General features: G+C 44.0%; 2 protein-coding genes across 14 annotated transcripts in view; one reads left to right on the top strand and one right to left on the bottom strand.

Annotated features, from left to right (window-relative positions):
* Nucleotides 1–8,361, top strand: part of LOC124233802 (protein phosphatase 1L-like) — a 10,774-nt gene extending 2,413 nt beyond the window's left edge. The window contains exons 2-3 of the mRNA XM_046651010.1: nt 538–741; nt 3,899–8,361. Coding sequence (XP_046506966.1) covers nt 538–741; nt 3,899–4,245 — 551 coding nt within the window. The 3' untranslated portion in view covers nt 4,246–8,361. The remainder of the gene's footprint in view (nt 1–537; nt 742–3,898) is intronic.
* An 18,054-nt stretch (nt 8,362–26,415) lies between these two features.
* On the bottom strand, nt 26,416–46,357 carry LOC124233803 (UDP-GalNAc:beta-1,3-N-acetylgalactosaminyltransferase 1). 13 transcript variants are annotated; one of them, XM_046651013.1, is made up of 6 exons: nt 46,208–46,357; nt 44,861–44,954; nt 34,200–34,265; nt 31,582–31,644; nt 31,288–31,378; nt 26,416–28,678 (listed from the first exon to the last, which is right to left on the bottom strand). In XM_046651013.1, the coding sequence occupies exons 4-6, from the start codon at nt 31,588–31,590 to the stop codon at nt 27,642–27,644; spliced, it is 1,137 nt and encodes a 378-aa protein (XP_046506969.1). In that variant the 5' UTR covers nt 31,591–31,644; nt 34,200–34,265; nt 44,861–44,954; nt 46,208–46,357; the 3' UTR covers nt 26,416–27,641. The 13 variants fall into 13 exon arrangements, with proteins under 13 accessions (XP_046506969.1, XP_046506972.1, XP_046506967.1 ...); XM_046651016.1 differs by having other exon boundaries at nt 44,861–44,951; nt 46,208–46,337; XM_046651011.1 differs by lacking the exon at nt 46,208–46,357 and adding an exon at nt 45,883–46,147.
* Between the last annotated feature and the right edge of the window lie 25,732 nt (nt 46,358–72,089).

Here is a 72,089-nt window from a genome sequence, read left to right as displayed (position 1 = left end):
CCCCCCCTGCCATCCTGGAGCTGAGCTGGTTGTGACCAGTCTTTGCTGTCAGACGTTACGTAGGCAAGTTTGTATAACAGCCCCTTCACGGCTCCCAGTGGCTCCATAGGGTCTGGCTGTTGGCATCTGTCATTTACTGGCTCTTCCAGGCTCTGCAGCTGAGGTGCCCACCCAACTCCCATCCTTCCCACTTTCACCTTCGACTTCCCAGAAACTCAGCACTGACGAGAAGCAGAAAATATGTATCAGTTGTCTGAAGCTTCAAACTGATTTTGATTCTCTCCTAATCCTTTTAAATGTGATATGTGTTTAAATTAAGAGCAGCAGAGACAAAATGATTTGGGAAATGATGGTGTTATCCTAGCCTATTTCAGTGACACTGTAACATGGTTAAGAAAATTGTCTGTCGGATTCGATCAGTGTCGTTGAAGTGAACAGCCGTCATTCCCGGGGCGGCTGCAGTCAGATTCTCACCCAGCAGGAGTGGTTTTAATGACTGAAGAAACCAGTAACCACAGACGCAGCCTAACCTCAAAGCATTGCTGACCTCCCACATTGCCTCTTTCTTCGATTTTTCAGGTACAACATGTTTGATTGCCCTCCTATCAGATAAAGACCTCACCGTGGCCAACGTGGGTGACTCGAGAGGGGTCCTGTGTGACAAGGACGGGAATGCCATTCCTTTGTCTCACGATCACAAGCCTTACCAACTGAAGGAAAGAAAGAGGATCAAGAGAGCTGGTGAGCTTGTGAAGGCCTCTGAGGATGGGCTGTCGTCCTGTTCCGTGCCAGGCTGCTCGTCTGGATGACCCTAGGGGGCAGAGGGCAGGGGGTGCAGTTACCCAGTGATTAGCAGATGCATCACTGGGTGCTGCTGAGGGGGCTGAGACCGCGCTTCGTAACATCTCCTGTCAAATCAGGGGCCACTGAATTTGCCCTTCTTCCTAGCCAAAGATTCCAGAAGGGCTAAAAATAGCCCTTTATTAGTTTGAAGGCTAATGAGACTTTTGGGCCCCTGCCTTCTGCCTCATTCCTGCCTCTTGCCATACTCTGCTTCCCTCAAGCCACACCACACTCCTAACCAGTCCCCAGAAAGACCCATGTCTCTGATACTGGTGTGCCTTTGCAAGTGCATCCCCACTGTCTAGTGGCTAACAATTACTTGGTCTTTAAGACTCAGTTTAAGGGAGTCCTTTTTTGGAAGGCTTTCCTGTCACCCTGTGCAAAGGCTCCCCAGTCTGGGTTAGGCACCCCTTTAGTCTTTCCCTAGCACCCTAGTGGGCCTCTTGAGTCCTCTTTCACAACATATGGACATACCTGGCTCTCTCATCTGCCTTGCCTTCCCGACTGTGAGCTCTTTGAGGGCAGGCACTTGGTCTGTTCATATCTCTACTCGCAGCACCTGACTCAGAGCCTGGCATAAATTAATATTCCAGAGGGTAGAGGGTGCCTTTTTCATTCGTTTTTTCAACATCCAGGGGCTTGGGGATACAAAGTTACATTCTGGAATTGGGATGGGGGTGGGGAATGGAGTAGACAGACATTAACAATAAAATAAATAAGTGAATTATCCAGTATATTCCGAGGTGGTAACTGCTGTGGAGCTACGTAAAGCAGGTAAAGGAACGGGGAGTGTCGGGTGCCATTATAATTAGGGTGGTGAGTGCGGGCCTCATTAAGGCGCATTGGGAGAGGACTTGAAGGAAGGTTAACAGTTGATGATTACATTTGCACGATCCTCTGGGGGGGTCGTTTCTAGGACCCTCCTGCCCCTCCCCAGACTGAAGGCTGCAGCCTGGAGGCTCCGCACACCCACCACGCACCAGGCCCAGCTGCCAGGGGAGCTCGTGCCCCTGGGGCTCTGACCAGGCTGGGTCCCTGCCACCTGTTGACTCAGTCTCTATGGTCAGCTTCCGTCCTAATCAACATTGCCTTTTCGCAATAGAAAGCTGGACTTTTGAGTCAAAAAGTGTTGAATTTTATTATAACCTCCTGCTTCAGTGACTGCTTGAGATGCAGAATAATTTTTGGTGAAAGCTTTGGTCAGGTTTTTGGTTGATGGGATGAGACAAATGATGTTTTAGGAACATCCGTCAAGCTTTGATGGGCAGCAAGCAGGATGAGCAAAATCCCCTGGCTGCTTCTGTGCGAAGTCACCGTGTCCCCGTGAGTCAGCTGTGGGCCTGGACTTCAGATACAGTTAGCCTGCTCTGTGTGAGCGTAGGCAGGGATGAGTCTGTGATACACCTGCAAGTGTCGTCTGAGCATCCAGCACTCTCTTCTGGAATGTCACTCCCATCTCAGCCTCCCTTCTCTTCCCTGCCACACCCTGCCCTGCAGTCATTCTTTGCAGAAGCAAATTTGAACTCCCTCTCCGAGGAGGTCAACCTAACCTGCTGTGTCAAGGCTGTATTTTATAGCAAAGCTTAAGGGACAAAGATTGATTTTATTTTTTATGTGTATTTTCTCTGACCTCAGCCTTCCTTTCAGGATTTCTTTCCCCTTCCTACTCAGCATGACAATACACTGCAACCAGTCTGGGCCACATACACATTGGTCCTGCCTCCACCCCTTTTGCTGTTTCCAACAACAGTGATATCAGCTGCCATACACTGTGTGCTCACTCTGTGCTGGGAGCCAAGCCTCGCGCTTTACAAGTATGCTTTCTCTTTACCTTCCTTCTGAGGTTGGTAATGTTATCCTCATTTTACACCCAACAAAATGGTGCCTCAGAGAGGCCTGTGTGCCCAAAGACACACAGCTAGTGAATGATGAGACCAGAACTGAGACGCAGGACAGCCTGGCTCCAGAGCCTTGCTCTTGCCACCAGACCACATTCCTGGAATGTTCTCATACATCTCTGCCCATGGAAGTGCTCCCCGTCATTCAAAGCCCAGCTTCAATGCTCACTCCTCCCTGATCATCACAGCCAGAAATCATCCCTGCTCTCCACTCACAGCATTTAGGGGTACCAGTCTCCCCGGAAGCAGACTGCTTTGTGCCCGCAGCTGTTAGTACATGTGGTTTCTCCCTCCTGCCAGACTGTCTGCTTCTTTAGAGAAAGGTCTGGATCTTGTATAACTTTATAGCCTACAAATGGCCTTACATGGAGTATATTTTTAATAAATATCTGACAAATAATATGTGAATGATGGAAGTTCTAGCTCCCTTAAAGAAAAAAATAATAATAGATAATGTTGCAAGTGCATATTATAGTCAGGCACTGTGCTAAGTTTTTATTTGGAATAACTTTTTTTTCTTGCAACGACTCAGCGGAATAGGTGCTATTGTTATCCCCATTTTGCAGCCAGGGAAACCCAGGATGAGAGAGAGTTTCTCCTCCAAAGTCACACCTAGCTACAAGTGACAGAGCCGAGAATCAAATCCAAGCAGTCTGACCCAGAGCCTGAGCCTTTAACCGCTGTGCTAAAATACGCCGTTCTTTAATCTGATCCTATTTGGGGAGCGGTTTTGGGATCTACATGGTCACACCCAGGGGCAGCCTCCAGCTAAATGAGGTACCCTGGTGGTTGTCTCCAGTGCCCATCCCCCTGCCTTTCAGCACTCCTTTGCCACTCTCCTCGAACTCCCACCCTAGTGCCCCCCACTGTCCGTCACTGAGCTGCCAAGGTATTGTTGAGTTAGAACTGATGCCCTCACCCATACGTGTCTCCTAGCCTCAATATTCTTATTGATATATTCTTGAAGCTCTTTAAGATGCCAAGGATAAGGACATGAGGATCTGTTGCTGTCGCTTGAGGCCCCCAGCCATGCGGCTGGCATGCTGCTCCTTCTTGCAGTGTGCGGGTGGGCTCAGGCTTTTGTACACACACTGGAACTCTACCAGGTGGGTGAGATCTCAGTTGGTCAAGCTAATAGGTTCATTTTCTCTTTCCAGGAGGTTTCATCAGTTTCAATGGCTCCTGGAGGGTCCAGGGAATCCTGGCCATGTCTCGATCCCTGGGGGATTATCCACTGAAAAACCTCAACGTGGTCATCCCAGACCCAGATATCCTAACCTTTGACCTGGACAAGCTCCAGCCTGAGTTCATGATCTTGGCATCAGATGGCCTCTGGGATGCTTTCAGCAATGAAGAAGCTGTCCGATTCATCAAGGAGCGCTTGGATGAACCTCACTTTGGGGCCAAGAGCATAGTTTTGCAGTCATTTTACAGAGGCTGCCCTGACAATATAACAGTCATGGTGGTGAAGTTCAGGAATAGCAGCAAAACAGAAGAGCAGTGAACCCTTTGGGGTCTCAGCTGCCTTAGACTAAAGGACTTTCAACACACTGATCTCTTTTAATGTAGTGCAAGGTGTGGGAGTTGCAGTAGGATCATCCATCCCAGACATGGGCCCCCTCCCTGGCAGCCTTAGGTCTGTATGCAGTGATGAACAGAGGGTGCTCTTGGCCAATGTAGTTGAGAGGCTGGAAAATGGTTTCTTCATATTTTCCCAGCTCTTTCATCCAATGTTCCAAATATATAAATATCTAGCTGTAGATGCACACGTATGAAGTGAATGGCATGTGTGCCATATAGTCTCTATTTGAAGATTCTGTTCAAGATCCCTTACAGGGCCTTCTCGGCAGCAGACTTTGTGTCCTCTCTTTGGAGCAGTGAGCAGGGCAGGCTCCCAGAGCTATGGGAGACAGGCCACAGGTCACCTGTGAGTTGGGGCCTGTGTGGCAGCGCCCTTGCCGAGAGGCAGCTGTCTGAGGATGCTCTATCTGCCTGAGCCCAGGTTTTCTGCTCAGCAGCAGCCCAGACAGATTTGGGATGGTTTATTATTCCGCAGCCTCTCTTGGAGACTGAAGGAAGTGGGGAGGATGAGAGCTGCCTGCACAGCAGAAATAACCTTTTTCCCTCCCTCCCTTTATTAGTTAAATAGACTTTGTGTACCACCCGACCAGTCTTTGCGCGTTTATCCTAACTGTGCATGACCTTAACCTTTGGCTTACCCTCACCTTAGACGAGGCTGCTGTTAACTTCACCTCCAGACACCATGAGTTTTGTCTTTCGTTACCAAGAAACCTATTAGAGGAAATGAAAAAAGCAAATCACTATACCACAATCCCTTCCATCTTTAAGGGCAGATAGAGGAAAATAATGGCTGAATAAGTCCCAGTGCCCCTTGGGAAGTCTGCTCTTTGCACTGGGATAGAAAGCTGGTGAGGTGACCCCTGCGCCGAGCTCCAGCTGCCAGTTTTCGTGCAGGGTGTTTTCTCCTAGCCCAGCAGCTTTCGAGCGTCTCTTGAGCAGTGATCTGGGGAGCAGTGGCCGGGAGCTGTAGGTTTGTTCCTTGCCGCCGAGGCCAGTGCCCAGCGCAGGTTGGAATTTAGTGGTGAACTGCTGGGATGTGCTGCTCTTGCAGCGGACGGGCCGCAGCCTTTAACTGTTGGTCGCAGATTTCCCGCCGCCCCGGGCAGCTTCCCCCGCTCCTGCCCTGCGCTCAGTGCGGCAGAGTGGGTTGGAACTCAAGCTTGAACCTGTATTGTTAAGCCCCCCAGAGTTATCTTGGGGCCAGGCTTGCTGCTCTCCATTTCCTATCAACAAAGTCATGTTTCCAATCTCAGTATTTTAGCAGTTAATTGACAGAAATGCTGGGTCAGCCTGTTTGCCTGACTGAAGTGGCTCAAACAGCCAAACAAGATTTTCTTTGCATTCCCAGCTCCCTTGTCTGAAATGCCAGGGTGTCCTCCTGGTTTTGTTTTTTTGGGGTGGGCATTTGTCGCTAGACCTTCTTGAAGGCCCCATTCACTGGCCGCCTCCTGCCCATGCTGTCCCTCCCCTGCCCTTCTTCAGCTGTGGAGCTTTCCAGAAGCAGCTTCCAGGAGAGAACGCGAGAGGATGAAAAGCTTCCGTTGTGGCTGCCGAGGACCGCAGTCTGTTTAGATTCCTCCAAGCACTTAATTTTGTTTGATTGTAATGAGAGTTAACAATGATTTCCCAAGAACTTTGCTTACTTTTGTAAACTGTGACATTAGGATTTCCAATATTAGAATTAGAACCCTGGTTATTTATTTTTTTAGCCATAGAATGTTCTAGACAAGATATCTGCCACCATTTTAGATTGAAGTGTTTGTCGAAAGACACTGAACATTGGGATGTGTCATTTGGGGTGGGGGTTGGGAGGGAATGTGGGGAACATAGGGGTTGTGATCAGTAATGGGACAGTCAAGCCTGGTGGCCTGAGTGTTCCTGGGGATTCAGGACATCCTGACTCGGGGAGTTACCAAACCCCACATCTAACTGACGTTCAGGACTAAGCAGCCTCAGCATTTCATGGTACACAGTCATTTTCCTTCTTCATTTTTAACTTAACCCCAAAATCCATAAGAAGGGAAAGACATTTTTAAATTCCTGTGATGAATGTTATTGTCTAAAATGAAAATAGTAATGTTCTGGTGAAGTTGAAAAGCAAAGCTACTAAATTAGTAAATTAGTGTTTATTTACCCTGCAAAATGTCGTAACAGACGGTGCTGAGTGCAGGGGCGCGTGACTTTCCCTCTAGTTCAGGTTCACAGGCATCTTCTAAATTTTGCTTTGTAGAATTAATCCATTTCTGACTTTAACCAAGTACTGTGGGTATTTCCTAGTCCCTTTCTGCCTCTTTTCCTCCCGCTTTGGCTTGTAGATTTTTTGAAGATAGAAGTTTGAGAAGTAGAGTTGATTAGTAGTTAGGTCTACAGTCCGAGTCCTCTGCTGCCTTCCCCTGTCCCCTGGGCCTTCTCCCTGCCCCTCGTCCAGCTGTCGGTCTGCAGGCCTCAGCTCAGTGCCCTGAGCGCAGGCCACTGCCCTGTTCTGTGGCCTCGGGCAGGTGGAGTCTGGCTGTAGGGACAATGATTTGAGAAGACTGCCTCTGAGGCTTCCCTAGACAGCACTGCCAAAGCTTTGGAATTGTCGCCCGAGGCTGCCTAGACTCCCTCACCTGAGTTCAAGTTGCCAATAGCCCCCATGGTGCCAAATTTGGGGATGATTTTACAGTCTTTTAGAAGCGAAGCTGGGAAAGAACAGGCCGTGCTCATGAGCCCCCAGCAGGATGCCAGCCCAGGTCCTCATAATGCACTGCGCTGCTGCTACTGCTCCCCGGTAATGTGGACTCTTAAAATAGGTTGGGATTTAGCGGGGAGTGGGGGAGGCAGGAAAATCTTTTAAAAAATTCATTGTATTTGCAATTCTCTAATCAAAGGAATAAACAGTACTTATGTGGAAACTCCAAAGCTAGTTCCCAAGACCTGCATTTATTTTATGTGGCCAACTTGCCCAAGGCACTTAACTCTGAAGTCCTGTTCTAATATGGCGTGACTGACCCGTGTGAAGACGTTACTGGTCACCAGTGGCTACTGGTGATTCCTCGCTGTGAATCAAGGTTCTGGCCTCTTGAATCTTGTCTATGGAACAAGAATATTACAGAGAGCGTTTTATAGAGTGAAGGAGCTTATGAAATCTGGGTAGTTTAAAACAGGCCTAATCTCATACACCTGTAACGAACATTCAACCCGCGTACATTTTGTGCAAACAGCATTGCGTTTCAGTTCTATCTGAAGTGATTCTAGGAAATTGATTACACTGTTGAATTGATCCCTGAGGAATCTGGTTATTAATACATGAGGGATTCACAAAGGCAGGGCTCCCTTTTTCCTTTGCCAGGCACACCTGGATCTTCTGGATTGTTTTCCTCTCAGCTGCCAAGTCTAACTCTTGCAACTGTGTCAATGCAGAAGGTTTAGAAAGGGCAACATTTCATTTGAAAGTATAGGAATACATACTCTGGGTAAAGCTTTATTTTCCAATGGTTTCAGAAATTTTCTTCCTCCTTTTGACCCATCATTAAACTGATCTTCCCTTAATATTCCCCCAAAACTGCCTTAGCTTGTCACACCAGCATTCTTGACCCAGCTCTGCAGAAATGACGTGACTGTTAGATGCCATGCTGGGGCCTATTTAATTGCCTCTGGATTAAATTGTTGATATCTAGACTTTTTGAGCTAGTTGGCTGAACACCGCAGGAGTGATAGAATCCAGTGTTCCCCAAAGTGTGTTCCACAGAACACAAGTTCTAAAGATGCTCTTTCCTCCAAATATAGAGTTCCAGGGTCAATGACTTTGGGAAACATATTATCTTAGAAAGTTCATGCATATAAGCACAGTGAAAATTCTAATTTAAAGGTCCTAAAGAGGGAAAAAACACATCACAAATGTCATTTCAGTTAGCTCAGTGTTTTCCAGATTAATATGACCACAGAAACTTTTTTGAGTGACACCTAGTGACAGGAGCTCGTGTTCCATCCGCCCCACTTTGGGAAATTCTGGCGTATGGCAACGTTACTGTTTTCTCATTCACTGTGACTCTTGATAGTAGCAGCACAGCATGCAAGTGAGAAGCACTGAGCCTTTCACTAAGAGGCCGATTGCTGTGAAAGCCGTGGTGGGAAAGAGTATGATTTAGTTTGCCCATCGGCCTCACGTGGACGCAGGAGCCCAGCAATCCAGCTTGAAGCTCTAAACGCCGTCTCCCCTCTTATGTGAGTAATAATAAGCAAGAGCCGTGCCATAGCTAGGGCTTTCTCAAATTCATTCCAAGATTGAATCGAAGTAAATATTTTTACATTTCATCACTATGTGAGAGTGAAGAAAAAAATTGAAAATAATAGGAAAGAGGGAAAAGGCATATTTGGTTTTAATTCATTTTTTAAATTTTAAGTAGATTTTTAAAATTATGTATCCATTGTATAATAATGGAAATGTAAACTATTAACACTTACTCTCTTTCCTCTGTCATTCTTTCCAGATTCAATGAAATGATTTGAAATCAAAGCTCTTTCATTCTAAACTCCCATCCCGCGTGGTCCCACCTTTCACATTTTATGGACTAATTGAGTTTGGCAAGTTACCTCTTGCCTGACATGCGAGGCTTGACTCCCGCTCCCTGCTCATCACTCAGCCTGGGGGGTTGTTTGGGAAGCTGTGAGCGAGAACCCCAAAATAACGAATGAAACAAATCTAGTTGAAAACATGGTACAAAGGGAATTTAGAGTAAAATCATTAACTTAAAATCCTATTTAATATATACTTGCCCTCTGGACATTATCCAAAATAGTAAAAAACTGAAAGTAAAGTCACTTAGGCTAGGTGGCAGATTTTGAAGGGCAAGCAACCGTTGACACCACAGGGCTTCCGTTAGGTATGTGCTTCTGAAGTGTTTTCTAATATGTAAACTTCTTTGCTAATTCTTAATAACGTTGATGCTTTGTCCATTATTTTTTATTTTTACCACTGTTAAGCTGCAAACTATTTAACCAAGGGTTGATTATGATGATTTTTATGTGTTTGGTAATAACCACCCCACCATCTGTACCATCATTTTAATAAATCCAAGCTAAGGACCTTGAAGAGAGCACGTAGTAGCTGTTCATTTTAACAAACCGTCACAGGCATTTTCACAATTCAAAACTCCACCTAAAAGCAAGCAAGCCGCAAAGGTGTAGATTCTGTTTAGAGATGGTGGTTCCCTGTAAGTTCTCTAGTCTGGCAGTATTTAACCACAAAGTCCCCTCTGACATTTGCCAAATCCAAATTCATCTCAGAAACCTCAAGGGACCAGTGTCCCCAGCTCTGGGCACAGGCGGGTTCCTGGGAAGGCTCTGGTGGCAGATGGTGATCAGGGACGGGGGCAGGACGATCTGCTCTGGTGGCTCACTGCCTCTGGAGGGACCGGCCACCCTCTCACATCGCCTTCTGTCATGGGGAAGTTCAGAGGTTACATGCGGCATCATGCATTGTCTCAGCATATTTCTGTATCAGTCAGACAAGGCATAGTTGAAACTGCGTTCATGCGGAAGCAGAGGTAGAAGATAGTCAAGGAATTGCGGGGGAGGAGCTCTGGGGATGCTGCCACGTGAAAAATGAAAACTTAGGTTATCAGAATTGGCGGGTCAGACCTTTCGCATGCCCACGTCTATTTAACGGCGGTCGCTGACGCCAGCACAGATCAGTGGAAGGTGGCTGCCCCCGCCTTTCCCCTATTCAGACACGGGCTGCCCCTCTGGAGTAGTGCTTACATGTTACTGAAGGCAGAATTTTAAAGCTTCCTTTTCATAGGGCTGATGGCACAGGCGGAACCACATTTAAGAAAAATAGTTTAGAACATTTTTTAATAACAAAATGCAGAATTTGGGGCCGGCCCCATGGCTGAGGGTTAAGTTGGTGCGCTCCGCTTCCTCGGCCAGGGGTCACCGGTTTGGATCCTGGGCGCAGACCTGTGTGCTGATCATCAAGCCACGTGGCAGCATCCCACGCAGAGGAACTAGAATGATCTACAATTAGGACATACAACTATGTACCGGGGCTCTGGGGAGGGAAAAAGGAAGATTGGCAACAGGTGTTAACGCAGGCCAATCTCCTCACCAAAAACTGCAAAATTAATTTCCAGTGTGGTCTAAGTCAGAATGTAAAGAAAAGCATTTTTAAGAAATGATAAAGTCAAAGGAGAATATAAAATGAAATGTTTTACATTAAGAAAAGTGACATTATATTACATCATGAATCATGCTTTCTGATATTTGTGCTCTTTCTGAAGTGGAGTAACACTGAAGTAAGAAAATGAACATTCTGCGTTATTTGTAAAGTTAGTAAAATTACAGTCCCTATTCCATTCTTTCCCAAAGAAAATGGACACATGTGGCCTTATTTACTGCTGTCCTGAACGCCTTTACTGTCCTGGTTCTGTTCACTTTCCAGAGCCTAGACATGGTTTTACCCTGAATCCTTAGAATTTTTGCATTTTTGAGGAGGAAATACCCCTTTTTAGAATTGTAAAAAATAATAAGATGGGCTAAATAACAGACCTTCATTTTAGAGTGCCCAAATAAAACTGAAGTCAGATAAAGAGAGTCACAGCTACAAGGAGAGGGAGTTTTAAGATGCTGGTAATTTTCCCAATGCCAGTGTGAACGCAGTGAGTATTCAGTTTAAAACAGTTTCATGAGAACAGACTCCAGGGTGATTTCCTGCTCTTGCTTCTTGGAGGGTTTTCTGATCCATAGAATGCCAAGGGTCATGTTTGCCCATATAATAAAGAAAACACATCCTGGGCCGGCCCCGTGGCCGAGTGGTGGGGTTCGCGAGCTGTGCTTCGGCGGCCCAGGGTTTCATTGGTTCAAATCCCGGGCGCTGACCTAGCATCACTCATTAGGGCATGCTGAGGCAGCGTCCCACATGCCACAACTAGAAGGACCCACAAGTAAAAATACACAGCTATGTACCAGGGGGCTTTGGGGAGAAAAAGGAAAAATAAAATCTTGAAAAAAAAAAAATCCTGTAGGAATGACGTCATTAGCCATCTCTAACCCAAGAGAATGGTGTCTAAATTTTAAATTCCCATCCGTCTTAGCACGTGCAAGGACAACCAGTGACTGGTTAGTATGATAACGAAAAGGTGTAAATCCTGCCACATGGGTTAAAACCAGAACCGTGGGACATGAAGCAAGAATACTCCCTCTCTTCAGGCTCCAAGACGACAACCAAACGGTCTTTATGTGTTGACCACCTTGATTCCCCTTTTATCTCAGGCATGTATTCCGAAAATGGAGTAATAACAAAAATGGAGAAAATCCAATAACTGTTGCTTCTATTTTCACAAGCAGTGTTTGCCCTTTCTAATGTATCTGAAGCATGTTCAGACTGCAGCAGTCACACCCCAGCATCGTCGTCAGTCTGCAGTCGCCACAGCAAGTGGTTTTGGTTTGTGGCAACTTCAGTTCGCAGAGTTGGAATCTTTTGCAATGCCTCAACATTCCCAGCAGCCAGAAAAAAGAAAACAAAAAGAAAAAAGGAGAAATTTTAATGAGTTCAGAAGAATGATTATTCTGACAAGCCTGGAAAATAGTAAAGAATTAATTCCGGAACACCCCAATGTGGACTATATTCACATACGTAATTTCTATATGCCAAATGCACAAAGTGTTTCTTTTATTATAAGCATGATCGAATTTATAACACTGGTCTACCTTATGAACAGATTTTACTGGGAACGTCTCTATTTTTGCTATAAGGACATCTGCTGTGTGTTTTATTCTTTCCTGTATTAATGCTTTTTCCTGACACCCGCCACGTGCCGAGCAGACAGAGTCTAACCGAGTGCATCTAGTGGTGAGCACTGAGCACTCAGGCTTCATCCCTGCCTTTTTGGCACTTGCGGCCCAGTGGAGGCTTCGCAGACACTATAACCTCAGTATTGGCAGAAGGAGGTGAAAATTGGCATCTTTTATTCCCCCAATGGGCTTAGATTTGTGAGAACAGGGCAGAATTAGAGTAATTCTTTCCTGCACGCAATAGAGAGGGAGTGGTAAAAGATGGGGAACATCCAGGCAGATTGCGTCAGCTAATTACTCCGTGTGAGGTCACCTAAAGTTCCCAAGGCTGGAGTGGGGAGGTGAGACTGGGAGCCTCTGCCCACGGGGGACAGCAGCAGTGCAAGCGCTCAGCAGTAGCACAGTCAAAGCCAGGGTGTCTCTGTCTCCAGGATTCTTCTGGAAGAAGAGAGGATTACAGAAAAAGAGGACAGGGAACAGAGAGAACTTCTCTCCATGGCCTGCTTTTATTTGTGTTCCCAAGAGGCCATATAGTGTGACAACCTCATGCCCTCAGATTGAACCCAGAACTGAGAGTGTTTATCATCAGTGACACTGAGTGTATAAACTAGCGGATTTGTTATATAGAAATTAACATATTTCAGGAATACAATTATTTCTTGATTTTAAATATGAACAGAAGACTAAATGCCAGATTTTGTTTTTTAATCATAAATCTGGTATCCATAGTTACTTTACACATTCCAGAGCCCGGGCATGGAATTTAAGTTTTCTATGTTGAACAAGAATAGCAACATCCATTTTCGGTATGGCAAAGCAAAACTAAATGCCAGACTTTTATTTTTAACCACAGAAGCCATCACTTCTTTCTAAATTCTTTGCCTGGTTATCTTACCTAAACATCTCTTTCTTTATCCAAGTAATATTAGCTATTGCCAAGTAGCATTAGAATCCTACTGAATTAAAATAATAGAGAATGAGTGATAGGAGACAGAATATCTCACTGTGATCACAAGTGGGGGAGTTATTGTTTCTAATCATATAAAAGGAAATCCAAATTAAGTCAAACCAATTTCTGATTAGGTACGATTAAAACCATAGGTGGAGCCCAGTTATTAAGGAAGGAAAGGAGGTTGGAGAGAATAAGAGAAAACAACACTTAAACATGTAGTCTTTTTCATGAGTGGTGTATTTCAGAGGCTCTGATCACGTTCCCTGCCGCGTTTGGAAAGCGTGACTTTGTATAAGCTTTTAGCGCACCTATTTCAACATCTTGAAAAAGCTTCCATCAGCATTTTCTTGCTATTTTCAAGATCAGAATAGGTTGTTTGTTTATAAAAAGATACCAGGATCCATAATTTTCAGACAATGCTTTCTGTTAGGACTTCAGGATGTGTTTAGTGATCAAATCACAGGTCAAAAGGACTGCTCAGATCAGATAGGCTTTCTGGTAAGTTCATGCCTGAAAACTATCCGTAATAAACACACCAAACTTTGGCAAAATCATTACTCCTGGTGCTCTTCAGAGGTCTTTCTATCCACTATTCTATATTTGTCTCTAAGAGATGTTTCAAATAAAGTTAAAATGTCGGTTTGGTGTAGAGCTCAGAGTAGATGGCAGTGCACGGTCACTCAAGACACATGGCATGTCCTTCGGGTCCCTTTGACGTGTGCTGGGGGTAGATTCGAGCCTTGTAGACACTCCTGTGTTCGTGCAATCACTGATTCTCTGTTGTACAAAATGAACAGCTAAAAATTCACCCTTGATGACAAGATCAAAGCAAAAATAAACACATTAAAGTTAATGGACTTTATACATGGGACTGCTGCCATTCTTTTCTTTTGGTTAAACTCATTTTCCATTCTAATGTCTGTTCTGGAATTCCGTAACTTCTCAATGCTTTTGGGTTGGAGTGGCTGTTGAGTTGGGATTCCACATAGAAAGCAAAAGAACAATTCACGGGCGGAGGCTAAGACCAAAGCACAATGGACGCAAGAGAACAGGACATAATTGAGACTTTCGGTGCTTTCATTTGGAACAGGAATAAGCCTGCCTCTGGTTCAAAACAAGGTAACTTTAAAAAATGTATACAAATGGGGCGCTGGCCAAATGGTGCATGGTTAAGTGCACACGTTCCACTTCGGCGGCCTGGGGTTCACTGGTTCGGATCCCGGGTGCGGACATCTCACCACTTGGCAAGTCATGCCATGGCAGCATCCCACATATAAAGTAGAGGAAGATGGGCACAGATGTTAGCTCAGGGCCAGTCTTCCTCAGCAAAAAGAGGAGGATTGGTGGCAGATGTTAGCTCAGGGCTAATCTTCCTCAAAAAGAAAAAATAGTATACAAATGTACACAACAAAAATTGTTCATTGTTAGCATAACACACCTTTTACCCAGCTTTAGACTTCACCAACAAAGTTTATATAGTGTAACCAGTATTAGGCGGTCAGGGTTGGATTTGCTACACGCATGTGTGAACTCCAGCAACGTGCCATGACACACCTCTGAGAAGAGTGTTCAGAAGAGAATGGCCATCGCAGAGGTTTTCACAAGACACAGGAACACGGTGGAATTTGGAGACAGAGTGAACTAGATAGACAGACCCAGCGGCACACAGGTAGCACTATTTTTAGGTATTCTAAAGATGAAACGCCCACATGTGAACAGAGCCTGAGACCAGATGAAGAACAATAAACGTGAATCACCAGGTGGCTGAATTTGGAATTGGGGGTAACAAAGCAGAAAAATGTGGCCTTAGATTATTTTTCTCCTTTTCTTTAAAAATAATATTTGATATCCAATATAAAATCAAGAAATTACCAGACATGCAAAGAAACGAAAATGTGACCAATAGTCAAGAAAACAGCAGTCAATAGTAACCGACCCTGAGAGGCCTAGATATTGATCTTAGCAGACTTCACAGCAGCTGTATTAAATATGTTCAAGGAACTAAAGGCAGCTGTGGTCTTAACGAGAAAATAGATAAGGAATCTCAACAGAGAAATGGAAAGCTGAAAATTCTAGAACAGAAAAGTAAATAACTGAAATGAAAAATGCACTGGCTTGGCTTAACAGAACTTGGAGATGGCCAAAGAAGGAAGCAGTGAGCTTGATCAGCACCAGTTACTTGATCTGAAGAAAAGACGAGAAAGAAGATTGATGGGAAATTAATGGAAACTCAGGGACATGTAGGACACTGTGAAACAGTATAAGATACATAGTACTGAAACGCCAGAAAGAGACAAGAGTGACAATGGGGCAGAAAAATATTTGAAGAAATAATGACTATAAGCTTCTCAAATTTTATGAAAAACACAAACATATAGAACCAGGAAGATCAGCAAACCACAAGGAAGCTAAATACAAAGAAAGTACACCCCACAAAGACCTATCTGACCCAAAATGTCAATACTGCCAAGGTCGAGAGGCCCTCCTCTAAAGCAATCAATTAAAAAAATAATTTAAGGGGCCCACCCAGTGGTGCGGTGGTTAAGTTCTCGGGCTCCGCTGCGGCAGCCCGGGGTTCACTGGTTCAGATCCCAGGCACAGACCTATGCACCACTTATCAAGCCATGCTGTGGCAGGTGTCTCACATATAAAATAGAAGATGGGCACAGATGTTAGCTCAGGGCCAATCTTCCTCAGCAAAAAGAGGAGGATTGGTGGCAGACGTTAGCTTAGGGCTAATCTTCCTCAGGAAAAAGAAAAATTTTTTTAAAGAGAAAAAGGCAGAGAGAGCTAAGAAGGCAATCAAATAAATTAAATGGAATACTAGTGATTAGTCAGTTAAAAGAAGGCAGAGGAGGAGCCACAAAGGTGCAAAATGGAGAGTAGGTAACAGGATGGCACATTTAAACCCAATCATATCAATAACTACATTAAATATAAATGGACCAAACAGTCTCTAATGGGGAAAGTCTTTTTGTTAATGTTGCTGAGACAACTGGATATTTGTATGGAAAAAATGAATTTCAAACCCTTTCTCACTCTGAATAAACTTTTTTTTTTTTTTTTGAGGAAGATTAGCCCTGAGCTAACTGCTGCCAAGCTCCCTCCTTTTGCTGAGGAAGACTGGCCCTGAGCTAACATCTGTGCCGATCTCCGTCTACTTTATATGTGGGACACCTACCACAGCATGGCTTGCCAAGTGGTGCCATGTCCGCACCTGGGATCCGAACCAGTGAACCCCAGGCCACTGAAGCGGAACGTGCACACCTAACCACTGTGCCACTGGGCCAGCCCCTGAATAAAAATTTAAATTGGAGATGGATTATAGACCTAAATGTAAAACCTAAAACCACAAAGCTTCTGAAAGAAAATATAGGAGACAATCTCTCTGACCTTGGTGTAGGGAAAGATTTTTCTGGCAGGGCACAGAAAGCATGAACCATAAAAGAAAAAATGTGTAGGGATATACAATGGTAAAAACAATGTTGAGAACTGTTGGCGTTTGCAATAGGGTTACACATATATCTACCCCATGGCCCAGCAATTCTGTTCCTAGGTGTTTACACAAGAGAAACAAAAACATAAATATACAAAACAACTTGGACGCGGATCTGCATAGCAGTCTCATACATAACAGCCCCAAACTAGAAACAACCCACACAGAAAACCAAGTCATTGTTTACTCATATGACGGTATAATACTCAGCAATAAAAAGAACAAACTTTTGACACACAAAATAACATGGATTAGTCTCAAATACATTATGTTAGGTCAAAGAAACAAGATTCAAAGTAAGACATCCTGCGTGAATATGTTTACGTGAAATCCCAAACATGCAAAGCTGAGCCCACAGTGATGGAGATCAGGAAGTGCTTGCTCTGTAGTGGGCTGGGGGAGGGGGACTGACTGGAAAGCAGCATTAGGCGCCTTTCTGACGTGATGGAAACGTTCTGCATCTTATTTCAGGCGATGGTTCTGCAGCTCTATAAAACTGCCCAAGCTCGCTGGACTGCACACGTAAGTTCTGTGCATTTTATTGTATGTTACTTACACTTCAGTATAAAATGCCATTGACAAGAGCATCAAAAAATATAAAATACTTAAGAATAAATCTAATGAAAGATGTGCAAGACCACTCCATTGCAAACTTCAGAACACTGCTGAGAGAAATTAAAGAAGATCTAAATAAATGGAGAGAAAGTCCACATTCATAAATTGGAAGGCTTGATATTGTGAAGATATCCTTTTCTCCTAGTTTTTAGATTTAATGCAATCCCAATCAAAAGCCCAGAGGACTCTTTTATAGAAACTGACTAGATGATTCCAAACTTTTCATGGAAATTCCAAGGACATGTAATAGCCAAAACAATATTGCAAAAGAAGAACAAAGTTGGCGAACTTATATTACCAGATTTCAAGACTCAGTATAAAGCCAGAGTAGTCAAGATGCTATGGCATTGATGGAAAGACAAACTTAAAGAGCCATGGAGAGTTCAGAAAAATACCAGTGTGTGTACACACACCCAATTCATTCTTCGCCCTTGTTTCTCTGCTTAGCATACACTACCGGCTCCAACCTCTCTCCTCCTGCCTGCTGGTGACCCTTGTCAGCTTCGGGCCTGGGAGCAGCAGCGACGTCCACCGCATCGTGCCCTTCACTCTGTTCACCATCCTTGAGAACAAAAGGGTGATTAACGACATTTCCCAAGGGCTGAATGCGTCCTGCCTACTGGCTCCTTCATATCTCCCACTGCCCTGAATGCCCACAGGAGCCCTCCAGGCAGACACTCACGGCCTCCCTGCCACGGGTGAGGCAAATGAGGCTCGGAGAGGAGGAGGGCAGCCCAGCTGCTAAGAGGTGGTGCGAGGCTTTGAACTCAATCTCAAAGCTCGTGCTGGTACTTCTCTCAGAGCTAGACTTTTCAAGCCCAAAGCCTGTTTATTCTCAACTCCTAGCTTCTTTGCCAGAGGACTCTCCAGCTTCTCTCCCCTCCTTAGGATTGGAATTCAGTTTCCTGAAGCAGCCTGCCCGGTCTCTGCTTTTCTCTTGCTCCTTCACTAAAATCTCTCTCCCTGTCACTCTCCCCACTGCTCTGGGTCCTGCCTTCCAGAGTCACTCTGGCCGAGACTGTTTCCTCTGCCACAGGCCTCGTCTTCCCCAGGCGGATACCCCCGCCACCTTCAAGTAATCATCTGACTCTTGGAATCGGATGAGAATGACAGAAGTCCCCCCTTATCCACCATGGATCTGTTCCAAGACCCCCAGGGGATGCCTGAAGCCACTGATAGCACTGACCCCTACAGATTCTAGGTTTTCTCCTATACATAAGTACCTGTGAGGAAGTTTCATTTATAAATTAGGCACAGTAAGAGATTAACAAAAATAACTAATAATAAAATAGAACAATTATAACAATAGTTATACTAAAAGTTACCACAAAGCTTAGCAACATCAGCTACAGTTTTTTTTCTTTCCTTATTAGGTTCAGAATTTTCACTTAGAGGAAGCATGTTACGGCTTCTCTTTGGTATATCCAAACTGCCAGCATCACTACTCCTGCACATTGGGGTCATTCAGTTATTAAGTAAAATCAGGGTGACTTGAACACCAGCACTGTGATACCGCGACAGTGGCTCTGATAACCCAGAGGCTACCAAGTGACTGACGGGCGGGGGTCATGTACAGCGTGGGGCCTCGGGACAAAGGGAGGATTCACCTCTCAGGCCTGACCGCTCAAGATTTCATCACGCTACTCAGAATGGCATACAATTTAAAACTTAACGATTGGTTTATTTCTGGAATTTTCCATTTAATATTTTTGGACCGTGGTTGACCACGGGTAACTGAAACTGTGGAAAACAAAACCGTGCATAAAGGGGGACTGCTGTACTATCCCTCTTTATAGACAAGGAAATGGAGATCCAGGAAAAGCCAAGCACGTTCCAGGTAGAGGAAAGAGCTTAGGCAGGCAGGCAGGCCAGGCAAGGGTCTGGGTGCCTGAGAAACGATGGGCAGAACGGAGAAGGCTGGCGTGCAAGGTGTGGGGCAGAGGTTGGGGGGCCCTGGGCTTCATCTGTAGTTTGGAACAGTAAACCCCCTGAAAGTGCTGGTCCCCCATCGAAGCGTTGTGACGCCAAATGTAAAGTCAACTCTATGCTTACCCTCCCAGCTCCTACCTGGCCTGCCCAGTAAGGAGGCCAGTCTGGGGGTGGCATCCATGGGAGTCCTCGCCATCTCTGTGGGGTCTGAATGGAGGAGAAGCTTGTAGAGCCTCAGGCCCAGAGCCTGGCCCCAGGCCCGCCAGGGAGAAGGAAAACTGGCCCCAGCTAAGGGCGTATTTGAACGTGGGCATTTTGTCCGTCTCTGTGAGTGACTGCCCTTCCGGGAGCCCCAGTCTCCGGCCCCAGTGCTTTCCAGGGATTACAAACTCAGCCTCGCTGACAGTCCACCAAGAGTCCAGCGGAAACTACGGACTTTGGGTGATAATGCTGTGTCCCTGTGGTGCCATCCAGTACAATAAACAGGTGCTCCCGTGAGAAATGTTGATCGTGGGAGGCTGTGCCTGCCTGTGTCGGGGCGGGGAGTATGTGGGAAATCTCTGCCCCTTCCTCTCAGTTTTGCTGAGAATCTAAAACTGCTCTAAACAATGAAATCTATTTTGAAAAAATAGCGCAGTTTCCCAGATTTGCATCTCCTTAGTGGAGAGAGTGCTCAGATTTAGCTTGGAGTGCTCGGCCCTGCTTCTAAATTGAGACGGACTGCAGTGGCCCGGGTAGAGGGCTGTCTCCAGGGTGCTGGATTCTAGGAGGGGGCTCCTCCTGGCTCGGGTCACACAGTACCAACATGGTGACTTGTACTAACTATGCAGATGGAGTGGTGGATGAGACAATTCTCAAAGGAGAAGTCTCTAGAAAAGGAGGTTGTTCAGCAAGCAAAACAATAATCCCCCACTCTGCTTTCAGATTGAAGGCTGAGAAACATACGGGTTCATTTCTACAGATGTACGCTTCCTAAAGATTTACTCTTTCTATGTTAGGGTTCACTAAAGGAGAAAGAAACAAGGTGCCAAATTTTTAAAAGGTACATGTAAGAAGAGGGTCAATAACCAAAGTGAACACAGATCACTCTCCTGGTCCCACTGTTCATGGAGCTATGAGGCACGGGGGATGACCGCTTGATCTTTGAACACCAAATTAGCCGCTATTTGAACCACTTTGAACCCCATTAACCACTTTGAACACCAAATTAACCTTTATAGCTTTTCACATGTTCCTGTCCTGAAACCCTAAGACACGTCATTCTGAATAAAGGAATTACAGGGGCCTGGAGGCAGAGAAGGACTGCGGGAGCTGTGTCCGGAGCAGCCATTTCCCTGTGCATTTGCCAAAGCCAGAGATTTCCCAGCTTCTCGTTGATGAAGAGGGCATGGCGGACTTGTCACCACCAGGCCCCGAAATTTTGTGCCAAGTTCATGAAACGTGATATTCAGTGAGTCAACCGTAAAAGGCAGACAAATGTGGCCCCGGCCTGGCCTCTCTTCTCCTCCTGGACCGGAAGACCCAGTTCCACTGGTGAGAGACAGAGGACCCTTCAGGGCTGCCCCTACCCGGCTCCCTCCCAGCTGATGAGCTGCAGTACATGCAGGGTGGGCCCACCGGGAGGAGAGGCAGAGCGAGAGCGGGAGAGGGAGCAGGGAGCCATGCCCTCCAGCGGCATCCTCCCGGCCCTCAGAGCCCCCCCTTTGCCCCAGAGGGGAGTCACCTTCTCTCTTACCACCTCCCCGCTGCCACGGGGACCAGCCTCCTGGAGGGAAACTGTTCTCACGCCCACCCTCAGGATGCCCTCAGCTGTCACAGACCACCGGACACACCTCAGTGGTTCCATCACTTCCGAGGGTCTCAAAGGATGAGGCCCCAGGGTTGGGCCCGGATCACCACCTCAGCCCACTGATGGGACCTGTAGGCTTGTGCCTCAGGGCATCAACCTGTTAGCTGTGGACCTGCATGGGCATCATAGACAGAAGACAGAACATCTGACCAGAGAAAAGGAGCCTTTCTCCCTCATCTTTATTAGGGAGGAACAGCCCCAGGGGCCCCCAGCAGGCATCCCCCGGGGTCCCGCTGGCTGGGACTGGGTCACACCTGAGCCTCTGGGGTGGGGGCAGATGAGGGGGCCCGGGCTGGGGGCTCCTCGCCCTCAGGACATTCCTGACCCTGCTCTTTCCGTCGCCTGCGTTAATAGAGTTGTTAAAACATCTCTTATAAACGTTTCCCCATTGTTGAGAATGAAGTAATAGGTGCTTTAAACGCAGGACCCGTCTGCGAGAGGGTTCCTGTTCCCATCTGGCCTGTCCCCTTCGGCTGTCTCCGTGCAGCGTCTACATTCCTGGCGAGAAGGGGCAGAGTGGCATTTAAATCCGTCACCGCAGCTGCCGCGACCTTTTAGGAGAATGTCATAATTCATCTGGAGGGAAGTGATTTCTTTTCATCTGGGAAATGTCTTGAATGGGCTTCTCTGGGGGAAATGCAAGCAGCACTCACCTCCCCCGCCTGCCCTGCGTCTGAAAGGCCACACGGAAAGAGCGCTGAATTGGAGGACATTCTAGAAACAATTCCTTGATAACCTAAAACGGGGCAGGGCTTGCAAGTACGGGGTAAGGGCGAGCCGGGAGGTGGGAGGGCCGGCGGGAGGTGGGAGGGCCGGGGAGCTGTGGAGGGTCCTGGTCCTTTTGGACTGGGCGGCAGTGAGGCTTGGGAGGGAAAAAAGGAGAGTGGGTTGTGATCCTCCACGAGGAGGCGGGAGAGGGCACGTGGCCACAGGCCCCAAGGACCACAGCCAGGAAGGGGCAACGGAAGGTAGCAGGCGGAGGCATGGACCGATTCGTGGGAATCAGAAGCCGCTGCCCCATCCTGAGTCCTCGGAGCGCTGCGGCCGGGCGCGCGTCCCACAGCAGTGACCGGGACGCAAAGGCTCCGTCTGGCTCTGGACGGGAGAGGAAGGCCCGAGAATGTGGCGGTTTCGGGGCACATGCAGTTCAGAACAGTTACACACACACATTTGGATCTCAGACTTTTTATTTTAAATAAATTTAGGCTCATGACAAAAAAACTTCTCATAAACATCATTCTTAAGATGTTTAATTCAAACTTATGACAACACTGAAATCTAATCAATGTTCTCAATGTTGAACACTGAAAAAAATTTTAATTCAAAAAAACAACACTGCAATGAACATCTCTGATCAAGTCCTCAGGAAGACTCCTAGCTTCTCTGCCGAGGCAGCGGGATTGTCGGAAAGGCAAAGGGCCAGGCCGCCTGTCGGAAACATGACCCTCAGCCGCCCCCAGCGAAGGAAAGGCCCTCGTACCCCAGGCGGGCGACGTAAGGCCACGCCGTCCCCTTGCTCCCGCGTTCTGCTCGGGCAGGCCCCTGCGGGCACACCCCATCCTCCGCGTCACCGCCGAGCGCCCTCCCCACGAAGCACGCTGCGGGCGCGCGGGAGCTCGGGCCCTCGGCGCAGCGTCCCCGCCCGGCGCGGGCTGGGGCAGCTCCCCACCCGGGAAGGGGCCGAAACGAGCGGGCTGGAGTCGGGCCCTCCGCGTCGGGAGACGGGAGAGCCCTCCTGAAGCCCGCAGCCGCGCAGGGCGCCGGGACCCGAACGCGCGTGTCCTAACGGGGCCGCAGGAGTCCTCATGGGATGGCCCCGTGGCCTCCTCTAGGCAGGGGACGGGCCAGTTACCCCCTCACGATGCCAGAGGCCTGATCCGACTCCCCCCCGGCAGGGCCTTTTCCACGGAGGCCCCAGATGTCCTGCGCCGCCTCCTGCTCCTCCCTCCATTCTCCCAGCCCGAGTGCTGCGTTCAGACTCCGCCAGGGAGCAGGGGACGTGAGGGAGGAGGCAGGAGAGCTGTGGGGGGCCCGGGAGGGAGAGGCCGCAGCCTGATTCTGCGTTTGCCAGAGAAATGCCTTCTCCAACCAGCATGAAGTGTGGGTACTCTGTGACAGATCCTGAAATAGGACTTCCGAGGCCCAAGTGCAGCTTTTCATTAATAACAATAATAACTAGCAGTTACATAGCATTCGCTCTGTGCCCTGTTGAAACCGGCTCAACACAAGGTTGACATAAGGGAAGCCATATTGTATAAAAGAAACCATGTTGTAACTTTGAATGACCTCTGACTAGCCCAGCTGGATTTGCACCCTCCAGGAGATCCACCCGTTCTGTAGATTCTGTGACCCCTGCTAGGGCACATCCCTCCCAGCTGCGATAAGACGAGAACTTCATCCTTTTGAGTTCCTGAGGAATGTGATGACCCGCGGACAGAGAGTCCATGCTGATAGCCATCATCAATGACAACTGAAGGATCTGGTGTGGCGACTCCCATCTGCCACACCAGAAGGTCAACATTCCTAACCCCTCCCCTGTAACCCACTGGCCTATATGACTGCTTCACGCTTCTGTGCTCCCTTAAGATGGTTCTTTCAGACAGTAGTCGGCCATCTTTCCTCTTGTTGGCAAGCTGCAGTAAAATGCTCTTTCTCTGCCGCCATCTTGACTCCCGACTGTTGGCTTGTCTCATGGTGAGCACATCGTGCCCTTTGTGCCATAACACTATGAGGTACATCATTGCCCTCTTTTTTGTGGGTAAAGAAACTGAGGCACAAAAAGGGTAAAGTAACTTGCTAAAGGTCACAGAGCTGGTATTCAGCGTAGCCTGCTCACACTCAGGCAGCCTGGCTTGGGCTTGGAGAGCCCATTTTAGTGTTCCTGGCATTGGGGTCTGAAATGGCAAATAAAATACATTCCCTATTACAGGCAGCCGCAGGGTTGCAAGAATCAGTCATTGGAAAATTGTAAAGTTACTGTGTTCTTTTCTTCTGGGCAATGGATACCCTTTCCTTGAAATTGTAGGAAATGAAGCAGGCCTGCAGCACAGAGACCCTGGTCCCGTCTGGAGCCGTCTCACTGGTCGGCCAGTGCCCGCTCCCAGCACCCTGGACTCCACGAGCCCGTCTCCCACACGGGCCAAGGCACTTCTGCACGCTGCGCCCGACCTGTGGGGAGGACACACCTTACTCTGGAACGCGCGTGCAGCATGCTTGGTGTGGTGTCGTCAGAGATCCCTGAGGCTCTCGCTGGGGCCTGGCTCCAGGAACTTGTCCCACAGGGACCCTACCGCAGGGGCAGCACTGTGGAGCCCCTGCCCCACGCCCCACTCGCTGCTGCCCACTGGCATCTTCCGACTCCTGTCTGTCGCTGTGACTCCCTCAAGATGTCTGGCGGCCACACCTTTCCTTAAATCCTTTGGAGAGTGCAGCCTGGCACCTCAAAGTTCCCCTCATCCCTGGTCAGGGGTAATCCTTTCTGGAAATCTCTGCAGCTCCACTGAGGGAGCTCCTTCCGAGCCCCTCCAACGTAACTCAAGGGCAGCAAGGGAACAGCAGAGGAGCTGAGCCTGGAACATTCTGGTCCTGACTTGACGATGACCTTCGACAAGTTACATGACCCCAGTGAACTTCGGTGCTCTCATATCAAAGAACAGGAGTTCCAAGCCCTTTCTTGGCAAAGGTCCCTTCCATTGTCCTTCCCCTTCCTTAATGAACCACCGTTTATGACTCTGTACTTAGTAAATTTAGTTTGTCCACTTTATTAATCACACCAAAATAACCCCAAACCAAGCTTCTGTTTAGCTTCAGCGGACCGCGGCTCCTGCGTTGATTCAATTCTAGCCAGCAGGAACACTTCTCTCAGCTGGGGCACCCTTCTCTCAGGTCAATGTGTGGATTCCTCTCCCTTTGGAAATGGTGACAACTGTGCATGAACTCCATTAACTGCGACCCCTAGCTGTGTTCAGCACACCCAGGTCTCAAAGCCCATCCGAGTGCAAGCTTTGCACCTCTCTCACTCACCTTAAATACAGCGGGATGGCATGCACCCTTGCTGGGCCCTTCTCTGTCCTTACAAGACCCACGAGCCAGCCTTCTCCGGGCGCGCATCCTGTCGAGGGACGGACTGCTCCCTCCAGCGGCCCCTTGGCTCTCAGGGCGTTTCCCACGGTGCGTCTCTCCTGCCAGCACCCGCCGGCACAGGCCCTCTACCGTGATGGGGTCCTCGACGGTCTGGGCCCATGTTAACCAGGCGTGGGATAATCAAGCAGTTGACTTGATGTAAAGATTAACTCTGGCGAATTAAAGGCTAGAAGGACGGGCCTGCCACATCCTTCCCATCCCCCGCCCCCTCAGAGCTGGCCCCCTTCCAATTCCTCTCTCCCCGTGTCTCCTGCAATAACTGTCCTCCCGACCCCAAGAGAAACGTTTATCCCCGACCTCCTACTCAGAAGTACTTGGTTAGAAATAGCTCAGTTCGGGCCGCTCTGCGTCTGGAGAGCGGACTGGGCGCGAGGATGCCAGGACCCCGTAGGGTGGAGCCAGGGAACAGCCGGAGAGCCCCGATCCCCAGCCGCCTTCTCCGTCCCGCACGCACGAGGGGTGGCGGACGACATCCCCGCCCCCAGCCACTCGCCGCCGTCCTGGAGAACCACACATCCTGCGCCAACACGACCCGCGCCGCTTCCCCTGGGAGGGAACTCGCCCCGCACCGGCGCGCGCGGGCCCCGCTCGGGTCAGCGGATCCACCGGCACCGCCTCCTCCCCGGGGAGGCGCCGCGGCCCACAGGCCCTCGGCCGGCGCGGGGGCAGCGGGACCAGGGGCGCAGCGCGGGCGGCCGGCGGCCAAGACCGCGCCACCACAGGCAGCATCTCCCACCCGCCAGCCTAGACTGCAAGAAACAGAGTTAAAAACAAAACACACACTGACCCAACCTTGTAATGTTCTTCATAATCGTTCAACTTTTCAGGTCTTTAAGGCACCAATCTCTGGTTGAAAAGAAACACTCTTCTGAAACTTGGCAATTATTCTTACTTTACTTCTGGTAGAGTTTTTTGGGGTCTTATGTTAAACTGAAGGAAAATTATATATTATTTTAAAAGTCCTCTCTAAAATTGAGTTAGCTTCCCAAAGATCAATATAAACTTCTGCAAAATCGATCAAAGCAAATCATACCATAAAAATAACCACCATCTGTCTTAAAGAAAACGCCTTCTACATGAATGGGGACTAGTGAGGGCAGAGACTGATCCACAGTGTTTCATTTAATTGGTTTTATTGTCACTGGATCAGGTCTGAGACCAGGGAAATGGATAGAGCCTTGTTACAGAGTCACACACTGTAATAGTTCTAAGTGAAATTAAGTTTTTCTTGTGGGAAAATTATAAATATTTAAGTATCACAAGAGCTGACTACATACTTTCAAGTTTCTATTTTCTGCCAAAGGATCTGATCTTTTGCCATCATGTAACCCGACACAATAGCCACAGGAGGAAATTGCACCATCCCAGAACATCCCCTGGGGGCAAGGAGCGTCCTCTCTGACCCACCAGTGGGTCCAGCAACAGATCACACTCGCTTTTAAACCACAAACGGAGCTTTCCTCCTGATGTGAAACTAATAGCAGCAGCAGCAGAATGGTTTTTTTTCTCTTTATTCTCAAACTGACCGTGAAGGAGAAAACACATGGAACAGGTTAACAATGTGACTCGAATCTTTACTCTTTTCTTTCCGTCTCAGGGACTGAAACTGACACGCTTTTCATGATATCCTGGTCACCAGGTCCTCTTGTCTTTTTCCCTTCAGTCCTTTCCAAGAGGAGACGCGCTGCCTGGCATCCTGTATTATTCCTAATTTCCAGGTAGAAAAATGAGACAGACGAAGCGACATCTACAAACACCAGGGATTATGTTTTTTAAAAACAAGACAGATCTTCTTGCTTTAATTCTTCTCTACATTACCACGGCAAAATATTTATCAAAGTCCAAGAGATTACTGATACACAATAATGACCAACGACTTCGCATTAACGGAGCTATCGATAACTAATTCCCCAGTGAAGTAACTGGAAAGAGATTCAGATGTACAGGGTGACTCACTATTCTGTTTATACAGTTTTGAAACAACCATAACATTCAAACACCCAGAAAGTTCTAAGTAATATTAAATAATAATAACTCTGAAATACTGCAACATCTTGAGGTACTCTCTGAATGACCAAAAACAGATGAAATTTTGCTTGGTATCACTTAAGAGTTTTTTTACACAGAATTATTTTTAAAAATTGGTAATCCATGTAAGACATACACAAACCCCTTAACTGACTAGATTGTTCAATAAATAGAACTCCACGTTGCTTTGCTGTATGAACTAGCAAGCTTATAACTCAACAAAACCCTTTTAAGAAGTTCTAGTCTATAGAAGGACATGTTCAAATGGTTTGGTCCTATTAATTTTATTAACAAAACCCCCCAAATTCCTTTCTATTTCATTTCTCTGAACATTCTTTAAAGGGCCTGACTTGATTTCTGTCAAAATGAACCACAAGCGGAAGCCTCCAGTCTCCAGTTCTGCATGAGTCTCAGCTCAGCGTCAGCCAGCACGGCGACTGCTCGTGAATTTCCCATTGGAGATTTTTCAGTACCAACTTTAAGACTTTCCACACAGTATCCTGTCCTTCTCTATGATTTTGGTAGAATGTCAAATTAATAATGACACGTGGTGTTCCTCAGCATAACCTGCCAAAATGTGATAATTTCCTTGGAAGAAAAGCCATGGGCTGCAATGACACGTCTGAGTTGACAAACATCCAAATGGATCCTATATAAAAAGAAAAGGTTTGTGTCTTCTGGAATATGAATGTCCACTTTTAATAAATTCAAACAGATGCCAACATAAACATCTTCAAACTTGATGGGTTTTACGTGACTCATCATTTCATAGATCCTGGGCACCAAATCTCTGGACATTATGTAACCCAGCCCACTGCAGTAGGGAGGGAACACCTTGAAGGGATACTCCTGGTATGAAATATGAGATTTTTGGTAAAATCCTCTATAGGAGTAATTATCAATGAGGGGATAACCTGTGAAAAATTTCTCTGACTGGTTTAAATTTAAAAGATACTTCACTAAATTGCCAGTGTTGATGAAAACATCAGTGTCTGTCTTCATGATGTACTTGGCATTGGGGCAAAACTCAGTTACCCACCTGAATGCCATAATTGTTTTCAAGGTCAGGTTATTATATGTGTCTAAAAAATCCTGTCGTATTATGTCGCCATAAAGAAGGTGTTCGTCCTCTAAGGACAATGCCAACACTTTGTCTTCCCTTTCAGCCTGTCGGCCTAGTAAGAAAAACGTAAGAACCTCATATCCCCACCAAGACTTTTTTTCACCCCAGGTAACTCTAATAGCCTGCCTGGCTTTCACATCTGAGGGGTGTGAGGTCACCAGGATGACAAGAAATGGGTTTTGAAGAGAGCAGTTTGAATGCTCTCGAAGCGTGAAGTGGAAGTCTTGTCTGTAAATGGGCTCATACTCGTAGAAGTACATCCAGTTGACGCGCTCGATCACGTTGTAGTGGGGCAGGCTGAGGTACCACATCACGAGGAAACTCAGGAGTGACAGCAGCAGGAGGCTCCACTTCAGGGATCTCAGCGACATCCTGCTCGGAAGGGTGGTCCCCGGAGCCAGGGCCACGCACGGCAGCTCAAAGGATGCGAGCCTCAGCTGCTGGAAAACTTACCAAAGACCCAGTCAGTGTTTGACCACCCAGGAAACATTTCCAAAGGGTACCTGATGATCAGCTGAAGGAGAGAGTCCAAGAACACACTCTCCACAGCAAACCAAACTCCTGACCTGGATCTACGGCACTTCCCTCAACTACAGGAGAACGGACACCAACAACCAAGCATGTGCTTTAGCTTTTAAATCAAGACCAAGCTTAAAAACATCTCTTTATTTGGGGAAAATTAATATTTACTGTTTGACCTAAAATAACTGTTGAAATATGATTTTGTCCCCAAAGACCAGAGGGACAGAAAGAGATGAGTAATGGAGGGGCTAGAAGATGTCTCTAATAAATCCCCCTACATAAAAGCCCTGCTTCCCCTCTTTACCGCTAAGAAAACAAAGGCCCGTGAAGGATGAGGCAAGAGGCCCAATAAACCAAGGGTCTTTCTCAGCTGTGTAATCTGACATGGATTCCAGAAAATCAAGAGTAAGAAAAACCCAGTAGCTACAACTATCCATGGCGACCTGCTGGTGTGGGGTGAGACAAAGGTGGGGCCTCCTCACCCAGAGGCGAATCCTCTAGACGCCAACGGGGTAACCAGGTCGGGGCGTTTAAATCTGACACGACATAGCTTCTACTTGCCCTAAACACCACCCCGGCCCATCTGACCTCACTGGCTGCACTCAACACTCAGTCTGCAGGGTGGGTGCTTAGAAAGGCCTGTCTGTAGTATTGTGCTGTTTTGTGTTTCCCATTCCAATCTATTCAGAAACCATGCACCAGATCAGAATCACAAGATAGAATCTCCTAAAACACTTTTATACAGAACCTCCAGCTGAGACAAGACAACAGCTGGGAGACACAGAGCGGTCACTGTGGAGTGACGGCCACGGCCTCAGCTCTGCTCCAGATCCTGAGGACAAGGGTGGGTTACAACGTGGGATCCCACAGTGCTCTCCTGGCCCTATGATCACAGGCCTCAGTCTAAAGACACTCACGCACTAAGTATTTTCTAGACATCTTCCCCATCCACACACTACACCAGGCACCAGGGAGACCCCAGGAGGCAGGAAGTGGGAGGAGAAGACAGTCCCCAGGTGACATGTAAACACGGCATGCAGTGTAGCACAGACTGTTCCTATCGGCTGCTCAGGACTTCAGAGCAGGGGATACACCAACGCCATGAGGGGCCGGCTAAGGAGTTTCTGAAGGCGGCCTTTCATCCGGTCATCTGGGAACCTAGAATCTGATCTGGGGGGCGCATGTTAATGTCGTCATATGGGAAGGCTGGCCTGTACAGGTTCAACCTAGGGTCAATCTTAGGTCTGGCACACAGCTCTTCCACCTGTTGACACGTGAAAATGACAGCATCTCAAGACTCCTCATCCTCTCATCTGGCCAGGTCTTACTTGCCCTGATTACTTCTGCCCACAGTAACCTTTCTTATGTCTTGCTTTCTGTATGTGAAGTCATGCAAAGCAATGAAATATTTCAGCAAACTCTCTCCCGTATACGTGGTTTCATGTATATGTGTCTTGCTTCTCCACGTACATTCTATGACCTTCTTAGCAAAGAACATTTTTCTCACAATAGTCAAAGTGCAAGACAGAGGGCAGCCTACAGCAGGAGTGCAAGGAACACTGACTTGATATGCTATTTCCATTTGTGTAAGGAAAAAATGTAGGTGGGTCCATCCCACCCCCTACCCACCCTTCCCCTGCTCACTAGCCATACACAGCCAGCCCCTGGAAAAACCGCAAACGGAAGAGATCCAGAACAAGAATGATGGAATAAATTAACCCCTTCTTACACTTTCTCCTCAGCTGGCTACTAGACACTGCACAACCCTAGGAGCTCGCTTACCTGCCAGCCGTCGACAACCTGCACATTCATTACACCAGCTGTCAGATGGCAGTTTTACATCTCATTCTAACAAATCAGCCCATGATAACAAATTTCAGACAAATGGAAGGAAGGTGTCCCGAGAAAAGGGCACCATTTATAACTGCGTGTGACAATGGAGGCCGTGCTGCTCTTCAATACTGGGAAGAACTCAAAACAGCAAATCTTACTGTAAAAGCTGTCTCTGTAAGTCATGGTTTCTAAATGTGAAAATGTGACTGTGGTTATGATGTCTACTGCTTATGCGCCCATGAAGAAAATTAAAAAGCAGCAAAAAGAAGAGGAACTATCTAGTCCAAGAGGAGGAAAAGGCCTTTGAAGGATGGGCCAGAAGAGACTCCAGGTGGCACCCAACTCAGGCGGCTCTAAGGCAGAGACCAGAGTCCACACTCAGCTCCACCTTCTAACAACCAGGGTGAGCAAGTGTGTTATTTAATCTCTCCGAGCCTCAGTTTCCCCATCTCTACACTGAAGATGTTAACACAGTGCAAATTAGTGATAATGTACGCAAAGCATCTGGCCGGTGCGGGGTGATCAACAAACAGGCTGTCATTAACAGCTGTGGTCGATCCTTGGCATCTTTCCCAACCTGTTTGTGTCTCTAAATTGACTTTTATTCTCAAAAGGGATTATTCTAAACAAATAATCTTGATGAATTCTTACTACTTGAAGAAAAGTATATTTCAGAGCCATAAATATATTTCTATTTCTTACCTTCTTGATTTATTTCTCCTGTGTGAAAGACCTTCAATTTCCTCAATTGAACATTCAGTAGTAAGGAGTCGTCAAATAATGCCTGGAATTTCTGTAAGATATATAAGAAACTTAACATCATTTACTTACGGGTCAGGGAATTAGAGATCAGAGGGGAAGAGAACATCCCCCAATTCCTTTCTGAACTAGGAACATAAGTGGAAATAAAAAATTTTTTAAAATACCACTAGTCTACAGAACTCAGAGAGCTCATGCTTCATCACGGTAAAAGGGCCCTCGGTATGCACGACTTACAATGTGCATGTGAGTTCTCCTGCCAGCGGGCGTCTCACGTCAGCCTACCACAGTTCCACTTCCCTGCAGAAAGAACTCAGGGGTCACGGGCAGAAGTGAAACACGGAACTTCTACGAGACACCCTGCTGGTGTCCTCTCTCTAGTTCTCTGTTCCACACACACACACACACACACACACACACACGCACGCACATGCAGCAGGCAACCCTGATGTGCGATTACCAACTGGCACTTCCCAACCCAGCCCTTCCCGTCTGCACCTCCATCTCTACTCACAAATACCCGAGACACATTAACAAATGGAAAGGCAGTGAGGCACCTCTCACTTCCGGTCATAGTTCGGAAGGCTCATATCTTGGTTTTCACTAGCCATGTTTAAAAGCCAGAGTAGGATGTGAAAAACCTCCAGAGGTATTGAGACATATCACTCCTTATACCAAAAAATACTCCAAATGGATTAAAGATTCAAATGGGAGAAAAATGAACCTGGAAAAACACTGAAATAAAATATGGACGAACATTTCAATTATTTTGAAGTGGGGAAAACCTTCCAGTCACTCCACTATAAGGAAACAATCTAGAAACCATAAAGGAAATTTTGATCAAATGAAAATTTCAAGGAGTTCTTGAATAAGGCTGAAATGCAAAAAAACCCAAAACCAGAACAAAGCACAAACAAGGCTGAAAGAGAAAAAAAGGAAAAAAATGCCTGAGATATTTATGACACAGAATTTATAAGCCCAATAAAAAAAGAGTTCATACAGATTAAAAATTTAAAAAGATGAACCCTACAAGAAAATAAATGGCCAAAAGGGAAATTCTCAAGAACTAAAAATGATCCATAAAATAGATGTTCAAACTCACAAGTAAGCAGTGATACTGACAAAAATCACAAACTGGCAAATTAAAGGAAAAAAGAGTGACAATACTCAGTATGTGTGAGGGGAAAAGGCATTCTTGTGTACTTTCTGGAGTGAAATTTGAAAACATCAAAATTTTAAATAGACACATACTTTGACCAAGCAATTTAGCTTAGAGAAATAATCAGGCAACTGTGCATAATTTATAATACGGAAAATTTGATTTAAATGCTCCCAATAGGGAACTGGTAAAACAGAACTATGATACATCCATACCACAGCATATACTTACTCATTCTATGCGATGAGGCTTGTCTATGTTCCCCTGACATATTAATAAGTGAAAAATGCAGATGCAAAACTGATATGTGATATGATTCCTTTTGAACGATGGAAAGATAAGATTCTATAAAGCCAAAGTGCCACCCGTGCAAAGCAAGGGGTCTGGAAGGAAGCGCCCCCATATGTCAATGGTTTCTATTCCGTGGGCTTTCATTCTTTTTTCTTTTTGTGTCACTTGGATTTGTATTGCCTTTGTCCCCCTGAACGGCAGTCACCCATCGCTAGCATGAGGATCCTGAGTTTGATCTTATCCTAGCTCTTCCCCCCAAAGTGCGACCATGTACAATTCATCACATTTCTATTAAGTATTATTCTTTATTATTTCAGCAAATATTATCTCATTATAGTAAGGAATGCTTTTTAAAATCCATTGAAAATACAGTAATTCTAATATAAATCTAACAGGATTTACATTAGCTACTAATAGCATTATACACACACACATATAAATAGATAAAACAATTTATATATAAAGTGTTTACAACAAATGTTATTAGTCCCCCAGTAACCCTAAGTAGTGGGTAAGGTGGCTTTATTGTACCTATTTACAGATGAATTTTAGGGAATTCCAATAAAATGAAGGTGAAATAAAGACGCTTTTAAACAGACTAGGACTTATAAAGTCCACAAACTCTAGCAAAAACAAGTAGCAAAGGAATGTATTTTATGAAGAAAAATGAGCTCAAGAGGAAGGAATGCAATGCAAGGCACAAAAGTAAGCAAGGAGACTATTAAAAGATAACGAAAACTAGTAAAAATAGACAGTAATAAAAAAGGAGAGCAATAACAAAAACAGTATTTTTTTCACATGATTAAAAAAAGTGATGGGGCCGGCTTCGTGGCCGAGGGGTTAAGTTTGCGCGCTCTGCTTCGGTGGCCCAGGGTTTCGCCGGCTCAGATCCTGCGTGCAGACATGGCACCACTCGTCAAGCCATGCTGAGGCGGCGTCCCACATGCCACAACTAGAAGGACCCACAACTAAAAAATACACAACTATGTACGGGGCAGCTTTGGGGAGAAAAAGGAAAAATAAAATCTTTAAAAAAAAAAAAAGTGAAACTAAAATACTATATAAAATTGACATGGTGGTTGTAAAAAAATTTTCGGAGGATAATTAAAATATGTTAACATTCTTATCTAGTTCACGAGGAACAGAAAATAGTGATAAACTTTAGCATTTTGCAGAAAAATTCATTTCAGGATACGTTAACCTAAGAGTGACCATTGAAAGAACAGATATGGAACATGTACCTTCCAAACTGATTGAGAAATGAAAGAAACAAAGCAAGCTACAACTGAATAGACGGTTGCAGCAGAGGGAAAACAGAGATGATGCAGGGCAAACAGAAAACACAAAGGCAGGGGGCAGAAGGACATCTAAAGGTGTTCTTGGAGTAAATGTGCACGGGACTCACCTACTGAAGAACAGGGCCTCTCAGACTGGCTGACAATTCTGCAGGTCCCGCTCCTCAGACGCATGCCTAAAGCAACACACACAGATAAAAACGAGGAAAAGAAAGCATGTATCAGGAGCGTGCCAATCAAAAGGCTGCTGTAGCTAATTATTAAGATCACACATTCTAAATAAACAGCGCTTAAAAAGAAATTTTGCTAGTCATAAAATGAACCATCCAACAAGATAATTTAACAATCATGAAGCTAGATAACCATAAAAACATAGTCTCTACATATATAAAGCAAAACCTGAGAAGTATGAGTACAAATGAAAAAATTTATAATCCTAATGGGAGATTTCTAACAAATTTCTCTAAATAACTAATATATAAAGCAGAAAAAAAAAAGATACAAATGATTCAAATACTATTATTGCTATGTTGATCGAAACACTTAGCACCTTTCGTTCAATAAAAAGAAAAGGAATATTCGAGACCACATGAAACATTTATTAAAAATTGATGCTATTAGGTGGCCTAGGCCATCTCAACAGTGTTTTTGTAAAGATTGGCATCTGAGCTGCTAACAACTGTTGCCAATCTTTTTTTTGCTTTTCTGCTTTTTCTCCCCAAATCCTCCGAGTACATAGTTGTGAGTGCCTCTGGTTGTGCTATGTGGGACACCGCCTCAGTGTGGCCCGACGAGCGGTGCCATGTCTGCACCCAGGATCTGAACCAGTGAAACCCAGGGCCACTGAAGCGGAGCACGCGAACTCAACCACTCGGCCACAGGGCCAGCCCCCTCAACAGTTTTAAAAACTCAACTTAACACAGGCCACATTCTCTGACCACAATATAACTCGACCACAAAAACATAACTTGAAAAATAAACAAAAAATCTGTTTAGAAACTCAAAACCCTCACACAATTTGTTTAATCCATACATTTAAAGAGAACACTATATTGGACATTATAAGTGAATACCAGCAAAATATGTTTCAATGAGGCAGCTATTGCACTAACTCCTTACTTGAAAATTATTGAGGGGAAGTGGGAGACAAGCTATTTTTTCCTGCTTTAAATAATGATCTATAGTTCAAGGGTGGCAAATAGCTCCAAATGAAAAGGAAATGCTCTTCTTTATAGAAAAATGCCAATTATAAATGCAGGTGGAATGTCAGATTAAGAAAACTATCATTTTGCAACCTCTACAAAATTATTCATTCAGGCAATAATTATCAATAAGTGTTTTGATCATAAAATGAAAGGTTGATTGAGAACTGGACATCTGTATGGTGCCAAAGTAATACTACTAAGATTACTTTCCACTTGCAAGGACTGAAAAAATATAAACTTCATACTGGAGGAATCAGAGTGCCACCACCCTCACCCGATCGTCAATCTTAGTATTACAAATGGTGCAACAAACACACACTGTGTCTCTCCTAATGAGATACAACGTGCAGTGTACAATATCATCTCTGAGGCATCCTAGCCAAAACGTTTAACTGGAATCTACTCAAGTTTTACAAGAAATACAGCGGATACAAGAACAAGCTAAGGAACATCACAAGGAAGCAATCAGACAAATCCAGGAGTGGGGTGCTCTATGGGGCAACCAGCATGGTGTCTTCAGCCAGTCAATACCCTGAAAAAGGGATGGCTCTAGATTAAAAGAGATTAAGGGACATGCACAATTGCAGAGTATGGTCCTGGACTGGATCCTGGAGAAGTCTGAAGACAATCCAGATATTAGGTGATCTGGAGGATTATTAATTTTGTTAGGTGTGATAACATTAACTGGGTACAAAATAAAATGTTCCCAGATAAATAAATGTAGTCTATTCACACCTGGAATATTATTCAGGTATAAAAAGAAACAAAGCACCAGTACAGGCCATAACCAGCATCAGTTGTAAGAATTCAGATCAAGGATGAACCTCAAACACACTATGCTAAGGAAAACAAGCCGAACACAAAGACCATACATGGTAAGACTCCACGAACACGCAATGTCCAGGAGAGGCAAGTCTACACACAGTAGGCTAGTGGTCGCCTGGGGGTGGGACCAAGGACTGTCTGCAAATGAACATGAAGGACATTTTTGGGGTGACAGAAATATTTTAAAATTTGATTGTGGTGATGCTCGCACAACTCTGTAAATTTAGTAAAAATCTTTGAACTGTACAATTAAAACGAAATAACTTTTCAGTATGTAAATTATACCTCAATAAAGCTGTTAAAAACAATTTAAAAAGTTTTTTAATTTTCCTATTTTTAAGAGTCATACACTGATATATTTGGAATGGAATGTCAAATATCTGTATTTACTTTAAAATATTTCAGTAATTGAAAGTAAAGAGAATTGAGAAAAGAAAAAAGTTCCCTCACACATTTTTGGTGGAGTATAAAATGACAACACCTCTCTGGAGGGCGATTTGGAAATACTTACACAAACCACAAACATATCCACTCTTTTATCAGTAATTTTGTTCCTGGAATGTATTTTAGACATAGCTACATATGTGTAAAATGATGAATGTATATAAGGGTATTGGCTGAAACATTGTTTGTTATAGCAAACAATTAGGAATAACCCAAGGGATCATTAATGAGGGATTCCTTACATAAACCATGAAACATCCACACAATGGAATACTATGCAGCTGTTAAAAAGAGAATGAGGACATTCTCTATGTAGTGACGTAGAAAGATTTCTAGAATATAGTAAGTGAAGGAGATACAGAACAATGTTCATAATGTGCTAACTTTTGTGTTAGAAAGGAAGAGGAAATAAAAATATATATTTGTATATGCATGAAAAAAACAATGGAAAGACACACAAGTGTAGTAGGCAGTGAGGAATGGGGAGGGTCAAAAAAGGGGTGAGAGCACCCCTTTTGATATTATTATTACTTAATATTACTTAAGTAATATTACTTTCTCACATATATTATTTTTTATATTATTTTGATTTTTAAAACACTTGAATATATTAAAATTCAAAACAAAAAACTTTTTCCCTATTAAAAAAAGTGCTACATGCAAAAATGCACTGGCCGTAACTACAGCAAGTCCTTGCAGAAAATTAATAACCTTTTAAAAATAATCTACCTTTTTAATTACCTTTATATACATTTTTTTCCTTTTTTTTTTTTTTTTGAGGAAGATTAGCCCTCAGCTGATATCTACAGCCAATCCTCCTCTTTTTGCTGAGGAAGATTGGCCCTGAGAGAACCTCCATGCCCATCTTCCTCCATTTTGTTTTTGTGGGACACTGCCACAGCATGGCTTGATAAGTGGTGCATAGGTCCATGCCCGGGATCTGAACTGGTGAACCCTGGGCCACTGAAGCTGAGCATCTGAACTTAATCACTGTGCCACCAGGCCAGTTCCCCTTTATACACACTTTTTGTATCCACTTGACTTTTTTTACTGGCATATAACTTACATACAGTACAACTCACTCTTTTTATTGCATTGTTCTGTAAGTTATGACACTCATGTAACCACTGGCACAATCAACATATAAAACAGCATCATCACAATAAAAATTTTACTAGCATCCCTTTAACGTCAACCCTTCCCCCTTCTGCCAGACAACCACTGGTCAGTTTTTTCTCTCTATAGTTTTGCCTTTACCAGAATGGTACATAAATGGAATGATACAGAATGCAGATATTTGAGTCTGGCTTCTTTCATTTAGTATAACAAATAATACGTTTTAAAAAAATAAGTTGAAAATAAACGCGATGAGTACTTAGCTCAAGAAGTTAAAAAAAAAATTCCAATGTTATTACAAAGAAAATAGAGAGAATAATAAAGCAGACACTAGTGAAAAGCAAAAAACCCAATAAGGATGATTATTAAAACACAAATATTAAGAATAGAAGGGAAGTTCTTTAACCTGTTGAAGAAATTACAGCAAACTCAATGATGAAACTTCAGAAGCATTCCCATTAAAGTCAGAAAGAAGACAAGGTCGCCAGCTACGGCCTCTACCACTCAGCATGGTCCCAGACAGCCTCACCAGCCACTGGATCGGGAAGAGGAGGTGAGACGCAGAAATGGCTAAGGAAGAGGAAAAAGCACCCCTGTTTTCCAGTATACAATCGCCTACATAGAAATCTCAAGGGGAAAAGGATAATGTGTAAAAACTAATAAGTTTACCGAGGTGCTGGATAGGAGCTCACCGACAAATCAGAAACAATAAAAAAAAACAAATAAAAATCTAACAGGAAAAACACAACAGCAACAAAAACTACAGTGTCAAATAAAGCTAACAAAATGATGTGGAAAACTCAAAAACTTTTCTGAAGAATATAAAAAAAGATGTGAATACACAGGAGAGATAACGGGTTCAGGGCTAAGAAAACGTACATGGAAAGATTCCACTTGCACGAGTTAGTCAATACATTCACAGGGTTACGAAAGGCACTTAATCATCTGGGAATAACCAACACAATTTGGAAAACATAGAATGAAGCTGGGGGGTGGGCACGGATTGGGTTTAAATCCTCCGTAATTAAAACAGAGTCGCAGATCAAACAACTGAAGAGCAAGGCCAGAGAGAGAGCCACGCACACAAAGACTTGACACATGGCCATGGGGAAAGGACTCAACGAAAGGTTTCAGAATAAATGTGGAATAAGTAAAACTGTATTCATGTTTATTTCCAAAATGAAATTCCAGGTGTATAAAATAACTAAATGTAAAAAAAAGCAAAACTAAAATTACTGCAGGAAAATATAGCATAATGTATTTGTGACCTTTGTGTGGGAAAAGCCTTTGCAAACAAGTCACAAAAAGCATATCCCATACAAGGGAGGAGAAATACACTGGGTCACATTAAAATATAAAAGTACTTACAGGACAAGGCACCAAAACACACCGCTCAAAAATGAGCCACAGGGGCTGGCCCCGTGGCCGAGTGGTTAAGTTCGCGCGCTCCGCTGCAAGCGGCCCAGTGTTTCGTCGGTTCGAGTCCTGGGCGCGGACATGGCACTGCTCATCAGACCACGCTGAGGCAGCGTCCCACATGCCACAACTGGAGGAACCCACAACGAAGAATACACAACTATGTACCGGGGGGCTTTGGGGAGAAAAAGGAAAAAATAAAATCTTTAAAAAAAAAAAAAAAAAAAGAGCCACAGACTCAGAGAAGATAATACAACAGATAAAGGACTGGCGCCCAGAATCTCTTCTGGATACACAGTATCCATTGTTACATAGGATATATTTGTAATAATCTGCTATTGTAGTTGACCCACAAGAGCTGAAGAAACATCCCAATAACAGAAGAGCCCAGAAACCTCCACAGACAAAACAGGCTGTCAGCTTCCAGATTATCAAGTGTGCCAATGCTCTAACCATCAAATAGAACTGCCATCCTCGGAGAAGTGACGAGCAGCTCAATTACTAAGCCCCAGAACTGACCGAAGCCCCGGACGGCTGCCTCACGGGCCGCCAACCACAGGCTGCATCTGGGGCTTATCTACGGGGGTTCCAGCCTCACAAGGGCTCTGTGGACCAAAAAAATTGGAAATCATTCAAACAAACAAACTACTCTATTTTTAATGGAAGGCTTTTCACAGTTTTTAATATATTAATGTGCATTCTCTGAGAAGAGGATACATAATGCAACGTTTCTCAAATTTATCTGAACAAAGAACCTATTTTAATTTTCAGAGCCTCTGGTAGGACTGGAATTCCTCATTTTGGAAATCGTGTTCTAGAATATTTTTGTGTTCACTGAACTGAGAAAATAGTTTCTGTGAATTACTAAATAAAAATTTAAGAGTACTTTGGAGTAAAAAGCAAAAATGCACAAATTGGTTCAATTACTTTGGAAAACTTTTTAGTGTTATTCACTAAGGCGGGACATACACACCCTGTGAGATGGCAAATCCGCCCCTAGGTAGAACACTCAACAATGTGTACACACAGAAGGAACCAAAAACATTCAGGAAGGTTCTAATAACACACTATTCACGGGAGCCCCGACTTGGAAACAACCCACAGCAGAAGGGAAATAAACTTATGTAACAGCACATTATACAAAATGAAAACGGACAAACGACATCAGGGAGCATCTCTCAAACATAACGTTGAGCTGAAGGAGCCAGACGCAGGAAGAACAGACCCCAGGGCCCCACTGACGCACAGCTGACAGGCAGGCGAGAGTAACCTGGGCTAGGACTGAGCACGCTGCGAACTCGGGGGAGGTGGAAGGTGACCGAGAGGGGCCGGCAGGGACTTTCTTGGGTGCTGGCCACGCTACTTCTTGACGTAGACTGTGGCTACAGGGCAGTTCCCTCTTCCAACCTGTGTACTTCTTTTTGTATGCCACACTCAAAGAGGTGTAAACGCGTGGGCAATCCAGTCGGTGGTGTGTGTGTGGGGGGAGGGCTGACATGTGCAGCTGGTGCCGGCAGCGTCTCCAGGACATGCAGCCCTGGTGCCCCACTCGTGCTGAGAGCAAAGCAGGTGCCACCAGGCACTCCCTCACGGAATCTTCAAGAGAGCCCACAAACTTCAGCACTCTTAAACCCTTCACTGTTATGTTTACAGGTAAGGCTTGGGGAGAGGCAGTAACTTGCTCAAAGTCACAGGTTGGTCAGTGGGGGAGACAAAATCAAAGAGATCTCGCATTCTTGGCCACACCTTCCTATCCCAGGGGTCTGCGGCATTCCTCCTGACCACAGCTGCTGAGTGCGTTCTCATTTCCGCAACCACTGAACCCTGACAGAAACAGCACAGCAGCACCACAGCCTGTCTTCACACAGCAAGACTCAAGATTCCCACGCTCAAAACCTGAGACTTGAATTATAAGCCACAGCAATAACCAATCATTCATGCAGATACAGACCTTTTTATTTTGCATCAAAAACATGCTGAGCACTAAAAAAAAAAACGGGGGGGGGGGGGGGGGGGGTGAGGTGGGGGGGTGCATGAAGAATCAGTTCAAATGCAAGGACTCCGAGAAACAAAACAATTGTACTGCAATAGTACAATTATGTAAGCCAAAATAACCTGAAATTCTTTACCAGGATGTAAAAATCTTGGTTATTTTCTGCAAAAGAAGAGCAAATTTAACTATTTAAAAGAGTATAAATTTTTTTCAGTTGCAAATCTAATGTATGTTCATTAGAGAAAATTTTGTAAGTGCAAAAAAAGTACAATGACAATAAAAGCTTAACGGTAACAATGTCAACATTCTCGAAGCAGCTCCATCAGGTCTGTCTCTCCATAGGAACATACACGCTCCATCTCATCTGCTGCCACTGCCCCCTCCCATCCCGCTGCAGCCAGGACTTCCCTTCTGATCCCCGAGAACGTCAAACTCTTTCCCACCCTTGGGGAGTCGGCGTCTGCTGTCCCTCTGACTCAAAAGCTGGCTCCTCACACTTCGGGTCTCAGCAAAACCTCATTTAGGAGTCCTTCCCTGGGCTCTCATGTCAAGGACTTCCCCAGCCCGTACTTTCTACTGCATCCCTCCTTACTCTCTTCTTAGCATTGAACCCGCGGGGAAGTTTCTGTCTGTTGGTCACTGTGGTTCCCTTCACAAGAAACTGAGGTTCCTGAGGTCTCTGCAAAGACCTAGGCCATCCTGTTCACGCTGTATCCCCGGGGCCCAGCCTGCAGGAGGCACTCCGTGGATATCTGAAAACCGTGCAAATGGTCTGGAAACGTGCTTTTATCTACTTACTAAGAAAATATTCCCAAGGATAAACTGAACCCAAAAATAACCCCCTGATTTTCTGTTAGATGATATTTACTTTTCTTCAGCTATCTTTTAACACAAAGCCTTATTCTAACAGGCTACAATGATTCTGATCACGCGCACTTTAAAAGGTCCAGACAGGGAAAACAAAAAAATAAATTTCAATGAAATTCTAAGCCCAAGCATGCTAGACTCAGGGTCATCCAAAGAGAAAAGACGTGCTAAAGAAAATTACGAAACTACTGCCAGTTGCACAACATTATGACTTTTCTCCATAAAAAGCAATACTGGGGGCCGGCCCCATGGGTGAGTGGTTAAGTTCACATGCTCTGCTTCAGCAGCCGGGGGTTAACTGGTTCGTATCCTGGGCGCAGACCTACACACCACTCATCAGGCCATGCTGAGGCAGCGTCCCACATAGAAGAACTAGAATGACCTACAACTAGGGTATATACCTATGTACCGGGGCTTTGGGGAGGAAAAAAAGAGGAAGATTGGCAACAGATCTTAGCTCAGGGCCAATCTTCCTCACCAAAAAAAACCCCAACAACAACAATACTGCAGAGTGGGTAGAAACCCAAACTGTCTAAAAATCGTCCTGTGCACGCTGAATTTAAAACAATCATAATTACAGACATCAACCACTTCCCATTCCTTGTAAGAGAGGGGACCACATATGAATACACATCCTTGAGGAAAATTTCCTTAGAAGTACCCTCTCAAACTGAACACAACAATTCACAAACACAGCAAAACTCTTCCGCTCTGATCGCCTCTGATTATCTCAGAAACATCCAGCGAGGTTTGACCACTACTTCTCTCTTCCCTCTTCTTTCTTTAACCCAGAGGTTCTCAAACTTTGCTGCACATTACAATCTCCTGAGAACTTGAAAAACTCTGGACACCAGGCTGCACCCCGGAACAACTAAGTCAGAGTTTTGCAGGGCGGTGAGGCTCAGGCAGCAGTATTTTAAGCTTCCCAGGTGACTCCAACGTGCTGCTCTGGACCATTGAAGGGCAGCGCATGGGCACCAACCAGGAGCTGGGCGGGAACGCAGGGCCTCAGCCCCCAGACCTACAGTAGCAGATACTACATTTTATCAGACAACACGTTTAACATTTAGGACGGGGCTGGCACACAGAGCTAAGTAGAAGGTATTGCTGTTAATATGAAAGTCCACACTATCTGCTCCATCTAACTTCTTCTTATTTGCCCATATTCCTTCCATTTACAAACTCTGCCGCTAGCTCCCAATGTCTACGCCATCACATGCTCTATGACACATTTAAACAGGCAAATAAATCCTAGTCAATCCACCTTCTCCCTCCAAATCAGTATGCCTTCTTGTATTTTTTGCTGAGGAAGATCAGCCCTGAGCTAACATCTGTTGCCAATCTTCCTCTTTTTTTGCTTGAGGAAGATTAGCCCTGAGCTACTATCTGTACCAATCTCTCTCTATTTTGTATGTGGGTTGCTGCCACAGCATGGCTGACGAGTGGTGTAGGTCTGTGCCCAGGATCCAAACCCACAAACCTGGGCCACCAAAGTGGAGCGTGCCAAATTTAACCACAAGGCCACCAGAGCTGGCCCCAGTGTGCCTTCTTTTAGAGTCCAAGGATTATGTTTCCTCTAGGATCTTGAAATTCCTAATGGTTCTGCTACCCTGTCCATATATGCCCAAAAGAATGACCCACAGAGGCCCACAGTGCCAAATGTGGACTTTCCTGGTTCCTCCTTCATACGCACGCCGCCCTCTCCCACGATCCTTCCTTCTGCACCATAGTCTTCCTACAAGCAAAGGACATTCTTTCTCTGGACATGATTTGCACTGTGAGAAGACCTACAACAGATACTTCTGGCAATCGGGGGAGAACTAAAAAAGAACCTTTGCAAACCGAGGTGTGAGATGTTCAAGTGGCATCAAACTGCTTGAAAGACTGTGCCTATGTGTCAAGGCTTCCACCCTTCTTCCCACCTTGAAGCACACAGCTGGGCGGATAACAGAATCAAATTTTCTTCACTGAAACAACGAACTGCAACCACTATATCTGCCTAATTTAATGACGCTTAAAAACGAACTACGCTTTACTCTGTCAGGGCAAACAAGTGTTTACATTAAAAAGAACCTGCTTTGGGGGCCAGGCCCATGGCCAAGTGGCCACTTCAGCGGGCCAGGGTTTCACTAGTTCGGATCTCGGGTGTGACCTAGCACCACTCATCAAGCCACGCTGAGGTGGCGTCCCACACAGCAGAACCAGAAGGAGCTACAACTAGAATATACAACTATGTACTGGGGGGTTTTGGGGAGAAGAAGAAGAAAAAACCCAAAAAGACTGGCAACAGATGTTAGCTCAGGGCCAATCTTTAAAAAGGAGCACCGTGTTTGAGTGCACACATTGGACCTCGTTCGTGAAGCTGTACAGTGTGGGTCTCTAGCACACAGTGAGCAGGCAAGAGCTGCAACAGAAAAGCGTCTTTGGCCCGGACAGGACACAGGTGTGAAAGGGACAAAGGCATTTCCTAAAACTGCATTCTATCTGTTTCATCCAACAGTGGGCAGAACAGGACTGGACAGCTGGCACTGAGAGAAGGTGAATCATTTGAAAGGGAAAGAAAAGACAAAGAAGTTTCCACGGGAGTATTTTTTTAGGGACAGAGACATGAGTCTCAACTTGAAATGGAATATGATCAGCAAATTAAGTTTATACAGCTAAGTCTTTCTGAGGCACCATAGTATTTTAATAATAATTCACTTTTTAAATATATCTATACATAATCCAAAATGGTTTAGTAGAGCTTAACTCTTGTACCTCCTCAAATCCTTTGGTGAAAAATATAGACTAAAATATACAACAAAATTTGTAGCTGTGTAAATGATCCTTAAAATCTTGTAAAGGAGACTACGTATTATGATCAATTTGAACAATCAGAATAATTTCTAAATTAAGATAAACTTACCTGTAGAATTTCAGAGGAGACTAAAGCTTTAGCTGAAGTTTTTTGTTGTTTTCTGTATTCCATGCTTTAGTTAAAACAGATTTGCTGTGAACTACTGAACCGAAGAACAAGAAAAAAATATGCATCTTAAGTCACAACTTAACACTGGACATCTAAAATCAATGTTGTACACCTAGCAAGATGCCATGGGAGCAAATTATTATACATCAACACACTTTGCTTTTGGAAAAGCCTTGGTCCTCTCTTCCTCCTCCTTGCTCTCAAATCGCCTCGTGCATCTAATCTGGAATTATATTTGGCCCCTGTTTTGACAACAGATTTTATTTTCAGGGCTGGAATTACACAATGCCCACTCAACTGAACGAACTTTCTAGTCCAGGAGAAAAAATATCATAAACTCTTGTCCCTTAACATTAATTAGTTCCCTTCTCGCGAGGCTGATCCAAGTTCGATTTGCACTTTTATCGGGCATCACCACTGTGAAAGCCCAAATCAGCGCCTGCCTCCGTGTAAGCCGCCCGGGCGCTAAACCACGACCCTGGTCCCAGCAAGGCTGCAAACTCAAACCCTGCACCTCTGAAAACAGAAAAAAACACAAGGTTTGCTAATTTGTGCCCTGGCTGTAGCTCTTCCTGACAAGGCGGCCGCCCCCTAAGCGCTGGCACTGTGCGCAAAACACAGAGGGCAGCCCCCCGCCCTGCCTGCGAAGCCCCCGGGAGGCCCCGCGGGGCGCGGGAGGGGAGCACGGAACGCACCGGTGTGTGCTGCGGGCATCTCTGCTCGCACAGACACTCCGCCGCCCCTGCGCGAGTTCTGGGAAAACGCCTCCTCTGCTCCTTAAGATCGCCTCTTAGAAATCAGGACCCCAAGGGTGCCCTCCTCCTCGGGCCCGCGTCCCGCCAATCCCGCCCCAGCAAGAGCCCTCCCTCAGTCCCACTGCCGGGCCCCTCCCGGCGCCGTGCGAGCGCGCCCCCCGGGCCTGCTGGGGACCCGCCAGCACCCCCACTCCCCGCGCCCCTTACCCGCCGCCGCGACCCACCCGCGCCGCCAGCTCCCCGGGCGTGGCCGGCAGGGCGCAGGCAGGGAGGGGGCGGCGCCCGGAGGGGTGCAGGCCTGCGCCCCCCGCGCGCCCCTCTCGGGCCTGCCCCGGGAGCGGCCGGCTGCCCGTCACGGAGGCCCGGGCTCCAGGGCGCGGCTGCTCCCTGTGCCCCGGGGCCGCGCTCTGCAGAGGCCGAAAGCGTGAGACGCGCCCCAGCCCTCGGCGGCCGGAGGAGGGCGGGGCCCGGCAAAGCGGCGCGGCCCACGCCCGCCGCCCAGCCCGCGGTGTCCCGCCCGGCCGGCGCTCACCTCCTGAGCGCGGCGCGCACGCAGCTCCGACGCTGCCGGGCGGGCGATGCTCCGGCCCCGCGCGCACACGCAGCCTCCCCGCAGCCGCACGCACGGCCGGGCGCGCGCAGCCCCGCGCCGCCCCGAGACCCGCGCTCGCCGGCTCGCTCGCTGGTACGCACGCGCGAGCTCGCGCGGCTGCAGCCCACGCCCTCGCCCGGGCGCGCTCTCTCGGTGCTCGCCATCGCTTCGCCTTCCGAGCCCATGGGAGTAGGTGTGCCTTTTACGCTGGAGGCTGGCCGAGGATAGGCGACTAGTGGCCGACTTGTGACAAGGATTTATGTTTAAGACTCGCTCCTCTTTGCCTGCTTGCCGTGTTCCCAAGCTGCGTAAATGCACGGCCTCGAGGCAGTCCTGGAGGGATTTACTTATTAAAATCCGCATAGCGCTATTAAGAAAAAATTGGGGGAAGTTCTTTGCTCTTTCAGAAGAAATGCGCCTTCTCCTTCGAGAAATCGATGGAGAATGAAGGGTGGGGATACGTCGGTTACAGTGGTTTGGTGCATGAACAGGAGTCCCAGAGAGTTGCATGCTCTCGGGAAATGCTTCTGGAAACTCTGCTGTGGTCTGGAGAAATCAAAGAGGGTCCCTCCCTGAGTCGTCACTATTAGTGCTCCCTGGGAGGAGGGGAGACGCTTTTAGGCGCGGGAGCTTGGTGTTGCAGTGTGCGTTGTGGTCCAACTGGTCTTTGGGTGCAGCTGGTTGAATTAATTCAGAAGTATTTCCTGTCCTCTCCAGGCGCTCCTAGAATAGTGCCGTGTGGAAACAGTTTCCCATTCTGGCCGCTTGGCCATGGTACTGGCTTGCCGCCACATTACCGCATGGAAAGTTGAAAGAATAGTTCAGTGAACACCCATGTACATTCCTCCAGGAGTGGATAACTGTTAACACTTTGCCATAACTCTTCTTTCTGTCTCTCCCGAATACTTCAGGCTGCATTTCCTAAGAATAAAGACATTCTTCTATGCAACCACATGAGAAACAATCACATCTAAGAAACTTAATAATTTGATACACCTAATACTTAACCCATATGTAAATTTCTCCAATTGCCCAAAAAAAAAAAGCCATCTGTTGGTTTTGTAGAAAGATAGTCCAATGAAGATTCATGCATTGCATTTGTTTGTTAAAATTAAATACAAAATGGAGACCGGACTTGAGAATTCTCTGAGCGGGCAAAACCATTTAAGCCACTTAAGCAAAACTAAATCTAGCTTATTTCATGAACATAAGAGAAACTTAGGTTATTTCTTACAAATTCTCCTGACAATCATAAAAGAAACTGGTCATCTTCCCAAAAGTGGTAGGAAATAATTACTTTTAGCAAATCCCCTGCCTTCCAGAAACCCACATTGTAGTGACCTCCGACTGTAAAGGGTAAACAACTTTCTTATTTTGATAGCAAAGTTAGGCGGTCTCCTTTGCAAATAGATTAATATTTGGAAAAAAATAGACGTCTATTTGGAAGGATGCTTTAGAACATTGATACTGTATCTTACAAATTCTGTATTTTTATTTTAATTACATCCCTATACCTATTTTTTAAGTGTTTTGAATGTCCCATGAATAACTGGTGGGTGTGTGTGCTCATAGCTGCCAAACCTCCCTGGAGTGCAAGACAGAGCCGTGACAGCAGATTGGGGTAAGAAATTCTCCCAAATAAAATGAGTAGCAGAAAAGGTCCAAAACCTTTAAGAGATTATTTCCTTCCAGGCAGTCTCCTTGTTCTTTATGTGGCACTTATTAGCTTGTGATTCAGTTATCTATTGCTGTAGAGCAAATTGAAAATATCCATTTAATGTTTCTCGCAGCTCTGAGGGTGGGTGGTGGCTCGCTGTGGTCTTGTCTGGGCTTACTCACACAGTTATATTCAGCTGCAGCAGGGGTCAACTACCGCTCACCCCCATAACGTGTTCACTGTAAAGAGCCAGGTAATGCATATTTTAGGGTTTGTTTCTGTCGCATATTCTTCTTTGTTATTTACAGGCGTTCCCCCTTATCCGTGGTTTCACCTTCTATGGTTGCAGTTACCTGTGGTCAGCTGCGGTGCGGAAGCAGGTGACCCTCCTCCTGACATATTGTCAGAAGGTCAGCAGTAGCCTAACACTCCATCACGATGCCCACGTGGCTCACCTCACCTCCTTGTAGCACGTCGGCGTTCTGTTATCTCACATCACTGCAAGACGTGTGAGCACGGGACAATGAGATGTTTTGAGAGAGAGAGAGAGAGAGACCACATTCACATAAGTTTTATTACAGTATAATTGTTCTACTTTATTATTAGTTGTTGTTAATCGCTCACTGTGCCTAATTTATAAATTAAACTTCATCATAGGTTTGTATGTATAGGAAAAAACATAGTGTATATAGGGTTCAGTCCTGTCTGTGGCTTCAGGCATCCACTGAGGGATTTGGGATGTACCCCTGTGGATAAAGAGGGACTGCTGTATTTATTTTATTTTTTACAAAGCTTTAAAAAGCAAAAGTTATTCTTAGCTCATGGGCCCAGTGGAAAAAAAAGCTGAGGACCAGAGCTGGCCCACAGGCCGTCGTTTGCCAACTCCCAAACTAGAAAGTCAGCTGAGCTGAAGGTCCAAGGTGGCCTCCGTAACACGCCCGGCAGTTGGCGATGCTCTGCGCTGAGGGCCACGGTTCTCTTCGTGCGGAGGAGGATGCGGCCTCTCATGCTCCACGGGCTACGCTGTGGGTCTGTAGGCAGCATGCAGGAGAGTGGAGGCAGGAGCTGTCAGACTTGGTAAGGCATAGCCTTGGGAGTCAAACAAGGTCACATAGACCACATTCTGCGAATCAGAGGAAACCAGGAGGCCAAGCCAGATGCAAGGGATGGACAAACAGACTCCCTCTGGATTCTGGGAGGAGCTGTGGATAATTGTGGCTGACACTACCAGAACCAAGTGGCAGATTTCTACTGTGTGTCCCACCAAGGCAGACTGAGGGCTGATGCTGACCTTGACATTAGACTGGCCTTATAGACTGGCCTCAGAGCCTTATTCAGATGACTTCGATTTGAGTCATAAAACTTTGAATGTATGATCTCTGACGGCACCGGTTGTTCTTACCCTCTCCTTTGCCCATACTGCCCCAGCCTATTTCTAATTCTGTGAGCACGCATTCACTTCCCTCAGTACTTGTTTACAGGTGTGTTACCGTGAGATTATCAGCTTCCTAGGGGAAGAGACCACACAATACCACTCCTAAACCCAGGGAGGATCTCCAAAAGTTTTTTTTGAGCAAGATTAGCCCTGAACTAACATCTGCCACCAAGCCTCCTCTTTTTGCTGAGGAAGACTGGCCCTGAGCTAACATCCGTGCCTATCTTCCTCTACTTTCTATGTGGGACGCCTACCACAGCATGGCTTGCCAAGTGGTGCCATGTTCGCACCTGGGATCCAAACCTACGAACCCCGGGCTGCCGAAGTGGAACATGCGCATTTAACCGCTGCGCCACTGGGCCAGCCCCTGTCTTCAAGCCTTATGCAAATCCTTCAACATCAGCTCGAATGCCCCCATGTCTACCCTTACAGGAGGGCCCCCATGTGGGCCCCTCCCAGAGAAAACAGCACTCTGCGGGGTTCTCCAGTAAACTGCTACCAGTCCTTGCCTTAAATGGCCAAGGGAAAGCTAAAATTACAATTAGTGTGAGACCTTGCCAAATTCTGGCAGTCTCTACTTTAAACCCCACTCTCACAGGACAGCAAATCCCTCAGAGTGAAAAAGAAGTTCCTGTAGTGAGGGTATCTAATAAAATTCACAGTTTCCATGTCAATAGTACAGATGACGCTGGGGCCTTTCACAGGAAAGCATCCCTTTTCGCTGTGCACTACAGCTCCAGTCGGTCTGTTAGGTAGAGAGCTCCTTTCTAAATTAAAAGGCTAATATGTTTTGCCTCCAATGGAGACTTCGCCTTAGAATCTCCTGCTAACCTGGAGCTGATCTTTTTATGTTCCTTACAATCTGTCCTTGACGTAGAAGAGCAACGATTCCAGCAAAAGATTCCTATTTTAATCGAGGCACCCAAATATCTGTGGGCTACCTCTAACATCGACATTGGGAGAGTAGAGAATGCATTACTTGTAAAAGTTCAGATAGACACAACTAAACCTCTTCCCAAGCCTGAGGTCACACAAGGCCTCACACCAACGGGAGAAGACCTGCCTGCCCAGGGTTGGTCATTCCCTGTGCCCGCCCTGTAACAGCTGATCATGCCGGTCCAGAAACCTAACGGGCGGGGATGGCCGTTTGTCCAGGACTTGAGAGCTTTTAACAACACAGTTATTCCGTTTCCCAGCTGTTCCAAACCCAAACATCCTTTCGTCACAAGTTCCACCAGACTCAAATGGTTCACTGTTGTGGGCCTGTGTTCAGCGTTCTTCAGGATCCCTGTAGACCCCAACAGCCAGTATCTCTTTGCCTTTACTTGGAACAATCAGCAGTATACCTGGACAGTCATGCCTCAAGGGTTCACTAAGGCCCCTTCTTATTTCTTCCAAGTGCTGCACCAAGGTTTCAGTACCCTCCCGTCCCCAGGAGATCGACCCTTTACAGTGTGTAGGTGATGTCTTGCTTTGCTCAGTTACCAAAGAGGCATCCAGGAAGGATTCCGTTGGTGTGCTGCAACAGTTAGCCGAAAAGGGACGTAAAGTCTCCGAGGAAAAATATGTAGAAAGAAATATTTATAATATCTTATAATATAAGAAATAATTCTGTTATTTCCAGACACTGTTCATTACCACGTCATAATCTAAGTGCTGAAGGAATCCAGCTATCTCCAAAAAGAATCAAGAGGATCCAAGAATTCCCCAGGCTCACAAGAAGGCGACAGCTTTGTGCGTTCCTCGGCCTGGCTGGCTATTGGAGACTGCGTTCCTAATTTTTTCTGTCAGCTTCCCCACTCTGCGGACTTACTAACATTTCAGTCCCTGAATCCCTTCTGTGGGAAAGTAAACCTGAGCAGGCCTTTGGAAGATTAAATAGTGCCATGTGCAACAGCATGGATGGACCCTGAGGATATCATGCTAAGCAAAATAGGTCAGACAGGAAAAGACACATACGGTATAATTTCACTCATATGTGGAAGATAAACAAACACATGGATAAGGAAAGTAGATTGGTGGTTTCCAGAGGGGAAAGGGGTGGGGAGAGGATGAAAGGGATAAAGGGGCATGTGAATATGGTGATGGACAGAAACTGGACTTTTGGTGATGAACATGATGCAATCTATACAGAAGCTGAAATACAATAATGTGCACCTGAAATTACACAATGTTATAAACCAAAGTGACCAATACAATAATTTTCAAAAAAGAGAGCTTAAAACAAACTCTGCAGCAATGGCCTGCCCTAGGGCTACCTCACTCTTCAAAGGCTTTCACCCTATTTGTGCGTGAAAGAGATAAGCAAGCCCTGAGCATGCTTGTCAGCAGGCAATCGACAGAGGCTTATTGCTGGTGATAGCGATGGCGATGGCGTACAACTTGCTTCAGCTCCTCCTGCCTGTCCCAGCTGCCTTAAGGCTACAGCTGCAGCTGAGAAGTTAGTAGCAGCCTCAGTGGGTTTAACCCCAGGAAATGATATTCACAAACTTCCCACTGTGCAGTCATCTTCATTCTGAACTGACTCAGCATTTCTCTTCAAGCAAACTAACCTCTAGAGATCTTTCTGCTTTCACCACCTAATCTGCATCTCAAACCTTGCAACGTTCTTAATCCTGCCACATTACCACCCCTGCCTGATGACGGTGAACACTGTGGTGATGAGGGCGCAAAGCCCCATCTTGTGACATCGCGTTCTGATTTACAGGATGCCCCTTTGACTAATGCTGACCTAATTTTGTTTGCTGATGGGTCATGCTGTGGAACTGAAGAAGAGAATTTCTAAGCTGGCTATGCTGTTACTACTCAATATGACCTATTTGAGAAAGGAACCCTCCCACAAACTAAATTGGCTCCACAGGCAGAGCTCCACGCTTTTACTAGAGCATGCCAGTTATCAGAAGGATAAGGTGTTGATGTTTATACTGACAGCCAGTATGCCTTTGTGGTTGTCCGTGTTTTGGGGATGTTACAGAAACAAAGGGGTTTTCTTACTTCCACTGGGACCCCAATACAAAATGGACAAGTAAATCATCTGCTTGCTGCTATTCTCTTACTTTCCGAAATTGCTGTCATCAAAATTGAGGCTTGGGGGCCAGCCCCGTGGCCGAGTGGTTAAGTTCGTGCGCTCCGCTTCGGTGGCCCAGGGTTTCACTGGTTTGGATCCTGGGCGCGGACATGGCACGGCTCATCAGGCCATGCTGAGGCAGCATCCCACACACCACAACTAGAAGGACCCACAACTAAAAAAAAATATGCAACTGTGTACCAGGGGGATTTGGGGAGAAAAAGCAGGAAAAAAAAAAGATTGGCAACCGTTGTTAGCTCAGGTACCAATCTTTAAAAAAATAAATAAATTGAGGCTCACACTAAAAAGACTGAATCTCAGGATGAGGGAAATGGCCTGGCTGACTTCCACGCAAAGGCAGCAGCAACAGAATCTGTAGAGCTTGTGGCTCGCATGGACGAAGTCCGTCCTGCTTCTTCAAGAAAGGACCCTTTGTTGCCAGACTTCTGCCTCTTTAACGCCCCTGAATTTACATTGTTGAGTTAGAAGGGATCTACCAGAAGGCATTCATGACTCAGGAGCTGATTCCTCTGGCAGATCCCGACTTCCCTGTTTAGGAGTGAGTACAAATGAGGCTACAATCAGGAACCTCTCCTTAACTCTTGAAGATATTGCAGAATCTGCTGCTAAAGCAACAGCTGCCCAACAAAAATCCTTAGGCTCTCTGGCCAAAGTTGTTCTTGATAATAGTACAGCCCTTGATTATCTTTTGGCAGAGCAAGGCTACCTGGTGCACCTGGATTAATACTTTTGGGGAAATTGAAACTCAGCTACATAAGATCATTGAACAAGTTGGCTTAAGAAAGTGACTGCTTCAACAGGGTCTTTCTTTGACTTATTTTATCTTATTTTTTGATTCACCCTGAGCTAACATCTGCTGCCAAACTTCCTCTTTTTATTTTTTTTCCCTGAGGAAGATTTGCCTTGAGCTAACATCTGCTGCCAACCTTCCTTTGTTTTTTGTTTTTTGGTTTTTTTGCTGAGGAAGATTAGCCCTGAGCTAATATCTGTGCCAGTATTCCTCTACTCGGTATGTGGGTCACCAACATAGCATGGCTGATGAGTGGTGTAGGTCTGTGTCTGGGATCTGAACCCACGAACCTGGGTCACAAAAGTGGAGCATGCTGAACCTAACCACTAACCATGAGGCCAGCCCCCTGACTTATTTTAATTTGATTGTTTTGGGTCTTGGGGACCATGGCTCCAGTGTGCACTCCAGACATTAGGAATTATCCTGCTTATAATAATCACAGTAGTCTCCCTGGTGCACTGTATTCCCTGAAAAGCTTTAAATGCATGTTCATAGCCACTAACCACCAAGTGATGATCTCCCTAAGACTAGAACGTTGGAGAAGGAATGAAGAGAATCACCAGTTTAAAAATGTGAACCTGAAGTCATGACCTGCAGATACCACAGAGATTCAGCAAAAAGATGTCATGACCTGCGAATACCACACAGAGAGGAAGAGCAAGGACTGTTGAGAATGTGAGAGAGGTAGCTGAGAGTGGCACTAATGCCTTAAATTTTGATCACATCTCTCAGTTAGGCTGAGAACCTGATCAGAAGGGGGAAATTGAAAAACAAGACAACAAACAAAACAGAGCCGCTTACACTAAGCCCCAAATCAACAAACTGAGCCTTGACTTAATTATGTTTTCAGCTCTCCCAGAAACTGAATCTTAAACCAGTCAATCAGCAATCACCCAATCAGGACTAGGTAGGTATTCCACCTGCTAAACCCCTGCTGTCCCCTAAGGAAAGTAACCTTGTAATAACCAACCTACCTTTTCACCTGGTATGACCTCCTTTCCTTTCTTCCTTCTGCCTTTAAAAGTCTCTTGGGCCTGCCCAGTGGCACAGTGGTTAAGTTCACACATTCCACTTTGGCGGCCTGGGTTTCACCAGTTTGGATCCAGTTCTGGACCTACACACTGCTTGTCAAGCCATGCTGTGGCAGGCATACCACACATAAAGTAGAGGAAGATGGGCATGGATGTTAGCTCAGGGCCAGTCTTCCTCAGCAGAAAAAAAAAAAAAAAGAGGAGGATTGGTGGCAGATGTTAGCTCAGGGCTAATCTTCCTCAAAATAAAATTAAATTAAATTAAATTAAAAAGTCTTTCATTTCATACTGCTCCCCGGAGCTCCTTTCTCTCTGCTAGATTAGATGCCGCCTGATTCATGAATTATTGAATAAAGCTAATAAGATCTTTAAAATTTACTAAGCTGAATTTGGTTTTTTTTTAACAATATGTATGGAATTTAATTGAATAGTCTTATTGAGGTTTAAAGTCAGGTTATTTGCCCACTTCACAAAAAAGCAAAACAAATTTAAGAATCCAGCACTACCAAGTTCTAAAGAACAACAAGCATCAAAGAGTTACATTTCACACCGAAATACAGTCTAATCGGCAAGATGGTTAAACTTCCTAGCAGTTTCCCAAGGCTGTAAGCAAGAGTTAGGAAACAGGACGCTGAGTGATAAGTTTGAAATAGCAGTCACCTTTAAGGACATATTACACTTTAACTTTAAATTTGTCTGCAGATGAAACTTGAAACATTAACAACAGTTTGTAACAGATGTTGTGTATGTTCCAAGGCAGAAGGGACTCTGGAGAGGGTTTCTCATCTACGGTAAATGATGCTGCTAATTGCTCAGTTGAATTTTTTAACATGTGTTTTCTCCCAAATTTCATTGTAACTCTGTCTTCTTCCACTTGATGGAAATGTCTGACAGTTTTATTATGTTTAGAAGCAGGTGGGGTAATTTCTAATAGATGATTTATATTTTTACCTTGACTATCCACATTCTTCATTCTTTTCAGCCTTTTCCTCCAGTGTCTCCTGTCTCCCTGAATTACATGGATGGTGCTGCTTTTGTGCGAATGCAGGCAGTATCCTCTGCCTCCTTCCATCAGATTGCAGATACAAGCAGGACTGACACTAGGCAGCATGCACGTGGCATGCAAACATTAACACGGTGTATTCATAGGGACTATGTGATTATCAACACATCAGTCCTATGGGATGGGTACCACCACTCCGTTCCTTAGGCAGGTGGGCAAACTGGTGAACAAATCTCCCCGAATACCTCAAATTTAACGTGTTCAAGTCAACCTCATAAAGTCTGTTTATTCTCCTGGATTTCTGATTTGCTTAAAGCAGCCCCATTTATTGGTCACCCAAGTTTGACCTTCAATTCATCCTTCTCCCTTACTCCACACACACAGTCAGTCACCAAGATCCTGTGGGTTCTCTGAAACCCCTGCCCTTCTGACCCTTCTCTGGGTCCCCAGAAGTCTCATCTCTCACGTGGGTGTGGGTCAGAGCTTCCTACCTGCTCCCCTGACTTCCAAGTTGCCTACCTGGTCTTTCACATTACCGTGAGGGGTGTGTTCCTCAAACCTAGACCTTTTCACGCACGCCTGTCTTAAATGGGTCCGTGGCTCCCCGTAGGGCACAATCCCAAGGGCTACCGAGCTCTTCACTCTGCCTCAGCCTCCCTGCTCCTGCCGCTCTCATTCCTGCTGGGGCTGCATTTCCAGCCACTTGCCTTTGCACTCACTGTTTTCTCAGAACACAGTTTCCCTCCCTGATTCTTCCACCCTAGAACCACACCCATGTGACTCACCCAAGGCCGACGTCTTCTATAGAAGTGGGGCTCGAACCTAAACATGCATGAGAATTGCTGAGAGGTGCAGGGGATCATGTTAAAAACATACTCTGATTTAGTGGGTCTTGAATAGAGCAGAAGATTCTGCACTTTAACAAACCGGCTGGTGATAGGATACTGCTGGTTGGGGGACCACACTGAGTCTAGAGCTGCACCGTCCGATAGAACTTTTTGTGATGATGAAAATGCTCTCTGTGTTCAAATAATCACTTGTGCCCACTGAGGACTTGAAATGGAGCTAAGGAGACTGAGAACTGAATTTTTTATTTTACCTAGTTTAAATTTAAGTAGCCACATGTGGCTAAGTGGCCACCATGTTAAATAATGCAGCTCTATATGAATCCCTTTTCATCTTTCAAAACTCAGTCAAATGCAGCCCCACCTCAGGACCAGCTACGTAATTTGTGCAGCCCAGTGCAAAATGAAAATGCAGGGACCCTTGGAAAGAAAATTATTAAGAATTTCGAGATGCTGACAGCAGAGCATTAAATAAAGCACAGGGCTTTCTAAGTGGGGGCCCCTCTATGACTGACTGCACAGTGTCCAGACCCATGAAGGTGGCCCTGCTTAGATGGGTAGAAAAATTGGCAAAGGATATGAACAGGCAATTCACAAAAGAGGAAATCTGCATATCTGAAAAGATGCACATTTTCGTAGGAATCAGGGAAATGCAAATTAAAGCGACATGAGATACAATTTTATACCCACTCATTGCCAGAAAGTTTACTATTTCATTTTACTTATGTCTACGTTTTATCATTAGTGCACTCTTGTTTTGAGGTAAAATTTGTTTACATTATAAAAATTTCCAGTGTACATCATTATATTTCAATTTCTGTGTAGATTACATCATGTTCACCACCCAAGGTCTGATTGCTACCCATCGCCCCTTCCCCTCTGGTGATCACCAATCTATTCTCTATAGCTGTATGTCTATTGTTGTTCTTGTTTTTATCTTCCATATATGAGTGAAATCGCACAGTATTTGACTTTCTCCATCTAACTTATTTCACTTAGCATAATGCCCTCAAGGTCCATCCATGTTGTTGCACATGGCAAAATTTCATCTTTCTTTTGATGTCTGAGTAGTATTCCAATGTATACATGTAGATAACACATCTTCTTTATCCATTCATCCGTTGATGGGTGCTTAGGTGGTTTCCAAGTTTTGGCTATTGTGAATAACGCTGCAGTTAACACAAGGGTGCATATATCTTTTCAAATTAGTGTTTTTGTGTTCTTTGGATAAATAGCCAGAAGTGAAATAGCTGGATCATATGGTACTTCTATTCTTACTGTTTTGAGGAATCTCCACATCGTTTTCCATAGTGGTTGCATCAGTTTACATTTCCACTAGCAGTGTACAAGGGTTCTTTTGAGCCACATCCTCTCCAACACTTATTTCTTGCCTTTTTTTTTTTTTTTTGAGGAAGATTAGCCCTGAGCTAATAGTTGCCAATCCTCCTCTTTTTGCTGAGGAAGACTGGCCATGAGCTAACATCCATGCCCACCTTCCTCTACTTTATACGTGGGACGCCTACCACAGCATGGCTTGCCAAGTGGTGCCATGTCCGCACCGGGGATGCGAACCAAAGAACCCTGGGCCACAGTAGCAGAATATGCGAAATTAACCACTGCGCCACCAGGCCGGCCCCTCTTGCCTTTTTAATAATAGCCATTCTGACAGTCATGGAGTCATTCTCATTGTTGTTTTGATTTGCATATCCCTAATAATTAGTGATACAGAACATCCTTTCATGTACTTGTTGGCCATCTGTGCATTTTCTTTAGGAAAATGTCTGTTCATATCCTCTGCCCATGTTTTAATTGTTTTTTTTGTTGTTGTTCAGTTGTGTGAGTTCTTTATATATTTTGCATATTAACCCCTTATCAGATGTATGATTTGCAGATATGTTCTCCCAATCGGTAGGTTGTCTTTCCCTTTCATTGATGGTTTCCCTGCCATGCTGAGCTTTATAGTTTGATGTAGTCCCATTTGTTTTCTTCTTTTGTTTCCCTTGCCTGAGTAGACATGATATTCAGAAAGATACTACTAAGACCGATGTCGAAGAGTGAACTGCCTATGTTTTCTTCTAGGAGTTTTATGGTTTCAGGCCATGCATTCAAGTTGTCAATTCATTCTGAGTTAATTTTTGTGTATGGTGTAAGATAATGGTCGACTCCTTTTTTTGGCTTGTGGCTGTCCAGTTTTCCCAACACCATTTATTGAGGAGGCTTTCCTTTCTGAATGGAATGTTCATGTCTCCTTTGTCGGAGATTAACTGTGCATAGATGTGTGGGTTAATTTCTGGGCTCTCAATTCTGTCCCATTAATCTGTGCCTGTTTTTGTGCCACTACTATGCTGTTTTAATAGTATAGCTTTGTAGTATATTTTGAAATCTGGGAGTGATACCTCAAGCTTTGTTCTATTTTCCTCAGGATTCCTTTAGCTGTTCATGGTCTTTTGTTGTTCCATATAAATCTTAGGATTCTTTGTTCTATTTCTGTGAAAAATGTCATTGGGTCTTTGATAGGGGTTTCACTGAATCTCTAGATTGATGTGATATGGATGTTTTAAGTATGTTAATTCTTTAAATCCATGGGCAAGGAATATCTTTCCATTTCTTTGTGCTTTCTTTGATTTCTTTCAAAAATGTTTTATAGTCTTCAGTGTACAGGTCTTTCACCTCTGGTTAATTTATTTCTAGGGATTGTATACTTTTTGTGTTGCTTATAAATGGGATTGTATTCTTGATTTGTCTTTCTGCTATTTCATTGTTCATGTGTAGAAACATGACTGATTTTTTTTTTTAAAGATTGGCACCTGAGCTAACAACTGTTACCAATCTTCTTTTTATTTGCTGCTTTTTCTCACCAAATCCCCCCAGTATATTTTTTAGTTGTGGGTCCTTCTAGTTGTGACAACTGATTTTTGTATGTTGATTTTTTACTTTGCAAATTCACTGTATTCGTTAATTATTTCTAATAGCTTTTTGGTGGATTCTAGGGTTTTCTATGTATAAAATTATGTCTTCCACAAATCGTTACAGTTTTACTTCTTTTCCAATTTGGATCCATTTTATTTATTTTTCTCACCTAATTGCTCTGGGTAAGACTTCCAATATTATGTTAAATAAGAGAGGTGACAGTGGGCATCCTTCTCTGGTTCCTGTTCCCAGAGGGATGGCTTGCAGTTTTTCATCATTGAGGATGATGTGGCTGTGAGTTTTACTATATGGTCTTTATTATGTTGAGGTACTTTCCTTCTATACCTATTTTACTCAGAGGTTTTATCATAAACGGATGCTGTATCTTGCCAAACGCTTTCTCTGCTCTATTGAGATGATCATCTTATTTTTATTGTCCATTCTGTTAATGTGGTGTACCATATTGATTGATTTGCAGATGTTGAACCATCACTACATCTCTGGAATAAATCCCATTGATCATGGTGTATAATCCTTTTAATGTATTGTAATATCCCATTTGCTAATATTTTGTTAAGGATTTTTGTATCTGTGTTCATCAGTGACCCTGGCCTGTAATTTTTTTTTTGTGTTGTCCTTGTGTGGTTTTGGTATCAGGGTAATATCGGCCTTGTAGAATGAGTTAGGAAGTGTCCCCTCCTCTTCAATTTTTGGTAGAATTTGAGAAGGATAGGTATTAAATCTCCTGTGAATGTTTGGTAGAATTGACTGGAGAAGATGTCTGGTCCTGGACTTTTGCTTTTTGGGAGGTTTTTGATTACCATTTGGTCTCCTTACTAGAGATCAGTCTACTCAGATTCTCTCTCTCTTCTTGATTCACTTTTGGAAGGTTGTATAATTTTAAGAATCTATCCATTTCTTGTAGATTGTCCAGTTGGTTGGTGTATAGCTTTTCGTAGTTCTCTTCTAATCCTTTGTATTTTTTTGGTATCCCTAGTAATTTCTCCTCTTTCATTTCTGATTTTATTTATTTCAGCCTTCTCTGTTTTTTTCTTGGTGAATCTAGCTAAAGTTTTGTCAATTTTGTTTATCTTTTCAATGAACCAGCTCTTAGTTTCACTGATGTTTTCTATTGTCTTTTTAGCCTCAATTTCACTGATTTCTGCTCTGATTTTTATGTACTCCTTTTGTCGATTTTGGGCTTTGTTTATTCTTTTTCTACTTCCTTTAGATGGATTGTTAGGTTATTTGCAATTTTTCTTGTTTCTTTAGCTAGGCCTGTATTACTATAAACTTCCCTCTTAGTACCACTTTTTTGGTATCCAATAAATTTATTATGTTATATTTTCATTTTTCTCAAGGTATTTTTTGATTTCTCTCTTAATTTCCTCATTGACCCAATAGTTGTTCAGTAGCATTTTGTTTAATATCCACGTATTTGTGACTTTTCCACTTTTCTTCTTGTAATTGATGTCTAATTTCATATTGTTGTGGGCAGAAAACATGCTTGATATTATTTCAGTCTTTTTAAATTTATTGAGACTTGTTTTGTGGCCTAATGTGTGATCTATCCTGGAGAATATCTCATGTACATTTGCAAAGAAGGTATATTCTGCAATTTTTTGGATGGAATGTTCTGTATATATCTATTAATGCCATCTGGTCTAATGTGTCATTTAAGGCCAATGTTTCCCTATTGATCTTCTGTCTGGATGATCTATCCATTGATGTAAGTGGAGTCTTAAAATCCCCTGTGGAATTGTGTTACTGTCAGTTTCTCCTTTTATATCTGTTAATATTTGTGTTTTTTTGTGTTTAGGTGCTTCTATATTGGGTGAATAGATATTTACAAGTGTTCTATCCTCTTGTTGGATGTTTCCTTTATCATTATAATGCCCTTTGTCTCTTGTTACAGGTTTTGTTTTAAAGCCTATTTTGTCTGATATAAGTATTGCTACCCCAGGTTTCCTTTCATTTCCATTTGCATGGAATATCTTTCCATCCCTTCACTTTTAAGCTGTGCATGTGTTTAAGTCTGAAGTGTGATTCTTTTATGCAGCATATATAAGGGTTTTTTTTGTCCCTTCAGCTACCCTATATCTTTTGATTGCATCATTTAGTCCATTAACATTTAAAATAACTATTGATAATTATGTACTTATTGCCACTTTGTTACTTTTTTTGAGGCTGTTTTTGTAGTTCTTTTCTTGCTCTCTTCCCTTGTGATTTGGTGGTTTTCTTCAGTGTTACGTTTGGGTTCTTTTCTCTCTATTTTTTGTGTATTTATTATAGGTTTTTATTTGTTCACCATGAGGTTCATATATATTAATCTATGTAAACAGTAATCTATATTGAGATGATGTTCTTTTACCTCTTATTAAAAGCCCTACACTTTTACTCCTCTCCTCATATTTTATGTTTTTGATATCATATTTTATCATTTTTGTGTTTGTGTAACCCTTAACCTCTTATCATAGACACAGATGATTGTAATACTTTCATTTTTTGACTTTCATAGTAGCTTTATAGATAGTTGGTGCACTACTTTTACTATATATTTGTCTTTGCTGGTGATATTTTTTCTTTGATACTTTTCTTATTCCTAATCATGGCCTTTTCTTTTCCTCATAAATAGGCTTCTTTAACATTTCTCACAAGGGCACTATGGTGGTGATGAACTCCTTTAGTTTTTGCTTGTTTGGAAAACTCTTTATCTCTCCTTCCATTTTGAATCATAACCTTGTCAGGTAGAGTATTCTTGGTTGTAGGTTTTTACTTTCAGCACTTTGAGTGTATCATGCCACTCCGTTCTAGCCTGTAAGGATTCTGATGAAAAGTCAACTGATAGCCTAATGGGGTTTCCTTTGTATGTAACTTGTTGCTTTTCTCTTGCAGCTTTTAGGATTTTCTCCTTATCTTTAATTCTTGACATTTTAATTATAATGTGTCTTGGTGTGGTCCTCTTTGGATTCATCTTGTTTGGAGCTCTCTGTACTTCCTCTACTTGGACGTCTGTTTCCTTCCCTAGGTTTGGAAAGTTTTCAGCTATTATTTCTTCAAGTAAGTTCTCTGCCCCTTTGTCTCTCTCTTTTCCTTCTAAGACAACTATAATGTGGATGTTCGTATGCTTGATGTTGCCCCAGAGGTCCCTTGGACTGTCCTTGTTCATTTTAATTCTTTTTTCTTTTTTCCATTCAGCTTGGGTGCTTTCTTCCACACTTTCATTCAGATCACTGATACATTCTTTTGTGTCATCTACTCTACTGTTGTTTCCCTCTAGTGAATTACTCATCTCCATTATTGTATTCTTGAGCTCTACCTGACCCTTTTTTATATTTTCTAATTCTTTGTTGATGTTCTCACTGAATTCATCTATTCTTTTCCCCAGATCAGTGAGCATCCTTATGAGAATTAGTTTGTACTCTGTATCAGATAGATTGTTTATCTCTGTTTCATTTGATTCTTTTCCTGAGGAACTGTCCTGTTCCTTTATTTGGAACATATTCCTTTGTATCCTTGTTTTGCCTACTTCTGTCTGCTTATTTCTATGTGTTAGGTAGATCAGCTCTGTCTCCCAATCTTGGAAGTGTGACCATGTGTAAGAGATGCCTTATGGAGCTCAGCAGTGTGCTCCCCTCGCATCACCCATGCCAAGTGATCCGACAGTGTCCCCTGTATGGGCAGTGTGTGCCCTTCTGTTGCTGCAGGCACACAGTTAGGCTAGGCTGTCTCCCAAGCTGACTGGTTGTAAGGCTCAGCTGAATGTGGCTGCTACAGTCACTTTATTGGGCAAAGAAAACCCCTGGCACAGCTGGCTATGAGGTCTAATAGCACAAAACTCTTGCAGTTTTGCTAGTGAGTCAGGCCCCCAATGTGGCTGGTTGCTAGGCTCAGGGACACACAGTAGCACAGGTTGTTGTAGATTTGTTGTGTCCATGGGAGGAGACAAGTTGGAGATCCTCCTACACTGCCATCTTCCAAAGTCCCACCAGAAATTTTAAATTACAATAATGCCAAGCTGTCAGGATATAACCATGCTGAAGAGTGTATAAACTGGTAAAACCACTTCTTCAGTAAAATTGAAGATGTACATATCCTGCAAACCAGAAGTTCCACTCTGAAATATCTTCCCTGGAGAAACTCTTAGACATGTGCACAAGAAGATATGCAGAAGAATGTTTATCACAGCTGTCCTTTAACAGAGAGGCATCTGAAACAAACTAAAAATGTACAAATGAGGAGATTGATAAATAAATGCAGTATATTCTTAGGAAGAATTTAATATAACAGTTAAAATTAATGGATTAAAGCTATATCTCTGGTTGGATAAATTTCAAAAATATAACATTGAGCAAAGAAAGCAATTCCAGAAAGGTGCTATCTAGGATTATGTTTTATAAATGTGAAAAACATCAGTATATATTGTTTGTAAATATACACATATATGGTAAACACATATAACAAAGCACAAGAGTGATAAACACCAAAATCAGCACAATGATTACCTCTATGGAACAGGGTAAGGGGACAGAGACTAGAAGCATGGAGTGCTTCACTAAATCTGCAGTGATTTATTTCTTGAGAAACAATGGTTTGACTGAAACACACAGAGGACACAATGCAAGTACTAGAAGAAAGCATGGATGAATTGTTTTATAACATAAGAAAGGGAAAATATGCAAAATATGATTCAAAACCAAGAAGCAATAAGATTCATAAATGTGGCTATATAAAAATTTTTAAACATTTCCATCAGGAAAAACTACAAGCAAAGTAAAAAACAATGACAACCTGGAGTAAATGTTTGTAATGTGTATCATTAGAAAGCTAATATTTTCCCCAATATTTCATTATGAACGTTTTCAAACATACGGAAAATTTGAAAAAACTTTATAGAGAACACCCATACATCTACCACCTAGATTCCATCATTAGCAATTTACCGTAATTGTTTTATCACATGTATATTTTATCTCTCTGTTCATCCATCAATCCATATTGTTTTTTGATGCATTACAAAGTAAACTGCACACATCAGTGTACTGCTGTCTAACTACTTCTGCAAGTATATCATTACAGAGTTCATTTGTTTACAGGTTTACCTTCTGAAATAAAAGTTAAATACAATGAAATGTACAAACATTAAGTGTACCTTCACTGACTCTTGACAAATGCATAGACCTGTGTAACTGAAACCCCTAACCCAACAGCTAATATATAACATCTAAAGAGCTCCTGACACTTGCAAAAACTACCAACACAATATAAAAATGAGTGAAAGATATGAACAGACAATTCCACAGAAAAAGAAATGCCAATGGCACCTAACCATGAAAAACATACTCAACCTTCCCATAATAAGAGGAAGTTTAATGAACAATCCAAAAAGGAAATTAAGAAAATGATTCCATTTATAATAGCATCAAAAAGAATAAAATGCTTATGAATTACTTTAACCAAGGAGGTGAACCACTTGTAATGTGAACCCTATAAAACATTGCTCAAAGGAGTAAAAGAAGATACAAACAAATGGGAAACATCCCAGTAACATTTAAAAAAATATTCTTAAGATGTCAGTAAGAATGTGACAGTAAAAAAAGTGACTACAGATTCAATGAAATTTCTATCAGAATCCCAATATTTTTTGCAGAAACAGAAAAATCCATCCTAAAATTTCTATGAAATCTCAAAGGATCCCAAATAGTCAAAACAATCCTAAAAAAGAAGAGCAAAGGGCTGGCTTGGTGGCGCAGCGGTTAAGTGCACACGTTCTCCTTTGGCGGCCCGGGATTCACTGGTTTGGATCCCAGGTGCAGACATGGCATTGCTTGGCAAGCCATGCTGTGGTAGGCGTCCCACATATAAAGTAGAGGAAGATGGGCACAATGTTAGCTCAGGGCCAGTCTTCCTCAGCAAAAAAGAGGAGGATTGTCAGCAGTTAGCTCAGGGCTAATCTTCCTTTAAAAAAAAAAGCAGAGCAAAGTTGTAGGTCTCACACTTTCTGATTTCAAAAGTTATTACAAAGCTACAGTAATCAAAACAGTGTGGTACTGGCATAAAGACAGAACAATGGAATAGAATAGGGAGCCCAGAAATAGCCCCTTGTATATGTGGTCAAACGATTTTCACCAAGGGTACCAGTACCATTCATGATGAAGGACAGTCTTTTCAACAAATGATGCTGAGAAAACGGTATATCCACATCCAAAAAAATAAATCTGGACTTTACCTAACATTATATACAAAAATTAAGTCAAAATGGATCAAAGATATATACATAAATACTAAAACTCTTATAAGAAAACATAAAGGAAAAGCCTCATTACACTGGATTTGGCAATAATTTCTTGGATATGACACAACTGGCACAAGCAACAACAGAAAAAATAAACAAATTGAACTCATCAAAATTAAATACTTTGGGCCGGCCCCATGGCCAAGTGGTTAAGTTCTCACGCTCTGCTTCGGTGGCCCAGGGTTTTGCCAGTTGGAATCCTGGGCACGGACATGACACCACTTGCCAGGCCACGCTGAGGTGGCATCCCACATGCCACAACTAGAAGGTCCCACAACTAAAATATACAACTATGTACTGCAGGGATTTGGGGGGGAAATTAAATACTTTTTTGTGTCAAAGAACAACATCAACAGGGTAAAAAGGCAACCCACAGAATGAGAAAAATACTTGCACATCATATATCTGATAAGGGATTAATATCCAGAATACACAAAGAACTCCTAAAACTCAACAACAACAAAATAACTCAATGCAAAGATGGGCAAAGAACTTGAATCAACAGTTTTCCAAAGATATGAGAAGATGTTCAACATCATTAATCATTAAGGAAATGCAAGTGAAAACCACAAAGAAATAGCACTTTTAGATGCATTAGAATAATTATTATTTAAAAAACAAACAAACAGAAAACAAGTGTTGGCAATGATGTGGAGAAATTGGAACCCTTGTGCATTGTTTGTGGTAATGGGAAATCATGCAGCTGCTATGGAAAAAAATATGACAGTTCCTCAAAAAATTAAACAGAGAATTACCATCTGATCCAGTAATTCCACTTCTGGGTATCTACACAAAAGAACTGACAGCAGAGATTTGAGCAGATATTTACACACTAGTGTTCATAGAAGCTGTATTCACAATAGCCAAAAAATGGAAACAACCCAAATGTCTATTGATAGATGAGTAAACAAAATGTATGTACGTACTATGGAATATTATTCAGCATTAAAAAGGAATGAAATTTTAAAACATGCTACAACATGGATGAACTCTTAGAATATAATATTAAGTGAAATAAGCCAGACACAAAAGGACAAATATTGTATGATTCCACATATATGAGACACTTAGAATCCTCAAATGCATAGAGACAGAAAGTGGATCAGTGGTTACCATGGGCTGGGGGGAAAAAGGGGAATGGGCATTAGTTTAATAAGTACAGAGTTTCAGTTCAGGATAATGGAAGTTCTGGAAATGGGCAGTGGCGATGCTTGCACAACAGTGTGAGCATAATTAATGCCACTCAACTGTACACTTACTTAAAAGTGGTTGAAATAATAAATCTTATGTATATTTTGCCAAATAAAAAAATGTCTAGAGAGTGATGTCAGCATCATGGTGGAGTGAATTGTTCCCATCGTCTCTCTCCTCTAAATTACAACCAGTAGGACATCCAGAGACCAACAAAGGGCTCCCTGCAGAGCACACCAGAATGCCTGAGAGATACATACGTCTATACATCTGAAGGTGGCTGGACTAGACCTCCCAGAAGTGGTAGTCATGGGAGCAGTGGGAGCAGCTCCTTAGGCCAGAGGACCCAGGAACTGTGGTAATGCCTGCAAATGGAGGCCCCAGGATCTGAGATAATCCGCACAAATGCAGGCCCCAGGAATCCAGGCAGCCCATGCCCCTGGAGGAACCAAGAACTGCTGAGGGGTCAGCCCCGTGGCAAGTTTGGCATGCTCCATTTCAGCAGCCTGGATTTTCAGGTTTGGATCCTAGGCACAGACCTACACCACTCATCAGCCATGCTGTGGCAGCAACCCACATATAAAGTGGAGGAAGATTGGCACAGGTGTTAGCTCAGGACTAATCTTCCTCGGCAAAAACAAAATAAAATGCTGCTGAGCCTGTGACTGGAGGCTTCAGGAACCACAATGATAGCTGTGACCCAGCACCTCCCCCAGCCCAGTGGCAGTGCCTTTGACCCAGGCCCCCCAGCATAGGGGGCTGCTCCAAGATCCCAATATCCTGGGCAGCAGTGGAGGTGCTCATGACCTCAGGTTGCAGGAGTCATGCTAGCACTTGAAACTAGAAGCTGCAGTAACAACAGTGGCAGTCATGATGCAGCAACCCCCCTCCCCAGCAGTGGACAGAGGCACCTGCAACCTGAGGCTTCAGGAACCTCAGTGGTGTATGCAACTTAGCCTCCTGCCCCTCCTCTGGCAGTGGAACCTCCAACACTGACCTTTCCAGCAGTGGGGGCTGCATACAAGACCCTGGGCTCCTGGCAGCAACAGCAGTGCCCATGACCTGAGGTGCCAGGAACCATGCCAATGCCTCAGACCAGAGACTTCTGGAACCCTGGTGGCACTTATGACCAAGGTACCCCTACTCATGGCAGTGTCACCCATGATCCCTCCCACCTGGCAGTGGCAGTGCCAGCACCCCCAGAAAACCTGGGAGCAGTAACCGAGGTGGCACATGTGGCAGCAGTGCCTGAGCTCATGGAGAGGCCACAGAGAGCCAGGTAAGATCAAGTGCAGAGCTCATGACCCCAATCCCCCCAGCTGGATGTACCCACAACTTTGCATCCCCCCACCTGTAGCAGCTGCAGACCCAACAAACCTGGACATGGCAGAGCTGCCCATGACTCTGGCTCCTGCCCCACCCTTCCATCCCCCTGCTGCAGTGGGGGACATATGATCCAGGTGGCCCTGGAAGAAGGAGAAGTGCTTGCCAGCCTGGTGAACCCTGTGGTGACACCCACAACTATAGACACAGTGTAAGCAGCAAGGTACCAGCAACCTCTGAGGCACAAGCAACACAAGGAGGGCATTAATAACACCTCTTGCAGAAGCAGTAGAGGGTGGAAAGCACAGATTCTCAAATACCACCAGAAGCAGATTGGACTCAAAGTGAACAAAGCCTTACGTAAAATAGAAAGGCCCTTGCTACAACAAATGTGCCAGCAGAACTACTCATCAAGCACCATGAAAAACTGCCATAACACAGAATCACAAAAGAAAAGTCACAATTCTCCAGAAACAAAACTTGAAGTCCTGGTGGATTGCAATCTAACTAACAGAGAATAGAAAATAGCTGTTCTGGAGAAACTCAGGGAGTTACGAGAAAACTCAGTTCAATGAGCTCAGGAATAAAATTAATGAACGAAACAAGTACTTCACCAAGGAGATTGAAATTCTAAAGAAGAACCAAACAGAAATTATGGTGCTGAAGAACACAATAAATGAGATGAAGAATACAGTAGAAAGCATTGGAAATAGAGCAGACCACATGGGAAAGAGAATTAGTGAACTCAAAGGTAGAAATCTAAAAATGATTCAGGTGGAAGAGGAGAGAGAACTAAGATTTTTTAAAAATGGGTAAATTCTATGAGAAATATCTGATTCAATTAGGAAAACCAACATAAGGATAATGGGTATCCCAGAAGGAGAAGAGAAAGAGAAAGGAGCAGAGAGCTTATTTAAAGAAATAACAGGGGCAGGCCCTGTGGCTGAGTGGTTAAGTTCATGCACTCTGCTGCGGCAGCCCAGGGTTTCACCAGTTTGACTCCTGGGTGTGGACATGGCATCGCTCATCATGCCACACTGAGGTGGCACCCCACATGCCACAACTAGAAGGATCAAAAACTAAAAATACATAGCTATGTACCGGAGGGTTTTGGGAGAAAAAGGAAAAATAAAAAGAAGGAAGGGAGGGAGGGAGGAACGGAGGAAGGAAGGAAGGAAGGAAGAAAGAAAGAAAGAAAGAAAGAAATAATAGCTGAGAACTTCCAAAACCTGTGAAGGAACTGGGTATATATATATATACACACACACAGGAAACTAATACAACACCTAATTATCTCAACACAAAAAGACCTTCTCCAAGGCACATTATATTAAAACTATCAGAAGTCAATGACAGAAAGAATATTAAGGGCAGCCAAAGAGAAGAAAATAATAACCCACAAAGGAACTCCCATTAGGCTATCAGTGGATTTCTCAGCAGAAACTGTACAGGCCAGGGAAGAGTGGAAGGATACATTCAAAACATTGAAAGATAAAAACTGTCAGTCAAGAAGACTCTATCCAACAAAGTTATCCTTCAGATATGAAGCAGAAACAAAGGCTTTCCCAGACAAACAAAAGCTGAGGGAGTCACTGCTGCAAGACTTGCCTTACAAGAAATCTTAAAAAGAGCTCTCCTATTTGAAACAAAAAGGCAAAAGTGTACAAAACTTTGAGCAAGGTGATAAATAGGCAGAATCAGAAAATTGCAACTTGCTACTGGAATAGGTTAGTAAACAATTATAACATAAAGACTACAGGGAAAGAAAACATTAAAAATAAACATAACCACTCAATTTGGTAACAAACTCACAACACAAGAAAGGATAATTTGTGAGAACAAAAACATTGAAGGGGAAGAGGAGAAGGATGGAACCTACATAGTCTAATGGAGATAAGATACTATCAGCAAAAAAAGGGTTATCTCATCTATAAGATTCTTTTATACAAACCTCATGGTAACCACAACACAAAAATTCCAAGCAGAGTCACAAGTCATAAATAAAGAGAAAACTAAGAAACATAGCACAGAAAACCACTAAACTAAAATGGGAGACAGAAACACAAAAAAAGAAACAATGGAAATATAGAAGAACCAGAAAACAAAAGATAAAGTGACAGTATTAAGCCGTCATCTATCAATAATCACTCTAAAGGCAGATGAATTGAATTAACCAATCAAAAGATATAGACTGGCTGAATGGATTGAAAAAGAAGACCCAACAATATGCTGCCTGCAGGAAACCCATCTCAGCTTTAAAGACACACATGGGCTCAAAATGAAAAGATGGAAGATGACACTCCAAGCAAAGGACAACCAAAGGAAAACGTGTGTAGCCATAGTCATATCACACAAAATAGACTTCAAGCCAAAAAGGTAACGAGAGACAAAGATGGACTTTATATGATGATAAAGGAGACAATCCATCAGAAACCTTAATATTTATTAATATATATGCACCTAACATTGGAGCACCAAGGTGTATAAAGCAACTATTAACAGACCTAAAGGGAGAAATTGACAGCAACAGAATAATAGTAGGGGACATTTAGTACCCCACCTACATCAATGGATAGATCACCCAGATAGAGTCAACAAGAAAATATGAGCCCTAAATGAAACACTAGACCAAATGGACGTCATTGATATATATAGAACAATCCATCCAAAGTAGAATACACGTTCTTCTAAAGTGCACATGGAACAATCTCAAAGATAGACCACATGTTCAGAAATAAAACATGTCTCAAATTTAAGAAGACTGAAATCATATCAGGCATCTTTTTCAACCACAGTGGTATAAAACTAGAAATCAACTACAAGAAGAAAGCTGGGAAAATCGCAAATATGTGGTGACTAAACAACATGCTACTGGATCCATGAAGAAATCAAAGTAAAAATCCAAAAATAGCTGGAGACAAATGAAAATGATGACACAACATACCAAAATCTGTGGGATGCAGCAAGAGTGGTAGTAAGAGGGAACTTTATGTTAGTATAGGCCTGCCTCAAGAAACAAGAAAAATCTCAACTAAACAATCTAACATTACACATAAAAGAACTAGAAAAAGAAGAACAAATGAAGCCCCAAATCAGTAGAAGGAAAGAAATAATAAAATTCAGAGCAGAAATAAATGAAATAAATAGACTAAAAAGGCAATACAAAACAATAACAAAACTAAGAAAGCTGGTTCTTTGAAAAGGTAAACAAAATTGACAAACCCTTAGCTAGACTCACTAAGAAAAAAGATCAAAGACTCAAATAAATAAAATCAGAACTGAAAGAAGAGTAATTACAATAGATACCACACAAATACAAAGAATTATAAGAAAATAATGTGGAAAGCCATATGCCAGCAAATTGGATAACCTAGAAGAAATGGATAAATTCTTAGAATCATACAACCTCCCCAAACTGAGTCAAGACGAAATAAAGAATCTGAATAGACCAATCACTAGTAAAGAGATTGAAACAGTATTCAAAAACTTCCCAAAAAACAAAAGTCCAGGACCAAATGGCTTCTCTGGAGAATTCTACCAAACATTCAAAGAAGAGTTAATACCTATCCTTCTCAAACTCTTCCAAAAAATTGAAGAGGATGGAATGCTTCCTAACTCATTTTATGAGACCAACATTACCCTGCTACCAACACCAGACAAGGGCAACAGAAAAAAAGAACTTTACAGGCCAATATTGCTGATGAACATAGACGCAAAAATCCTTAACAAAGTATTAGCATATTGAATACAACAATACAGTAAAGGATCACACACCAAGATCAAATAAGATTTATTCCAGGGGTGCAAGGATGGTTCAATATCTGTGAGTCAATCAATGTGATATACCTCATTAACAAAAATAAAAGTCACATTATCATCTTCGCAGATGTGGAGGAAGGATTTGACAAGATTCGACATCCACTTATAATAAAAACTCTCAAAAACATGGGTATAGAAGGAAAGTATCTTAACATAATAAAGACCATATAGGACAAACCCACAGCCAAAATCACACTCAACAGTGAAGAACTGAAACACATCCCTCTGAGAACAGGAACAAGACAAGGGTGCCCACTCTCACCACTCTTACTCAACATAGTACTGGAAGTTTTAACAAGAGCAAATAAGCAAGAGAAATAAGTAAAAGGGATCCAAATGGAAAAGGAAGCAGTAAAACTGTAACTATTTGTGGATGACATAATTTTATGTGTAGAAAACCTTAAAGAATCCACTAAAACACTATTAGAAGTAATT

This window comes from Equus quagga, unplaced genomic scaffold, assembly GCF_021613505.1.
Source record: "Equus quagga isolate Etosha38 unplaced genomic scaffold, UCLA_HA_Equagga_1.0 241_RagTag, whole genome shotgun sequence".
NCBI classification, from domain to species: domain Eukaryota; kingdom Metazoa; phylum Chordata; class Mammalia; order Perissodactyla; family Equidae; genus Equus; species Equus quagga.
This window is presented reverse-complemented; position numbering and strand designations above follow the sequence as displayed.

What these genes read in the sequence shown, in the direction of transcription:
- LOC124233803 (XM_046651013.1), bottom strand. An exon ending in AGGAGAAATAAATCAAGAAG is followed by an intron (nt 28,679 to 31,287) that starts GTAAGAAATAGA and finishes GTCTTTGGTAAG; the next exon opens with TTTTCCAGCAGCTGAGGCTC.